This window comes from Talpa occidentalis, unplaced genomic scaffold, assembly GCF_014898055.3.
Source record: "Talpa occidentalis isolate TD23 unplaced genomic scaffold, MPIMG_talOcc4v2.1 talOcc4.17, whole genome shotgun sequence".
Lineage (NCBI taxonomy): Eukaryota > Metazoa > Chordata > Mammalia > Eulipotyphla > Talpidae > Talpa > Talpa occidentalis.
In genome coordinates this window covers 15432031-15504119 of record NW_023601754.1, presented here as the reverse complement: position 1 = coordinate 15504119, position 72089 = coordinate 15432031, and positions in this window count along the sequence as shown.

The window sequence follows — 72089 nt, the reverse complement described above, 5'->3', positions numbered from 1 at the left end:
GGGTGTTGGGAAATTTTTTTTAAAAGGTCACCGCCTTGGTTTTCTCATCCAGGAGCAGGACACTTCTGTGACTGAGTGTAAATATTTTTTTTTTTTAATTTTAAACAATTATTTTTGAGTAGAGACTATAACAGATGTCCTTGGAGACAAAGGCACTTGCTCAAATTTCAGTTTTTGACCTGTATTAACTATGTGGCCTAGAATTAGTTGCTTAACCTCTCTGAGTCCCAGTTTTTCATCTGGAAAGGGGTAATAATTATACTCAACTTTCAAGGGGGCTATAAGGCTATGTAATAAGGTTTACAAAGCTTTTAGCAGGGGCAGTGTATAATAAATATAACTGAAAATAATAATAATTCCCTGGGATGCTCTCAAGACATTGTGTAGATTAGGTAAAGGTAAAAAAGATGCTTTTGGTAGATATCAGGTCCAACAAAATCAAACAACAACAACAAAAAAAACAAGCTGCCCTGTTAAAGTCTAATTTCAGATAAACAAAAAGAAATTTTCTTAGTATAAGTACATCCCATAAGGTTTCTCTTATTATAAGTATATCTCAAATATTACATAGGCTTCACTCATACTAAAAAAAAATTTGCTGTTTTTTTTGAAATTGTAGCTTAACTGGGTGACTTGCCTTTTATCTGTCAACACGCACCAAGGCTTCCCTGACAACCCAGGATGTCAATTATGCAAATAATTTGTTCTCGAAAGGAAGTAAGTTTATCTTCTGTGTAAAATACTTAGTGGCTTATGTGGAATATGGCCTCCTTAGGTTCCTACGAGATAACCGACTGACTCACTTCCATAGGCAGTTTGGATCCCAAGTCATCTGCATGGGTTGAGAGCCAGCACCAGTCAAGAGGGAGTTTATGACACACAGAGTCTGTCCTCTCGTGAATGAACTTTTGATGTTTCCATAACTGGAGACATGTTTATCACCAGGGATATGGGACTGAGGACCAAGGCAGAAGGACACTTAGGAAATGATGAGTTATCCTGCCTGCTGCTTCTCCTTAGGCTGAGCAAGAGAGACTGTCAGATGGCAAGAGGGAAGCCTTAGGGACCAGAAAGTTTCAGAGAGATGGAGCCCTTGACCAGAGAGACAAAGAAATGAGACATGGAACCATGATGGGCAGAGGATGCCCACAAACAGAAGAGATCAACTATGGCCTAGGTACTTTAGCCTGACTCTGGAAACAAGGAATAAGCATGTCTAAGAATGTGTGTTTGAGGCAAAGTGGAAAGCAGCTTGCTTTTAAAAGCTGGCCCTAATATTCTGAAAAAGAAAATAAATGAGTAAAAGTTCATTTATCAAGGTGCACATAAATAAGGTATTTTCCTTTTTGATGATCACTGAATACAGTATTTAATAAGATGGATTGTCTTCGGGCCTCCCTGGTGGTGCAAGAGGTTAAGCACCCCACTAGGAAGCAGTCTACAGCCTCTGCAGCACGAGTTTGATCCCCAGCCAGGGAGCTACCGACATGGCGCAGCAGACCTCTCCTGACTCACCCGATGCTCCCCTCAGCAGTGCATTTCAGTCAGTCTGCCTGTTCTGTTCCCCACTCTGTCTCTGGTGAATCCTCTTACCCATCTGCATCTTTGGCCTATACCCCAGCTCTTATATGCATAAATAAGTAAATCTTAAAAAAGAAAAGATGGATTGTTTTCAATTCAGTTTTGGGAATGTAAACTGGTTCAGAATCTACAGAAAACAGGGTAGAGGTTTCTCAAAATATTAAAGATGGATTTACCACGTTACCTAGCAATTCCACTCCTAGGTATCGGCCCAAAGAATACAAAATACTAATTCAAAGGGAAACATACACTCCTCTGCTCATTGCAGCCCTATTCACAATAGTCGATCTATGGAAACAGCCTAAGTGTCCATATATAGATGAGTGGGTCAGGGAGATGTGGGATACATACACAATGGGATACAACCCAGCTATCAAAAAAGATAAGCTTCTGCCATTTGAAGCAACATGCATGGAACTAGAGGTGATTATGCTTAGTAAAAGAAGTCAGAATGAGAAAGACAAATACAAGATGGTGTCACATATATGGAATATAGAGAAATAAAACAAAGGCCCGGGTAACGCTAACAACAAATCCTAGGAAACTGTGGCTACCAGAAAGCAGGGATGGGAACAAAACAGGGAGGGACTTTGGGGATGAACTACTGGTGCTTTGGTGGTAGATGTGGTGTATTAACATCACCTGAAAGGGGAGACCCTATAGCTCTCCAACACAAACAATGATGCAAACCAATGTTAACTCAATAGAAAATAAAAATGCTATTTTATAAGCAAAAAATTTTTTATGATGAAATTCGGATGAATTCAGTTCACAAAAACTTTCATCTCTGACTGCAAAGTTTATGCCAAAGTAAGTTTCTTGAAGATACAAACTTATCTGATTCACTGCTGTATGTGCAGCATTCAAACCAAGCTTCACTCTCCATGAACATTACTTAGAGAATAAATCAATGGAGGCTTCTTCCTAGCAAGCCTGGGTCCTACATCAAGACACAGCAGCACCACCACCCGGTGGTGCAGTACCAGAATTGCAGGAATAGGGGTTGTTTTCATCTTGTTATTCTTGTTTACTTTGTTTTTTCCTGTTGTTAATGTAAGTACATACAGAAGCAGTAAATTCTGATGGTATATAAGGCATTATACAAAGCCACCAGATGCAAAGCATTGGAAGTAAGATGGTAAAGAAATATGGAACTGTTTTGTTCGGGAGGAATCATTGTCCCCAATTCCCCATCCTCTCCTGTTTTTTTAAATTATTTATTTCACAAAATCCTCCCAGATTTTTTAAGGCTATGCAACTGTAAGCTCTGAGAAAAGTCAAAGCTGGGTCCACACATTAACTTAGCTTGTTTAAGGGGGAGGGGGAGCTTGACTGACAACTGACAAACTGATGATAGAACAAAGAACCAGGCTCCACTTGGGAGCACACTCATTTTCAAGGCCATGGTTGCCTTCCTTGTTTTCATATTTTCTCAAAAGAAGACCCTTTGACTCTTTTTGCTTTGCTTTGTTTTGTTTTTCATATAGACCATGTTGTCAGCTAGGTCCGGAAGCTACAATGAATATAAAGTACTGGGCAGGACAATGTTTGATAAATGTAAACAATATGCATAGAGAAAACCTCTCAGATGAAAAATCCACATACATTTTTAGCGGCCGTCTCAGACTGAATGCAAATGGCTTTGGAAAATATAAGTGGTTGGCTTTTTAATATCAAAGAAAATCACAGCCTTTTCTCTAACACTAAAAACACCACTGCACTAAAAGGGATAAGTAACTAAATAAATGAGGTGGCTGCTTCTCTGCATGCAAAAGTCACTGCCTTTGCCCTAACCTTCGAAGCAACCTTGTACTCCTAGAATGGTAAATGGGGGATAGGTTGGGAGAACCAAGGATGAAACTATTTTTTAAGGCTTCCTTTTTTTTTTTTTTTTTAAAGTACTTTGTGTTTTAGAGGAAGAGGGAACAATTAAAAAATAAAATAAAGAGCCGGTGCAGCTCACAAATGAAGCCACGTCATGTCACGTCAATGCTTTCAAATTGCCCAGCTCTGTTGTTTTCCAAGTCAACGCACTGGCAGTCTTGCCTGAAAGAAAGGAGTCAATAGGGAGAAAATAAATAGAGCATTTCCAGAACTCTCCCGGCAGCTCGGAAAACTGTCTGCTTACTATTACACAGTTTTAACATGTCATAATCATTTTCACAGTAAAGATACCCTTCCTGCAGTTTAGACCAAGAATGCATGACTAATTTTAACCACTTGTGCAAATCTCCTAATGGAAATTTCAAACAGCTTTTATGGATTAGAGCTTCATAAGCTCTACCAGTTGAGGTGCATCTCACGTCACCCCATTGATGCTAACGAGTTCCTGGGAAGCAGGGAGCAAGGGCCACTAGAGGGAACTCATACACGGTCACTCTTGTTGGCACCTTCAGTACTCTACGTTGTATGTGTAAACATGGACCAAGTATCCTGCAAATGCCCACGATGAGATGGGAAGGTGGCTCAGATGCCACCAGGTTAACCCTCCCCAGAAAGCAGCAGATTTGAGTAAACCCCAGGGGTCCCCCTCTATGCAATCAACTAAGTTCAAATCACACATGTATGGTTCCCGTTTTACAGGCAGAAATGGAAGCTCAGACACTTTACAGCTCTGAGTAAAGGCAAAATAGCCTGTTAGGGGGAAGAAAAATGCCACGCTGCCCTTTTGCCCTGAGATGGGCTGAGTCCAACAGCATCTAGGGAAATGAAATGCTCAGCTGGGAGAAGGAAGGGCCAAGTTCACTTGGAGGCAAATAATTGGGGTGCACACAATGTACTTAATGCCGCTGAACTGTTTACTGAAAAATGGTTAAAATGGTAAATTTATGACATGTATATTGCACCACAATTTTGAAAAGCAAGTTCACAAACCCCTTTCCCAAAGATTGAGAAAAATAAGATGGCCGCAGTCAAATGTCTGAAAAGAAAATACTCTATTATATTCGCCTCTCTGCGCACAATCATGAAACTAGAATATGAAAAAAAAAAGACATATTCTTTGCCTTCAGGAGAGCAAAGTCAGTGGGATAGCTGCTAACATATTTTGGAGTTTTTGTTGCTATTTCCAAAATTCAAGCTTTTTAATTTTTCCTACTTCTTCATGGAGCGCTTCCCTCCATGGGGTGGGGGAAGAAGCAGATGTCAAGCTAGGGCACAAGCAAGGTGTTTGGGGAGACAGGCATGGGGCAGCTGTAACCCACAAAGGGGAGGATCAAGAAAAGTTGAAAGTCATGACTTCCCCTGTCTCTCCTTGTTCTTGATTTCTCTCCTGGCTAAAGCCAAGCCCTCCCCAGCCCTCATCCAACACCCATTCTCTGGGGAATCCCCATTGCCACTAGTGATGGCAGGATACTGTCATTCCAGAGACTTGCCTTTGAGGTAGATTCCCTGGAGAAAGGGAGCAAAAAGTTCTACTATGTTTACCTACAAGAGAAACCTGGGACAAGTGCTTGCTCCGAAGCCAGGATCCCAGCAGGTAGGGGTGGCATAGAAAGGAGGAGCCCTGTTATAACACCTGGAAGCCTGCCCCCCACACTTTTTCTCTGGGGGTGACATGGGGGCATTGGTAAGAGGTGGGTGGACAACCTGGAAGCATAGCCCCCATACCAGCCCTTTTCTCTGGGGTGACATGGGGATGTTGCCAAGAGGTGGGCCGACAACTGCCCTAGGTCTCCCCTGACACACATGCACCTGGCCTCGAAAGATGCTCTGAAAATATGTCCTCCTACATCTGATTCCTCCTCCATCTTTCCCTGCATTTTTAAATTACTTTTTCCTCTTACCTTTGGCTTTTCAGCATCCCTCCCTTAAAGACCTGGGATTAGGCACAGAAAGGCAGAATAACTTGCCCAGTGCCACACAGTCATATAAGGCTGAGACCAGATTCAAACCCAAGCAGCCCAGGTCTGTTCTCACTGGCACTGGACTTTCTCCTGTGGGTTCTTCTAGGTCCTTCATAAATACCCACTTCTTGCCCCTGCCTTTAGTGATTCTCTTTACCATAGTCCTTTGGGTCAATTTTCAATAAACTTCAATCCTCTGGGTGTTATGCTGTTTAGCTTTTCTCCCATTAGCTGGAAATCATTCAATAAATATTCATTAAGTACCTGTTCTGTGCCAAGCACTATGCTGGTGATGTTGCTTCTCCAGGTCTGGCTCTAGAGGACCTGGCCAGGGTCATTATGAGGTGGCCAGGCCCAGGCATACCTCGAGAAACCCAGCCTGGATGCAGAACAGGCTTCTACCAGCAAGAAAGGAGAGACCTTAAAATGCTCACTTGCCCTTCCCACCCCCAATCCTGCTCTTGGTTTCCTTGCTCCCGAGACCCAGCAGGTCCCATCCATGCACAGGCTGTGCTGACTGTAAATCTGGCATACTTCTGGAAGTGACCTTGGTCCACCTTCCAATGTGCATCAGGAAAAAGGACAGTTTCTCCAGGATGGTGCCACTGACACCTTGAGGAGGAACACTGCTCTATTGTAGGGTACTCCCCACTCCCCCACACTGCATGATGCTGGGTATCCTGTCTCCATAGCACTGACCCACCAAGGCAAAGAATGCCTGGGGTTACCTTGTGATGATGGAAATGTCAATTGTGCAGCAAGGTGTCATTTGAGAGACACCCCAATATTGCTTTGTGGTCTGGAGAGACAGAGCATATATGAACAAAGTGCAGAAATGCATCAAGTTCAAAGGAGATTTAGTGTCGGCCAGAAGGAAATTCCACAGACGTGTCTGTAGAAATGCAAACATCAATTAAGTGAAGTGTCATTTAGTGGAGCGAGCAGAGAGAACAGGGGAGCTCTTCTCCTGGAGAAGTAGAGTCACAGATAATCACATGTCTCTAGAAATGGCAGTTGTCTGAGAAGCCCTAGTGTCTGTGAGAATGAGTTCACATCTCTGCCAGGGGTCTCCTGGGTTGCAAAGAAACCTCACTATGCCAAGAAGGCAGAACTAGAAATGACACAGCCGGGTAACCCTCATATTGTTTGGTGTAACATGACTGTTTCTCCAGCGCTCAGGTGTCATTTACTCACAGAAAGATATACATACATCATGCATGTCATTCTCATAGCCACCCTGTGAGATAAGTACCATCATAGTCCATTTCTGAAGATGAGTGGAATAAGCACAGAGAGGTTAAGCTAGTTGCCTGAAGTCACACAGCCAGATATGGCAGAGACGAAATCCAAACCTAATCAGTTAGCATTTGAATTAAATATAAGAATGCCATGTGTCATGTGTTTTAGGTTAGAATTAAGATCATCAAGATGAGATCAACAATGCTACGTGTTGGCCTATCTTCACATATGTGGTATCTTTGGGAGTAGATGTTGGCCTGTTGGCGAAATCTGCCCTCCTGTTCTTTTCATGTAAAATTTTATTGGCAGGACCATCATTTATTTAGTATCTGTGGTGCTTTCATATGGACAGAGTTGTGACAGAGACCATTTGTCACAGAGACTGCAAAGCTGGACCTTTTACAAAAATTCGGTTGATCCCTTTCTAGAATTATACATATGCCTTGTAGATTTGATTTTAAATGAGTAAATGGTAATCACTAAAGAGTTGTGATTATTCAGTGAAAAAATACTGCATTTACAAGTGTTAGAACATTAAGAAAACTTCTGGTTCATCATATTTGAAATTAAATTCATTAGTTAGATACAAATTACTTACATTCTTATGAAATTTGTCAGTGAAACTACTTGAGAGGGAAATTAAAATATCAAATTTATAAATGCAGCTTACTATTTTTACCTAAATTCATCAATGAACCTAAATATTCTAGTGCACCTCAAAGGTGCTTGTGAACAGACAAATAAGAATTTTCAGTGGAATTTAAAAGCCTAAAGAAGAACCAGGAGGTCAGCTTGATAAGGTTAAAGAAGTGAATTTTAATTTAAAAAACTGAGGTGAACTCCTTGACACTCGACTGCTCACAAAGGCTGCTCTCCAAACCATGAAAAAAATCTTACTAATAACGTGGATCACCCTCTCCTTCCCTCTGCTTGTCAGTAGTTCATTGTCACCAATGCCTAGATTGGTGACCCACTCTATTGTCTGACCAGTCCAGATTGTGACTCCAGTTGATAAATGGGACTGTCCTACACCAAAGAACCCCATATAAGGAAACCTTAATGGAAGATGCCAACATGAGAGCTACCTTTTAAAAAATGTGTATATCTGTATGCAGAGTTGACCCTCTAACAACATGGTTTGAGCTGTGTGGATCCACTTCTATTATGTGAATTTTTCCCAATAAGTGTATTGGAGATTTTTTGGAGAATTGCAACAACTTGAAAAAACCTGAAGATAAACCATGTAGCCTCCAAATACTTAAAAAATATTAGATAAAGCTGTGTGTGTCATGAATGTATAAAACATATGCAGATAGTAGTCTGTTTTATCATGTACTACCATAAGATATACATAACTTTATGGCAAAAGTTAGAATTCATCTAAACTTATACAGTGGGATTTTCACTACATGGGGTTGGTATTCCCAACTCCCATGTTGCTCAGGGGTCAGCTATACATATATGTATCATATGTGTGTGTAAATAGATATGCATCACATATACATGATGGGAATGATTTACACCACCTTATTACCTTATAATTTATAATTCATAAAGCCCTTTCAAACACACTATCTCTCTTGATCTAGTAGAATAATCTAACGCATTGGTGGTTAACCTGAACTTTGCAAGAAGACCTGGAGTGACTCCTACCTTCCAAGAGCAGGGCCTGGGGATGACTACTAAGCCTCTCTGTTGTTTCATTTGATGCAGAGGTAGCAACAGCACCCCCTGTAAGTTATTGTTGGGACCAAAATCATTGGCACAAGTGCTGAGCAGTGTTAGGTGCACAGTGTTAGTTACACAACATGGCCTGAGCTGTTATCATCATGTCCAGGATCATTCCAGGAAAACCCCTTGGAGGAGGCAACTGTTAGTCATGGAGAGTTCAAAGATTCACCCAAAGGCAGCAAGCCCCCAGGGATGGCTCTGCTTATATTCCCCATGCCTGGCATTCCTTAAGGGCATTTTGGACTGCAGAGGGCTGTGGTCCCAGTAGGCAATACCCTATAGCCCACCTAGTGCACAATCTATGATGTTCACACGACCATGAAGTCACCTATGAACCCATTTATCAGAAAGTATCTGTGTCATTAAGGATGCCCAAGGGTGCTTTGCTCCCTGTCTCTGTGCTCATCTCCAAGTTGACCACACGTCAGATTCACCTGGAGGACTTCTTAAAACAGATAGGAGGCCCTGCCCCAGGATTCCTATTCAAAAAACCCAGGGTCAGGCTTGAGAACTGGTGTCTCTAACAAGTTCTCAAGTGATGTCTATGGGTCTGGCACAGGGCCCCCCATTTGCAAATCACTGGTGCCACTGCGTGCAGTGCCTCCAGGGAGTCACAACTGTCCTTCCCAGGGATGTGTGGAGTACACTCCGGGGCCATTAAAACTTTGACACATGGTCAATGCTCAGTAGATGGCTGTTATTTATTTATTTATTTTTTTGCCCTGGAAGCATCCTTGTGGGCTCCTGACTCTCTGGGCTAAGAACCTGCCTTCATCTCTTTGACCCATCTGTGCACTGCCCCTCCGAATTCAGATCAGACTGTTTCCTTTCCAGCAGTGACCTTGGCGGCCATCCACAAAGACTGCCCTTGCAGCTTGGCACTGACATCTCCCATCCAGCCCCTGAACCCTCCTTGGCAGGCCACAGCCTCACAGGTGGGACCTGCATTCTACTATCTGATGAAGTCAGCTAAACCCCCATGACCTGCCTCTATCATGAAAGACAAGCTACCCTCATCACGATCAAGGGCACACACGTGCCCTGGTCAGAGACTCAGCCGATGCAGCAAGATGGACAAAAACTCACTCACTGTCTGATTTCCTGTTTCCTGCTGGCAGGATGAGGGAGGGACACAAGAGAGGATTAGAAAAGAAATGGGAGGTGGGAGGGAGTTTGCTCCCCAGAATGAAGAAGTTATGAATGCCTGTGGGTCTCGATAGTGTACTGATAATAATAATTTTTAAGAAATGAAGGTAGTGCTGGCATGGCTTTTTCAGCATAACAGTATTCTGACAACAAATGTTCATATTTCATTTGAAATTTATGAAACCTTTGTGCCTATAATCCCATGAGCCGCAATAGGGTAAATGAAAGTAGCAGGCAGTCTAGATTAATAATATTTTGCTTCATATTGGGAGAACCTTTGAAAGAAGAAGCTTGCTTTGTCTACCCCCTGTTTTTACAGTCCTGGTATTGGAATGGACTGGGGCTTCTAAAACTGGCTGGGAAATATTCATAGGTGTGTTATTAATTTATGGGAAACTGAAGAACCCACCTCAAGGTTTAAGTAGGCCATTTAGAAACAGCAAGGAGTAGGTGTGATACATAGCAGAATATGGTGGAGAAAAGTGTGGTGGGGTGACTCCGGGCTTCAATCAAGAGCAGGAAGAGTACCTTCCGTAAGCTATAATAGTTGATATTCTAATAAAGCATTCTTATGAGAAAAAGCAATCTGTTCACATATGAATTCTGCCATATGCTTCCATCTTTTCATGGTCTAGAAGGCCATGTCAGTAATTTCCAGTACTTACACGGGCATGCAGGATGCCTTTGCTGGTTAATGTGAATAAATGGGCTGGATTTACTGTTTTTCTAATGCTCAATACACACACCGTGCAGGCTGCTACCAGGAGCAAAGTGGAATTTATGGGTTTGCACTGAATTCCAAATGGATACGGGAGCGAAGCAAAGGAAAGCGAGACTGACGTGTTGTCTGACATTTCTCCGTGCAGGCGGCTGCTCCATTGACAAAGGGAAGGGTGTTGTATGAGGAGGGGGAGGAAAAAGCTCCCTAAGAATAGGGATCTTGGGGCAGAGTGTTTGCAGAGGCATTTGGGTTGACTGCCATGCCTGGGATAGGGGTTTGTTCTACAGTTCTTCAGGGGATCCCCCTGACCCAGCACTAACCCAGGACCTTCCCATCTCTAGATTGTCTGTCAGTCCTGGTGTTTTTGTGTGTGGCTTCCAGGGAGAGTAAATTTCTCAGATCAATGAGCCCCACTGACTGGTTCTAACATCACATGCCATTGCATATCCTAAACCAGAACTCTAGACTGGCAAGAGAATATTCACATCTCAGCTAATCATTCGCAGTAACGAAGAGAAGAAGGCTGAAATCACTGCTTCTCCTGGATCAGTCTTCCTTATCCTCAGAACTGCTGACCCTGGGGGCTGGCTGATTCATTGCTATGCGGCTGTCCTGGGCATGGCGGGTGCATTCAGCAGCTTCCCGCCCTCTATCTGCCAGATGTCCTAGCAAAGTCCCCCCTCCTCTGCCTATAGTGACAACCAGACAGAGCTCTAAATACTTCCAAATGTCCCCCCTGGGGCAAGGAGAGGGCAACTGTCTGCATTGCCCAGAGGAGCTTCCACCACCTGAAAAACCACCCTATTTCATCCTCTGCACAAGTTAAATAAACACAAGTATCCATTTCAGTGTATCTGTCACCCTGGTTGATGATCATTTGAAAGGGAAAAAAGAAACTAGAAAATTGGGTCTATAAGAGGGACATGTGGTGACTGACAGAAGGCAGCAGCAATGGGACTTGGCAGTGCTAAGGGAAACAGAGGGAAAGCAAGCAGGGATATAGAGGTGTACCCTTGTGTCGAGTGGGGTGTCATTACCTCCAGAACCCTGGTGGGAACTTGGAGGGAGAGTTAACCATGCCACAAGACCAGGAAGGAATCCACAAGGGGGACCAGAACGGCTTTTGCCCTACATGTGATCTGCAGCGAGGCTGCACACGCTCACCAGCCTCTCGCTGAACCTGCAGCAGAACGGGAGTGATGAGGCTGTGGGAGCGCTCTGCACGGCAAACAAACATGAATGAGTTGCTGTCCACATGGTCGGACTCAGCCTCTTCCGTGAAGGAGACTCTCATCGCAGAGAAGGTCCCCAGGGGCATAAGTGTGTATAAAGACATTTGCTCTGTCTTTAAAAAAATTTAAAAAAATCATACAAAGGCAGCCTCCTACTAAATAAGGTCGCTGTTTGTTTTGCTGTAAGCATGGTTCATCAAAAAGTTCATCAAAAGTTAGATCTGTAAGGGCCTCCCCAGTGGTGCAGTGGTTGAGCGCTGGGTTGCGAAGCTGCCCGCAGCCTCTGCAGCGGCGGTTTGATCCCCGGCCACCGGGCGAGGGTCCCACATGGCAAGCAGACCTCTCCTGATGCCCGCTGCTCCGGTCAGCAGTGTACTTCGTCGTTGTGCCTGTTCTTTTCCCTGCTCCCCGCTCTGGCTCTGGTGAATTCTCTCACCCTCCCGTGCTTCTGACTGTACCCAGTGCTTGTATAAATAAATAAATAAATAAATAAAATCTTAAAAAAAAAAAAAAGTTAGATCTATAAGACAATGGGCTCTGATTTCCTGATGTCTTCTAATAAACTCTGGCTTTGGCACATCACCAGGGAAGATTGGTGATTGTCACACACTCAGCTTAAGCAGTATGAAATTACGACAGTCTTTCAGGTGCACAGGGATCAAAAAGAAGATATTGGGCCTCCCCTGGTGGTGCAGTGGTTGAGCGCTGGGCTGCAAGGCTGCCTGCAGCCTCTGCAGTGCCGGTTTGATCCCCGGCCCCCGGCGAGGGTCCCACATGGAGCGACAGACCTCTCTTGCCACGCCTGCTGCTCCCCTCAGCAGTGTATTTCATCAGTCTGTCTGTCCTGTTCCCCGCTCTGGTGAATTCTCTCACCCTCCAGCGCTTCTGACTGTACCTAGTGCTTGTGTAAATGAATAAATAAATCTTAAAAAAAAAAAAAAAAAAGAAACCAGACATTTCTTAAAAAAAAAAAAAAAGATATTTACAGGGATCCCCTAGTGACTTCAGAGCCCCCACCTACCATGTCCTCACCTGTAGGTTTAGCAAACATGTGGGAGAAGGATTCAGGCGTGTGGTTCATGCAGTTGGAGAGTAGCATGTAAATCCACAAATGTTGCCTCTAAGTGGTCTTTAGATGTCTGAGGACCCAAAGGCAGACATTCCTAATGACCAGCTACCAGCCAGGTGCCAGCCACTTTGCAGCAGTCACCACTTTATTTTGCTTCCTTGTTAAATCCATTTATGGATGCAAACAAACCTCTCTTAAGGTAACGCATGCTTTGGTGAGGCTTGCTATAGTTTCTGGTAAGAGTCACAGTTTCCTTACATTCTTTGAGAAAATCTTTCAAGTATTCCAGAATTCTTGAAAGGTAAAAGTTGCAGCTCCTCTGTCACAGAGCAGCAGGCTGAGAAAAGGGCCAAGGAAGCCTGTAGAGTGAGTCCAGGCTGAACCACACACAACCTCTTCCCAGCACATCTCTTTCCTCATCTCTACAATGGCAGCTTATGCTGAGTCTCTCTGTCAGGGTTCGCTCAAGAATTAAGTGAGATGGTGCTTTTTAAAGCACCCAATAGGCCAATTCTGGGTTTTCCTTTCTGTCCTCTCTGTCATGTGATAGTTATTTTGCAAGTGAAATTCTTGCCAGCCTTTCCCAAGGAAAGGGTTCACCAAGAACAGTCAGAGAGGACTGTGATTAGAAGTGGCCTGATTCTATCCAGCAGGATGAAAATCTGACATTAGGAGCAAAGCTAGAATTTCAGGCCCTGGCGTACACCTCTCTCCTGTTGTATAAACAGCAGGTGCAAACATTATGCCACAAAGACTTATATCAAAGCACTCTTACTTTCAAAAGGAAGTCATCACACATGACAAGAAGTCAGAACTGATTAGTGAAGATGTAATCAAGTGTGCCTGCTCAGTCAGGACCTCAAGGGGCTGGGGTCCAGGGAGGTGTTAGGCACATGGGCTGGGGGCTCCTTTAACAAATGGAGACTGCCTGTAGATGCCTGAGCATAATGGCTTCAGTCACCCACAATCACCCCAATATTGATGTGGACTTAAGAGGTAATATCAAGCCTTCCAGGCTGGGCTACCGGGAGCTGCAGAAGAGTATGCATATGCAATGCAGTGTACTGTGTGTTGTAGGCAGAAGCACTGGCAGTGCTTAAATAAATAATTCAGGGGCTTTGTGGTAGTTTATATCTACCTGCACTCCGGTTGTGGCTTGGAATTGCCTCTATGGCATTTGGGAGAAGAACAAGAACTGAGGCAGGGGTAGCCTTTCAGTTAGGGACTCTGAATACATTGACTTAGGTGCTCTCTTCCCACCAAATGCTTTCATACCTTCACTCAACAAACACTTCTTATTGACCACTATGTATGTGACAGAACTGGTCCAAGACAACTTGGTTGTCTGATCCTCAAAGGTGGCAGTGCACTTAGTGGGTGTAACAATACAAGCATTATGCTGCCATTGCTTAAAAACATTAAGGTATTTTGTTTGGGACAAACAAAATTTCCATAAAGATCAAGAGCATAGCAACAGAGGAGAGAGAGCTCACACTCAAGAAGACTGCTGGGGATTTATAACCAAGGGGCCAGGGAGGGGACATGGAGAAAAGGGGACATCAAGAGTAGAGGGATTCTTGTTAAATCCACTTAACAGGACCCTTGCTGAAGGCAGGCTAGGTGATCAGATATATCAGGAGAGGAGGGATTCTCTCTAAACTGACCTAGCAGGATTCTTACAAAGACTGTGCTATGCATGCCAGGCACAATAGGGTCAAGATCAAGCAAATGGTGGAGAGAGGCTGACTATAGTCTGGTCAAGGACAGTCTTTGTCCATAGCAGAGAAAGGATGGCAGAAGTTGTCACCCGATACCATGGGACTCATCAAAGGTTTCTTAAAGAGATATGATGCTCAGGGTGTCTTTGGAAGCATGAACAAGAATTAGTAAAGTCAAACAGACAGCATCCGGGTGCAAAGCACAGGTTGATGACCTGCCAGTGGTTAGTGTAGCTGAAGAAGGTTTCTTTTTTTTTTTTTTTAAGACTTCTTTTTTTTTTTTAAGACTTCTTTTTTTTAAGATCATTTTATTTATTTATACAAGCACTGGGTACAGTCAGAAACGCGGGAGGGTGAGAGAATTCACCAGAGCCAGAGGGGAGAGCAGAGCAGGCAGAGTGATGAAATACACTGCTGAGGGGAGCAGCGGGCGCCAGGAGAGGTCTGCACGCCATGTGGGACCCTCACCCAATGGCCAGGGATCGAACTGGGGCTGCAGAGGCTGCAGGCAGCTTCGCAACCCAGCGTTCAACCGCTGCGCCACCGGGGAGGCCCTGGAAGAAGGTTTCTTAAGAGGAGTGTTACTGAGATGTTAGAGCTGGATGATTCTTTGTGTGGGGTCTGTCCTGTGTCTTGCAGGAGGCTGAGCAGCATCCTTGGTCTCTAAACACTAGACTGCTATGGCACTTTTCCCTGCCCCATCCACCAAATTCTGGTAGACACCAATGCCAATGGACATTGCCTAGCCTTTTCTTGGGGTGTGGGGGGGGGACCTGCACCTGCCCTCAAGCAGTGGGCCAGAAGGAAATGTTGCATTTAGCAAGAGCAGGGCAGGGAAGGCAGCTGGCCATGCAGGGCTTTGAAAGTGACAACTTTAAAGCTGATACAAAGAAGGCAGAAAGCACTGTTCTCTAAATGTGATTTAATATGCAGCAGAGAAAGGATGAACAGAAAGAAAAGAAATGAATGAGGGCATAGTGGCCTGAAAAAGTCAAAGCTTTCAGTATCTCGATTTTTATTTATTTTTTTCCAAAATTTTGATTTAAAAAAATTCAAGAGAAACAGCAACTGTCACACTGTCATACCATGAGAGATCTTTGTGAATTTAGGTTTTCAGATATGTTTTTCTATTTCTGATTAACCACAAAGGATGAAGCTAATGCCAGAAGAAACATGTTTTTAGGAGTCAAGTAAAAATCACAGTTTTCTTAATATTTGCGTATCTGATCACTTTTGTCTGTACTGAGTACTCACTTTTTTTTTTTTTAATTTCCCCATTCTACATTTGAAATGTATTCTTCTTGTACAAAACTTGAAAGCATACAGGGAAATAAAATGTCCTGGTTTGTGTGCTGGAATTGTGGTTCTGTGACATACTACAGAGATTTCAAAAATGTAAATAACCCCGATTTCAGCAGCGATCAGCAGGAAGGTAGGTAGAAGCTCAGTTGTGCCAGAATAGATCTCACTTGTGTCTTCTTTTTTACTTCCGCTAGCACAATTAACCAAAGAAAAGGGAGTTGGCTACTTAACATGCCTTTCTAGCTAATTTTTAATCTGTTCTAATGTCTGAATTTAAAAATGCCTACTTGAGAGCTTCAGGGATTACTAAATAATAAACCCTGAAGGTTCCAAAATCCGGTTAATAGTCAGACCAAGAGTATATGAAATATAGTGTTAATTTAGAATAACATAATGCCTAAAATGAAGCAAGTTAGGTCTAATTGAGCTATGAACTGCTTGCCTTGTATTGTGTAATGGAGGCTAGACTAACGGAGGGTTGCTGAGCTATAGATAACCATTACTCTTAGCAAATATGTTTATTGGGGTCTCTCTCTCTTCATTACCCAACCTCATAAAGTATATGCCTGCATATTCCGATAACACATAAAACGGCAAGGCAGAGTCACAATTAGGACACCCTGAGAAGCTGCATCATAAAACGGTATCTGTCTCTGAATGATTGTTCACTTAACCATGATAAATATTTATCAGCGTGCAACAGAACACATTCTTAAGCGACTGTAGCCCACAGTGAAAGTGAAGAAGCACTTGCACATTTCCGGTGCTTCCCTTCTGTCAGGTACCCCCCTTTAACCTGAAAAAAATGCAATTCGATACTCCAGGAGGACTTTGATATTAAATGATAATCAGGCCACTGTAACCTCAAGAACACATCAGGCTCATCTGGCCAGTATCTACTCACAGTGACTAGGGTTGATTGGTACAGGGCAAGTGAAGACAAGAGCTGGAGGGACGGATGGACATGAAATGGTGCTAGTTTGGGTGGTTATTTCACACACAACTTTTTTTTTTTTTTAACTTTTTTTAAAAGATTTATTTATTTATTTATACAAGAACCGGGGTACAGGCCAGATGTGCGGGAGGGTGAGAGGATTCACCAGAGACAGAGAGGGAAACAGAACAGGCAGACTGATGAAATACACTGCTGAGGGAAGCAGCGGGCGAGACAGGAGAGGTCTGCCACACCATGTGGGACCCTCATCAGCCTGCTGGGATGGAACCGGTGCTGCAGAGGCTGCGGACTGCTTCACAACGTGGCACTCAACCACTGAGCCACCAGGGGGAGGCCCTCCACACACAACTTTTTATGTCAACAGACCTTTCCTCGGAACAATATGTTTGAAATGATAAAATAAAGATGAAGAAAATGCATTCTTAAATGGCCCCTCCTCTCTCCCTGGTCATGATGCATCCATGGGGAAGGCCTAAGCAGAACTGAGATAAGTAACCCCATGTTAAGCCTACTTGCTTGGCTCAGGCCTTAGTAGCTGGGTTTGGACTCTGTCTATGAGTATGTGGCATCCTGCTTGGTCAAGGGAAAAAGGACTTTGCCTTCCTGGGTGAATCTCAGAAATAAGGTCAGCCTCCCGGCCTAAGATAACAGTTTCTGTAGGGTGACTTCTGCCTCTGTTACACTGAGAGATAGGAGGCAGCATGCCCTAGGAATGGAGTCATTGGTAAATATAAATGCCTTCTGTCAGGCCATTTCTAAAGGCAGCATAATTCCTATGTGACAGCCTCTTCTCAAATGTGGGCCTGGGTCGGGATCAGATCCCCCAAGGCTTGTGAATCACACCGATGACAGATTCCCTCCCCAGCTTTTCTGCTGCCAGATGTTTGGGATGGTCTTTCTGATCAATTCCAGGTGATGCTGATACTGCTGGTCTGGGAACTGGGCTTTGAGAACTGGACCCAAGGAAGGATCCAGAAGGTAAAACTTCAAAAAAACATCTCCTAGCTGATAGTATGAATGGTTTTCCCAGTCTATACATCCCAGATCTATTTTTTACTTTCTGTACCTTTCCTTTTTTGTCTCATTGCCTCAAATTTCTCTTGATTCTTTCCTTCCATTCTTTTATTTGCCTTTTATTATCTTTATTTACTATTCTATCTCTAATTCCCAATTTCTATTTCACCTGTTCTCCCTGGTCCTCCTTTTGTGTCCTGGCCTCTCCCTACCCCACTTATGTTCTTTCTTCCCCTCTCTCAATCCCACCCTGAAGTCCTTCCCTCAGAATAATTAACCTCCCACCAGGCTTTCAACAGTGACCAAGACTATAGATATACCCTTCCCTACGCCCACCTGCCATGGTAGAAAGGGAGGCCGAGATCTCATTCCTTGGCAAGTAGAACAAGGGGCCATTTTAGGAGGGAAGCTAGGAATTTTGTGCTCAGCATTCAACAGCAGAAGCGTCTCAGCTTTTACATTTAGTATCACATAAGCAAAAAACATTGCTATGTGAAATATTATAACCTATATAGAATTGTGACCGTGTGCACACAGTCGGTAGATGGAGTAGCTTTCCAGCATTAATTCTCATTTTGGGGGCTATTCTTGCATTTTAGGATAAATAGTCCCCAGGTCTCACTGTAACTTGCACTTAACTCTCACACTGGATGAAGATTTATAACAAAAGTGACTATTATGAGCACATTCCTAGGTGAAGAGCTACCTTAACCAGACTTAGCTCTTTATAGCTTTCTTGTGTCAGACTCTGAATATTAGACACACACACACACACACACACACACACACAATTCTCACATTCAGAGTTATTAGACTGCAGAATAGCTTCCCGAGGGAGGTCCGGGAGCCTCATCACTTGAGTCATTTGAAAAGAGACCAGACCAAATACTTGACTGCACCATTAGGGAACAATCCTACCCTGGCTGAGGACGGCCAAGATGACCTCATAGATCTCTCCCATCCCTCCTAGGGTCATAAAATCAGAATGGAAACTCTGATTCGTCATCTTGCTGCAGCGAGCAGTGAAGACTCCAGCAGGCCGAAAAGCAATAGCTCAGGGGGTGGACCAGGTTGCCAAGGAGTCAAAGAGAAAAAAGTCTCCTGCTAGGACTATAAACTCCTAAAAGGCAGACAGAAGCATATGAAAATTTTTTAGAGTTTATCTGAGCAAAAATGGATTCAAAATGGGCAGTATCTAATCTAACAGACAGTAAGGAGCTCTGAGGAGCTGTATAAAATGACAGACTTTCATGGCAGAAGGGAGTAGGAAGGAGGGAGTTACACTAGGTAAAGAAAAATAAAAAAAGGTTAATTATTGTAGGTTACCTTCTCTTAGGAGATGTCAGGTGTCTGTCAGTCTCAGTAGTGCTGACCAGGTGATTCCTAATGGACTGGTTTAAAAGTTGATTTCTGAGAGAGCGAAGATTATACTTAAATCTTGGTTTGGTTATACGGGGCTTAGCATGAGTGACTCCATCGTGGGCTTCTTGTCTTGATTAGAATAGGCCATGCCACGGCCCAGAGTAAAAATCAAAGTAGGCACACTTCCTAACAAGGCACATGATACATGTTTCACAGAATCTGGTGTAAGACAGCAATGGTTGATGTTCCCAGGTTCTAGAACCTACTAATGAACTTTTCCACGATCCGATGTAAGAGTAGTGAATTACCATTTATTTCTTTCCTGACTCCCTCTTTTTTGAAGCTGTGAGAGCCTCACTAGAACACATAAGGAGTCCAAGGGAAGTTCATTTAGGGGATGAATGTGACACTACTGTATTTCAGTATAATGTGGCCCATGATAATTACAGTTCAATTGAGATGAACCTGGAGAAGGATAACTTTCTCCCTTACCCTCCATGGACAGGACCCTTCTCACTCTTGAGCAGGGAGGGGAAAGAATTCTGAAGTCTCCACGTGGGTTCTCTACCCCTTGGGAGGGTGCAGCTGTGGGAAGCAGCCTGAGCCAGCAGGCATGTCTGCATCACACTGAAACCTCGTTATAATTCCGAGGCAACTGCAGATGGGTGGGGTAGAAAAGAATTCTGGACTTGATCTGACTCAACAGTTCCAATTCAGTGGCCCTACACTTTCAAAGCTCAGGACACTGGCTAGGAGCAGTCATGCCTGCTCCCCCACACCCCCCCTGCCCATGCCCTTCTCAGGAAAACTTCTCAGAGGTTTGTGGGCCCCCTACCTGGGTGGGCATGTTTTGTATCAACTGACACAGCTCCTGCCCCAAGCAGAGTACAGCTGATCAGACCACCTGAGCCAAGGGCAGTCGATCTAAAAGTTTGGTTTGCAATTTACCAATCGAACAGATGACTCATATCAATAGATTCTCATACAGGGAATTGAAAAATAGGCTTTAAGCCTGTTGCAGCAGGGACAGTTGATGAAGAGGGGCCACAGGTAGAGCTGAGCTGCACTATCATGAGCAAATTGAAGAGCGGAGGAGCCAAACTGGCAAGGGAAGAGAACAGATAAATCTAGCAGCGGCACCAGAAGCCAGGAAGAGAAAGAGAATGCAGTGGTGTTCAGGAGAGAATCACAAGGAGGCAGGACCCTGCAGGTTCTCGTTCACTAACAGCTCTTACAATAAGCCTTCTGTAAACCTTTCTCTTTTTTTTCTTAAAGATTTATTAATTTATGCATACAAGAACTAGGGTACAGGCCAGAGGTACAGAGGGTGAAAGGTTTCACCAGAGATAGAGTAGGGAACAGAACAAGCAGATAGACTGAAATAAACTGCTGAGGGGAGCAGCGGGCAAGGCATGAGAGGTCTGTTATGCCATGTGGTTAGCTCCCTGGCGGGGGATTGAACTCATGCTGCAGTGGCTGTGGATAGCTTCATAGGTTGCATCTTAACCCCTTGTGCCACCAGGGAGACCCTGTAAATCTTTCTGACCAAAGAAGTTTAATGAACATTCAGGAAACCTGGATGATAATTTATGATGAGCACTTCAAACTCACATCAATGCCACTTGGTATTTTAATATCAAAATACCAATGGGGGCCTCCCTGGTGGTGCAAGGGGTTAAGCACCACACTATGAAGCAATTCAAAGCCACTGCAGCACAAATTCGATCCCCAGCCAGTCAGGGAGCACCCCACATGACGCAGCAGCCCGCTGCTCCCCTCAGCAGTGTATTTCATTAGTCTGCTTGTTCTGTTTCCCACTCTGTCTCTGGTGAATCCTCTCACCCTCCGCATATCTGGTCTGTACCCCAGCTCTTGTATGCATAGATAAATAAATCTTTAAAAAAAATACCAATGGAAGACTGTGGCTTATCAAAGACATGAGATTCAAGTACAAGAAACATTCAGTGTTTCTCCTTCCCTGCCATTCTTGAAACTGGAAATAGAATTTGGAAATATTTCAGGGAGAGAACAAAGACATCTAGACTGGAATTCTAGGTTTTGAGTGATGTGCCCTTCCTATCCCACCAAAGCTTATTCATCAGAGCAGACTACAGCTAGATTATATATTAAAATGTCTAATTCTAAAACAGATGTACCTCCTTTGTAGCAAAACTTCCACCCTTGTGGAAAACGGTCTCCCTCTTGCAAGTGAGGTTTAATCACAAAAGCACGTATTTCCCCAACACCCACTGTGTAGTATGTAAAGGAAGTGAGTGCACGCTTAGCAGTGGATGGAGCAGAGACTGTAGAAAGAACAGTGGAATGGTGCCCCGAGAAAGAGAAGTTCTCAAATGAGGAATAACATTGACTGCACACATGGAGCTGCCTCCATCCTCACGGGCCTGGAGAGATTTGAGTCCAAAGGTTCTTCAAGAGTTTCAGTTCAAGATAGTTATTTCATAGTAAAAGAGTGACTTAATTTTCAATGATCAAATGATCCCAGCAGATGCTGATTTGCGAGTGTAAAAACAATGATCAGTAAAAATAAAGCAAGAGTACCAGCAGATTCTATTTGCCACATCTCTGCAAAGTCACATTGGCTCTGAATTTCACACATATTCTCATCTGCCATCCTCACAATTATATGGGCTCAAAGGGCACTTCTTCCAAAGAAGAAACTTCTTCAAAAAGAGGCTTAAAGAAAGGGCCACTCCCAGTGTGTACTGGACTGGAAGCACTGGAATGGCCTGAGCATTTGCTGGAAGTGTGGAATCCTGGATCCCAACCCAAGCCTTGAGAATGGGAAGCTATGGAGGTGGCACCCAGGGACTGTTTTAACAAGCCCTCCAGGGAATTCTCACATCACGGAGAGTTGAAGCAAAGAAGCACTGACTTAGAGAGAAACTTCCCAAGGCCACATAACTACTGAACGGCAGAGTCCACACTAATCTTCTGTGCTGAGTATTGGAAACTGTCCTATCCACTTCAGGTAATTAACGAGGAGCCGGCTCTGGCTAATCAGGTTAACACCTGTAATGCGGGATTCCCCAGAGATGGCGATCAAACCCAGTCTGTCCCCAGAGCCCCCATCTTAATGGGCAGAGCCCTGCATTACTAAACTCTGCTTCTGTGCCTTTTTTGTATATGTATGGAGGAGTTCTCAGCGGGACCAGCTCCCATTTATTAAAGTCAGGTCTACAAGTGCTCTGGCTACTTTTCTTGCCTTACAGATGAGTCAGAATAACCTTAAGAACCAACACCTTTGACTGTGGGCCAGAGCTCAGTGCTCTAGCCCACTGTTGTCCAACAGAACTCTCTGCAAGATGGCAACAGTCCCTTCCCATGCTGTTCATTATGGTATAGGTGGTATAGCCTATATGGTATAGCCATAGGTGGCGATTCAACACTGGCAATGTAAGACTCAAGGACTGGAATTTTAAATTTTATTTACATTTTAATGAATTTAAATTTAAACAGCTCCACTTCACTATGGCGACCTAAGGCCTCCCTTGTAGAGGCCTCTTTTTTTAAAACCTTGTGCTAAGCCTATGAAGATAAAAGCCGATATAATGTCCATTATGCAGGTGAGAAGATCAAGGCTTATACAGGCAAAACAGTGTGCCCCAGGTCACAAAGTTAGTGGTAAATGGAGATCTTACCCAGGTCTACTCTGAACTCCAGATTTAGGAACACACTCAGCTGCCATTGGGTTATGAGGCCTAGAGGACCTGCAGTCCAGGCTCTGCCTAAGCTTGGGCAGGGGTCCTGACCACCTGGCCCCTAAAAAACCTTCGTCTCATTCTCCAGGCAACAACCCATGCTGGCGATCTCTTGGCAGACATCAATGAGAGGATGTTTGGACATTATTCTCCTGTTATTAAATGTGCATTTTCCACTTAAAAATAAGGAGCTCTGTCACAAGTGATTTATATAGAAATGATACTACTCCTGGCAGAGAAACCAGAATAGGAGGTTTTTACTATCTTTTTCGAGATGAAAAAAAAAAAAAAAAGTATGTGCTAATATAGTATTTGCTCATTCTTCAGTGTGTGTGCTTTGAATGCCGGCCTCACTTTTCCACCCCTCATACCCCTGTCACAGTGAGAAATGAATTCTAGGGTCTCAGATAACTCGAGTAACCTCTCTCTTTCTACACAGCAGGCCCCACGAGATTCCCAAATGTTCCCCCATGTACTCGATATAGGTGCATCCACCCAAGGGCATTCTTGAGATTCTAGAGTCAAGTTCCACACTTGCCTCCATCCCTGCTCTCCCCTCTCTCCACAATGGGAGGCAGAGTGATTGGCTCCACCCACCTTGCCAGCCAGCACCATGAGGAGGTGGGGGAGGTGCTATCCCCTGGACTCTGAGAGGATTCTCTGGGCCTTATTTTTTTCCAGAGTAAAAGCAAAAGCTCTCCATGGGGCTGCTCTGAGCACTTGATCCTGGTCTGGTCCCTAAGAAGCTCTGGAAAAAGGCGAGTTTTCTATCACTGCTCCCTCTTGCTACATTCTGACCCTCTTTTTACTTAGCTCAGATCTAATCTTATTCAAAAGTCTTCTCTGCCCTCCAAGTCTCTTTGTGTTTTCCTAACTTATACATGCACATCTATGCCTCTACTAGTTCAAGGATGCACAGGGCTGCGCAAGATACAGTTATCACATTCTTGGCAGGGACTGTTGGCATAGACTTGGCCTCCTCAGCATCTGTCTCTACCCTGCTCATCTTCCCTTCTGTGTTACCACCAGCCCATGGCCCCACATGTTATAGGTGCTCAAATAAATACGTGTTGAATCGAATTTATGTAGAGATGGCGGCCAGACTGTAATAAGCAGCAGCATGGAGACAAAGTTTTATTTCATGGGAAGGGTGGGCACCAGGAAGTCCTAACCTTGTTATTCTCTTTTCCATGGAGAAGGAAGAACTTAATCTGCATGCCTGTTGTCAATTGCGTGCCCCCCCCCCCCCAATAGCCTCCTTAACTGACCTTCCTTTCTCTCCCCCCCACCAATTCCCAAGTCCTCCAACTAATACTTTAGAGTCTGAAACCATATGGGCCAGGTCTTTCCCATATCCACAGGAGTTATACATGTTATTATTAAACTTCTTTTTGGCTTTTCCTCTTATCAATGTGCTTGATAATTTGCCATTCTAGAAGAATCCAGAGGTGTGATTTCTTTTCTATTCAACACTCATTGACTTAATATTTATTAAGCATCAAATGTACCTACAAAATGCCAAGCACAGATACTAGTGCTTAGGACAAATGGGGACCAAAACAGACAAAAACCATGACTTTATGGTATTAGCCTTCTAGTGAGGGAGGGGAAAAGACAGTTACTTAATGAACAGATAAAATAGAGAAGAACCCTTCAGGTGGCAATGTAGGCAACATGGAGAGAAAAGCAGAGCAAGAAAGATTCACGGGGGCCTCCCCTGGTGGTGCAGGTGGTTGAACACTGCTGTGAAGCAGTCCACAGCCTCTGCAGCGCTGGTTCGATCCAGACTGGCCTGCAAGGGTCCCACATGGCACGCAGACCTCTCCTGCCGCGCCTGCTGCTCCCCCTCAGCAGTGTATTTCGTCAGTCTGCCTGTTCTGTTCCACCCTCTATCTCTGGTGAATCCTCTCACCCTCCCGCACATCTGGTCTTTACCCGGGTTCTTGTATAAAATAAACAAATAAATCTTTAAAAAAAAAAAAAAAAGAAAGAAAGATTCAGGGAGGGCAAAGTTCAGAAAGATATTTGTAGTTTTACAAAGAGTGGTCAGGAAAGAAGGAGCTTGATCATATATTGAGCAAAGTTTGAGCAAAGATTTGAAGGAGTTGCGAAGGCTACCTTTTAGATATAAAATTAATCTGGAAAACAGGAAACTGTAAATATAAGAAAATAGCATGAAAGAAATAAAATGTTTATTCCACTGACTACCCCAAATTTCCATGTTTTCATCTACTTTAATAAGTTACTGGTTATTAGAAGCTTATTCTATCCCAGAGAATACCCAAACACTTTATATAATTGAGCTCATTGCCAAGAGAAAAGATACAGATAAAAATGGGCAAAAAAAAAAAAAAAAAAAAAAATGCCTGCAGGCCCCAAGAAGCCATCATAAAGGGTTAAGACCAGACAAAACTCAATAGGGAGTGGCGGGGGGACAGGGGTTGTCAGAGAGTACCTCTCCACCTAGACTGAACAAGTGCTACCCAGCAACAGGCAGTGGCTCAGGTTCAGGACTGTTTGAGAGGTTGGACGTCAGGATTTTTATGTGGATGCTCCCCATTTTAAAATGTTGGCAAGTAATGAAAAGTTTCAAAAACATAATGAGGGACAAAAAAAATTAATGTTTTCAATACATATTTGTTCTGAACAGAGATTTTCAGGCTCTGACACAGATAATAGTGATTAGACAGTGGAACCCAAAACATTTGCAAGGATCTCATCAAATAGCCTACTTGACCCCTACCCTGAGGCTAACTATAATTCATATTTGAAAAGAGTCTGACTGCCTGGGACCTCTTGTGTGCCTCCTGCCCAGGGGACAAGGACCTTGGGGATCTGATGATACTGTGTCCTTGTGTGTGATGGACTATACTATCTGCTGGGAGTCAAATGCAAAAACAGCTGATCATTCATTTAAAAAACATTTTTTATTTTGCATTTTTTTTAAACTCACATGCTCTACCAATAAAGATGCAATGGGCAAAATCATCCAGAGGAATCACCACCTTTATTCAAAACTGTTTTTCTTCCCCTTTCACTTGATATTTCTAAATTATCTTATCAATAATGTATTAAAGTAATGCTCAAAAATGGAACAATACTGCACCTTTAAGAAAATATTATTTTTCCTGAGGTCCTATCAAGGTAAATTTCATCAGTATTCAAAGAATGAGCAAAGCACTTCAACAATTTATTTCAATAAAAGAAGACTTAGCTGAAAGGAGTATAAATGATGAGAACTTGCTTTAAACTGATTTATTCCCTGCAGCAATAAAAGGAATGTTTCTTCACTCAGCTGTTTAATATGCAAATATGCAGAACATCCAGCCCCTGACAGCACATCATTAATAAAACCTTGCACTGAGCAGAGCGCCTGATATTTCATTCTGATGAAAATACATGATGATGATTTTAGACTGTAGACTTTTAGAGTTGGAACAATGTGCTTTCCTGGTGATGAAACCCAACTAGTCACTGGAGGTGAAGGGATGCTTTTCAGATATGGAACCAGATTTCTGCAACAAGAAGTAAGAAGATAGTAAACACTGAAGCTTGGTAATGCAACCTTCATAGTTCATGCAACCAAGGTCCAAATGACAACATATGAAGGTGGGAGGGGGTGCAGCCCAGTGATGGGAAGGGAAAAAGGCTGAGGCTGATTTCTTTGGGGGACAGTGGGATGTTAATGTTCTGTTTTGTTTTGGGCTGTGTAGGAGACATTCTACTTGATGTCATGTTTGGTGCTAGTTTTATATGCCCATGGAATAAGGCAGCAAGCTATATGAAGAAGACAGGGGCTCAGGTATTTGCTCCCCTGGCACTTTCTCTGTCCTTGTTTTGACCATGGGGTAGTCACTTCTGAATTACTCTCAGACTCTTAAAATAAACAAATGAAGCTGGACTGTCTTCTTAATGAAGTCACATGTTTTCTCTTTTCACTAATATCTTGGACTGGCATTAAATACTATATGGAGGGATCCTAAAAGCTTTCATTCCCTGCCCCTTAGTACAACTTCTATATTTTCCAAATTCCCTATAGTGAGTATGCCATCTGTATGATCCAGAAAATCATGTTTTAGAAAATGAAACTGGCTGTTGAAAAGAAGTCATATATGTAGGTTAATGTGAGGGACTTTAGATCATAAGCACAGAGAGGGTTCCTGGCTCTTAGCACTCATAAAAAACTTTCCATGAACCCCTTATGCTTGTTCTCAAAATACATATTTGTTTGGTGGTTAAGTGAGTTACTAGTTGTAAGTGCTTAGAACAGTACCTGGGAAATGGCAAGCCCCACTAAAGCACTTGTTAAATAAATAACCAATGAGTCAGATTAAATATTCAAAGTGTTTCAGTCCACAGAGATGAGTTTTCTGTAAATATTATTTATTTAAGTAGATAAAGGATATAGAAATGCTGGGCTCCCCCTCCCCCTTCAATATTAACTGTACTATTGCTTGTCAAAAATACCACTCTAGCTCACAGAACTTTTGAATTAAAATCCCAGCTCCCACCCTTGATTCTGTGTGACCCCAGAAGCCCAGATTTCCTCATCTGTGAAATGTGCAGAGTGATTGTGAGGACTCCAGGTGAACGTCTAAGCAGACATTTGGGACAGTGCGGGCTGACAGCAGAGGCTCAAGCTTACAATTTATTGAGCACCTAGTATCCACTGAAGGCTTTATATGTTGTCTCTGTGATAACATTTCAAGGGCAGTGTTGTCAGGCATCACTGAGGGGGTGCCTAGGGTTAGGTGACTTGAACCAGGTTACATAGTTGGTCATGAACTTGGGTCGGTTTGTCATCATATCCTACACTATCACACTGGCTTTATCCCGCATCTGCTCTTACTTCCAGGCAGGGGGAAAGTCAGATATACTGATTATACTATCTAGAAAGAGATTATGTTTCCACCCATTTACCTCCATTTTCACTTATAATTTCATATTCATATTCCTCCTTTATTTTAGTAAAGTATTTAAAAACAAGGTGGCTTATGAGGCAGGAAATCAAAAGATGAAGACAGGTGGCAAAGAATATGAAACCTTTCGCTTAGGACTAAGAGATACTGTTAAGTTCTCTGTGATCACGTTGTTCATTTAAAAACTCACTTATTAGAAAGGACACCCTGGGCCTCTGCTGGTGGTGCAGTGGTGGAGCGCAGCGCTGTGAGGCTGTCCACAGCCTCTGCAGCACTGGTTCTATCCCGGCCGGCCGGCGAGGGTCCCACATGGCGCAGCAGACCTCTCCTGCCTCGCCCACTGCTCCCCTCAGCAGCGTATTTTGTCAATCTGCCTGTTCTGTTCCCCGCTCTGTCTCTGGCGAATCCTCTCACCCTCCCACACATCTGGCCTGTGCCCCAGTTCTTCTATAAATAAATAAATAAATCTTAATCTTTAAAAAAAAAGAAAGAAAGGACATCTCTGTAATATATGATGCCTTTTCAATTTTAGACAACTTGAGAATAAGACGTCAGTCATTCCAATGTGCAGTGGTTCCATTTTGGGAAAAGACGAACCAGTTGAAAGCAGATAGATGGGAAAAGCTTCCTCTTCTCTTGTTCCCACCCGGTGCTTCTCCTTCTCTTTGTCATTTTACTTTCTCTACCTCCTGTTGGACTGTATTTCCAAATAGTTCAATTATAAATCAATCGTTTAGCAAAATTCAATGAAGTTTGCAAAATTTCCCTTTGAATCAGCTCCCACCGAGAATCCAAAAAGTCTTGGGGGCAAAATTTCAAGCGGTCTCTTGCAGGTTTTAGTAAACTTCTCCAAGCTAGTACTTTCCATGTTTCTGATTTTATGTGCTCAGTAATACGCCCTCATAACTCAAATGGGATGAACCAATTAAACATTTCCCTGTAGTCTCTAAAATAGCTGCTCTTGGCATGTTTTTTGCATGGCACAAACCTCTGCGGGAGGATACGATAGAAATCTTGCACTATTTAAATATAGAATTGGGACATCAAAGAAAGGGTTGTATTGAAATAACATGGATAATTAAGGAAGTGGAGAACAGTAATAACTGATTTACATAAAATGCTAATGAGTCTCTTGACTTGTTTGGCAATTTGCACTTTAGACTTGGTAACTGTGGCTCCAAATTTATGATCTAATTTTTATTTTAATATTTTCTTTCAGCAAGCTGTAACCAACACTAATGGGTGCCTGCCAACATTTAACTTCTTCCCCTTTCAACCACCAGAAGCTTCCTTTCCCCATCAAGCACCAAGGCTTGGGGATGGAACTGGTCCAGGAGCTTCCTGGACACCCTGATGTAGACGGGTTTCTTTCTTCATTATGGTTCTGGTGTTGTTAGGGATGATCAGTGGTTTCCAACATATTCATAGTGGGCTGAGCTGGCTGGGTTGGGGAATTTGGAAAATAAGTGGAGTGTAATTGAGGCCACGTGATTCCTCTGTGCCTTCTTATCCTTGTTATTCAGAGTGGGAGTCTGGGCCCGGTCCCCTTTTGCTCCAGGTGAGGGCTCATTCCCCACCATCCTCTCATGCCTTTCACTTCTGCGAAGAAATTACATGCTCTGAAAATTCCGATTTCATTGTAGTCTTCCGCTCATCTCGCCTCACAGGGCCACAGCCTCCCGTGAATGAGAATGAGGGCTTACGCGATCCTTGGGACGTGCTGCACTGACCTTCAGGGTAGCCTGCTTCCCTCCGAACCCTCTAAGCATGATCCATTGCTTTCTCAGGCCATTCCCCCCTTCACCCCATTGATGGGTTTCAAAGCTACTTAAATTTCCAAGTCCCGATGCACTGAGGCGGTGGCCAGGGCTCTGCCTTGCTCTCTTATGGATTGCACAAGGTCACTGCTGAGGAAGGGAAGGAGGCAGGGAGCGCATTTATCAGGATGTATTGCTTTACTTTTTCTATCCATCACCAAGGCGATGATTCTATTTTAGTGAAAATCCATTGAACTCCGATCAAGTCCGATGGCTGTTATCATTGGAAACTCAAGAGCTGTCAGCCCATAATCTGTACAAATGCCTGACCCCCACAGTGGGGGGCTCTGGGCCAGTAAGGGGCTTTGGGGGATCTCTTTGGTCCTTTTTGTTTTTAAAATTTCATTTGCTAGTTTTAACTATCTTTTCTTTTGCTATTCTCACAGCTAGTGATAAAATCCAGCTATGCAAGGTAGAAAGAACTGATTACAGGCAATTTAGGTACAGTTTGGAGACGAGTGGTTCCTCCAGCTTGCTACGCTGCTTACCAGGCTCCTAATAAGCTGGCTCCCCATCAGAATGCCTGTGCACACCTGAATAATCACAGAAAACTGAACCCAAGGCGGGCACACACATTCCAGTTTCAGTGGAAATCAGCACACGTAACTGCACTGTTCTAGGGGCTCTTCATTATATAAATCTTCTGATTACCAGGTTTGGCTAGAAAATTCAATGTTGATAGGCACCTCCTCCTTCCTGGTTGTGTTTTCATGATAAATGCTCCTCCTTGGCATTTACATGCATTTGGGAAGGTTTGAGTCTGTAGTAATCACCTTGAACATGGGGGGAAGAAACTCCAAAACTCCCTGAAAACCTCCTTTTGGCATGTTTTCTGGCTATGGACTTAATTAAAAGTGACAGTTGAATAAAATGACTTAAATATAGTTGTGCCCTGCCAGTATTAAGTATTTTCTAAAGGGGGAGTTGAGAAATAGAATGACAGAAAGGTTTTTAATCAGATCCTGTAGCTCAAAGTGATAGGTAACGCTTAACTATCCAAAAGTGAATTATTTTTCTTGGAGATCTTCAAGGATCAGATTTCTTCCACTGCTGTCCTTGAAACTCAATTCCTGGCAGAGCAGGCTGAGAAGAAGTGACATTGAGCACCGAAAAGTTTAGTGCCAAAGTGGGGTCATTACACCACTATTTAAAATGGAAAGCGGGGGCCTCCCTGGTGGTGCAAGGGGTTAAGACACAAACTGTGAAGCTATCCACAGCCATTGCAGCACGAGTTCGATCCCCAGCCAGGGAGCTAACCACATGGTGCAGCAAACCTCTCCTGTCTCGCCCGCTGCTCCCCTCAGCAGTGTATTTCAGTCAGTCTGCCTGTTCTGTTCCCCACTCTGTCTCTGGTGAATGCTCTCACCCCCCACACTTCTGGCCTGTGCCCCAGTTCTTGTATGCATAAATAAATCTTTTAAAAAAGTAAAATGGAAAGCTGTCTTCTCCTTGTTTCTTCTGTTTTTATCCCATGCCTCTACTCCTTTTTATTAGTGTGGGTAATTGAATATTGACTATGCATTCTTAAATAAATTTCCATTCTAAATAATGACAACAGTAATAAGGGTAGTCATTTACTGGTTGCTTACTGTGAAACAGGCTTCATGCAAACTGCTTTACATAGCTTTTTTTCATGTAAGTCCTAAAACCACCTCAAAACCACCTCTATATGAGCCAGGGCAGTATCCATTTGCAGATGAGGAAACCATGGAGCTGAGAGAACCAAAAATGAACCCCCTCACCACGCTATTCAGAAATGGCAGCTGTGTGAGGATACTAGTGATGTCTCTCTTCTAGTAATAACAGAAATGATCCTGGCAGAATCCTGGAGGCCAGATGTCTGAGATCAAGATGAAAATGTTTCTCCTGACACAGGAGAAACTGTCTCATGCTTCTATCCCAGCTTCTGCTGGTTCCTGGTGATCTTTGGTGTTTGTGCCTTGACTTGTAGACATATCCCTTCTATCTCTATCTCCATCTGCACATCTCCTTCTCCTTGCTTCAGGTCAGTTCTGCCTCTTACAAGGATGATCAGTAGATATAGGGCCCACCCTGATTCAGCATGCTCTCAACTGGATCCTGACCTAGTGAGAGCTGCATAGACCCAATTTACAAATAAAGTTTCGTGATTCAGATAGACAGGAATGGGGGTGGGAAGTGGGGCTTGCACTATTCAGTAGAATACAGCACCCTTCTAGACTGCGAATCTGGATCTGTTGGACTTGGAAGCTTTGGCCCATAATCAACATACTATAACCCACACTGAGAAGTAACAGGAATGTCAGTCAGAGCCTTCGACTGCTCAAAGATCAGAGATCAGATCTGACAGTCCTCATAAGGCAAGGCACCAGCACAGGATATGGTATCATGGCAGTCATCAGGGATTTTCTACATATTTCCAGGACAAACTAGTATTGCTGGGGGTTCAGGAAGGTGACCTGAGGGAGGGAGGAACACAAGAGGGATATGCACAGAAAGACATCCAAGGAAATTAACCTGGGAGAAGCAGGGAAGCTGGTGGCAGCAAATTATAAGCTTTCCTTTCCGACCTTCCTCAACTCCAGCTAGCCAGGCTGTGGTTAACCTGTACCTGTAACAGGGTGGTCCCCAGGAAAGGGGGAGGTTCCAGTTTCCCTGCCCCACCCAAGGAAGGGTGGAGCTGAGCAGGGAGAGAAGAAGCTGCAGAAGAGACTGAGGAAGGAAGCAGGATGGAGCCAGGAGACCTGGAGGAAGCGCATGGAGCCTAGAGACATGTGAAGAAACTGCGCTTGTCATTTGGTTGTGGACTGGGTGACACAGATGTGGGTGAGACCCGTGGGGAGGTGACAATGGCAGCTTTTATCTGGATGTTGATTTTGCTCTTTTCCTTCTGGGCTTGTCTGATTGTTTCTGACCCTTTGCTGTGGGTCCCCACTGGAAGGTGCTTTAGACTCATGGCAGGCTTTGGGGCCTTGTTCTGGGCCGATCCCATTTGGATGGAGTTTTACCCACGAGGGGATGGGTAACTTTGGGTGCTTCATTTAGAAATTAGACTCTTTGCCTTACCTGTATTGTTTCCTAGTTTTATTAAAGTTCCTTCCCATTAAAGTCTCATGTGTTTTGTGTTGATGCGGCGGATGGCAGAACCCATTTAGAATAGGCAGGTTTGCGGGGTTTGGGCTGCCCCTCTCCCTGTCCTATAACATACCCACTGGTGGAAGAGAACTGGGGAATTTGGGGTGACCCAGAGCTCAAGTACATTCCACTGATGCAGAGAAGCCCTGACATGCAAAGATGGAGTTATGGAGTCAACCAGGTGCAGGGTGTTAAATTCTGGGCCACTATCATTCTTCCTTCCTTCCTCTGGAGGGAAAAGAAAAACAAGCCAGAGAACAGCCTGCAACTATTAGTAGGGGAAGATGGAGGGGAAATGCAACCATTTTCAGAGAATTTGTTCTAGTAATAAAATTCTGCTGATGAAAAGGGGTGCACTCAAAATAAGAAATGAAATGGGAAGGGAGGGCCTCCCCGGTGGCGCAGCGGTTCAGCGCTGGGCTGTGAAGCTGCCCGCAGCCTCTGCAGCGCCGGTTCGATTGCCTGCCACTGGCAAGGGTCCCACATGGCACGCAGACCTCTCCTGCCATGCCCACTGCTCCCCTCAGCAGTGTATTTCGTCAGTCTGCCTGTTCTGTTCCCCGCTCTGGCTCTGGTGAATTCTCTCACCCTCCACACTTCTGACTACCCAGTGCTTGTATAAATAAATAAACCTTAAACAAAAAAAAAAAAGAAAGAAAGAAAGAAAGAAAGAAATGGGAAGGGAAAGTTAAGTTTTCCTTCTCAAATTTTTTTTTAAAGATTTATTTATGCATACAAGAGCTGGGGTATAGGCCAGAGGTGGGGAAGTGGGGTGAGAGGATTCACCAGAGACAGAGCGGGGAACAGAATAGGCAGATTGACCGAAGTACACTGCTGAGGGGAGCAGCAGGCACGTCAGGAGAGGTGTGCTGCGCCACATGGGTTGCTCCCTGGTGGGCCAGGGATCAAAATCATGCTGCGGAGACTGTGGATTGCTTCATAGTGTGGTGCTTAACACCTTGTGCCACCAGGGAGGCCACTCCTTCGCAAATCTTAATAAAGACTATTTTGCATATTTTTCTAAGCCACTGAGATAATCAAAATGGGGAACATCTAAATTATATAAATGCCTAGATGCAAATTTCAAGGGGAAACATATTGAGGAAACAAAATCCACTTTCTAGTAAATAACGCCTAGTTTATAGCTCAAATCAGCAAAACTTTAACACTTTGGATTGGGAACAAATGACATATTTGTGCTGGGTATTTTAGAAGGACTCCCATGATTTCTTTTTACCCTGCTGCTAGGTTAGAGTTTCTGACCTGTGCAGTTTGACATCTAGATCTGGATCTTAGTGATGGGTGTTGTCCTGTGCATTGTAGGGTGTTGAGCAGCATCCCTGGCCTGATCCAAGAGGTGACAGTAGCATCTGTACCCCAAGTTGTGACAACTATAAATATCTCAGACACTACGAAATGTCCCCTGAGGGACAACGTTGTCTCTGGATTACATTCTTCTTGTTAAAGAAGCTGAAACACTAGAAACTGCCCCTCCAGGACTCCCTTGCAGCTACATCCTGGACAGAATCTGTCTCACCTAATGGCTAGGTGCTGACAGCTGAGACATGGGCAGGAGAAGTAAGAAAGGGCCATATCCCTGCTTCTTCGGGACTTTTCCTGCTGGCAGGTAAGGGCATGTGCAAAGGAAGTTCTGTGCTTATGTGCTGGTGCTTGTCCTCCAGCTGCCTGGGGGTGGCAGTGGCTTACACATATGGCTTAGCTTCAGCTGAATTCCCTATAGGATCACTTCTGGGTTATTCAGAGAGCCACTCTTGGAGATCAACCTTGAAACCATTCCTTCAATTCTTCTGACAACTTTGTGAGCACAACAGTTCCTTTATTAAATCTCAGGCTGTATAAAATCGGTTTCCATTTCCTGCACCAGGCCCTGACAGAGATAACCCATCAGGGAATTTATCAAGTAACTATCATGTGTCTCAGCAGGGTGAAGACACCTACATCTGTCTGCTGCACCTGAAGTTCTCTTTGCTAAGAATGCACTTTCTTCCTTACTTTCCCTGCTCACCTTTCCACATAGTCCACCTACAAACATCCATTCAGATTCTGAGACTCATCTTATACCTGGTCTTCTCAGTGGTAAAATTTCTTAGACCTTCACCTGTACTCAGCAAAGATAACCATTCCTTTCTCTCTGCAAACTTTCTTGCTACTTTTGTCATTGCATCTGTCACAAAGAATGTCCCAATCATTTGTTCAGATGCCTTGCCCTAACTGAACTGCAGGATCCTAATTCATTCTGCAGTTCTCAGTACCTAGTCCAGAGTAAGAACGTGATGAATGGTGCTTGAATGATAATGGATAGAAGTTTAAAGACCTTCTTATTTGCCTAGTGACAGTTTATGGTTCTTGACCACGAAGTACTTATTAAACACCAGGGAGTCAGGACTACTACAGAAAATAATACATGCCTTTGAAGGTATGTGGCTTTGATGTGAATTATGTTTTAAGAAGAGCTTTGGCTGAGGGCAGAACAGTGTCCAATATGCTACACAGGGTCCAAGGGACATCCTAGGAACCAATGAGGAATGAAAAGGTAGAGGGGGCAGCCATATAGCAATGTCTTACAGCATAAACTAATGAGGCTGCAAAAGAGAACAATATAGAGAGAAACAAAATGGTGGGGGGCGGTTGGTCAGTGAGGGTCATTAGAACAATGGAACATAGTACAGGGTGTTCTGATTAGTATCCTATTGTTTTCATCACTATAACTTTAATTTTCTATAACAAAAAAAAAGAGAGCCCGGAAAAGTGTATTTATATGGAAATAACCCATTAAATACTAATAGCAACTGCCCAGGTTTAAAAATTGTTTTAAAAGAGACAGATAGGTCTGCTTCTGGAAAGATGGCCTGCTATTAGGAGGAGAAATCTACAACTCAAATGCAAAGATTTGTAGACAAATCCACCGATGGATTATCAGAGAAGCTTCTAGCAAGGATATACGCCTAGTGACAGTTTATGGTTCTTGACCATGAAGTACTTATTAAACACCCAGGGAGTCAGGACTACTACAGAAAATAATACATGTGTTTTTCTCTCCCACTAAACAGAATGAGAAAATTTATGAAGACACATAGGTCTTCATAAGAGTGGAATAAACGAAACTCTTTTCATGATAGATGATGTTTGTATTAAGCATTGTTGTAGGTTTATGAAAGCGATGGTCCTTGTGAACCTATTTTTAATTAAATAGGAGAGCAAGCCCTTTTGTTCTGTTTTCTGTGGCTGAGGGTATGCAGTGGTGGTGCTGGATTTGTGCTGTGGGGGAGGGGCCCGCTGCAGGAGGAGCTGGAGTACCTGCCCCATCAACCACCATGAGTGATGCAGAATAAATTACCAACCTGCTGTGACGCCTGAGAATTATTTACCGAAAAGACACTGTGCTGGGTAACATAAACCTCCTTAACTATGACACCACACGATGACATCAGCAATTTCATTATGTCCACTTCAGAGTTGAGGTACCTGAGGCACAGAGAGATCAACCTGTAGCCACAGAGTCTTTAAGCTTGGGCAGGATTAAGTTCTAGTTGTATCTGACTCTATAAACACATACTTCCCTATCGTGGACTCCATCAAAAGACAGTCCCTGATAGCCCCACAATGGAGGCACCATCATTACACACTACACAGGACACACTACACAGGAGCCCCGTAGCACACCCCACTAGAGCTGCCCCAGCCAGGACTCCCAGCTTTGTGAGATAACACGTTGCTTCCTTGATTCCTCCAGCAAGGATATCCTGGGACTGGTAGCTAATAGAATGGTGACTCATTTTCAGATGGCAAAGACCATACCCTATCACTGCTCCATCAGTGTACAATTACTAATAGCAAAGAAGAGTGTTGATCTTTTCCTTAGAGGCAGGGGCTATGCTAAGATGCTGCTTTTGTCTCCATTTTGGGAAAAGGAAACTGAGGCAGAGAAAGGTGATGTAGTATGATCCAGGCTGCACAGTTAACAAATGAGGGGGAGGGGGCAGCATTGGAATATTATCAGTTGGACAACCAAGACCCATGGCTTCTCTCCATTTTGCCAGGTAACCAGCACCAGCTGTATGCCAGGCACTGCCCTCAGTGGTTTGCTACAAACTCTCATTGACTGTTCCAAGGAGACTGGACTATATTTTCTTTGGGAGACGCCTGCTGCAGAACCAAAGATGGGGAGGATTGTTGGGGAGGGGGAAAAGAGGGAAATCAGTAAAGACAAAAATAAACAAAGAAACAAATACAAGCTTCTATATTCAAGATCCCCAAGATAATTAAATAAGGGACTTTTAAATCAGTCAGCAGTGGGATCATAGGGTAAAGAGATAAGGTAAAGACAACCCAACCTCCCTAAGACCCTTTAAAGTCCCTTTCTTATGGAAATGTCACCACCTGGAAGTCAATTCTGTCTTGGGAGAAGCTGTCCTCTGGCTTAAGTCTGAATTTACTATGGAGTCTCTCTAGGCAGCCTTTGTAGGAGACTGCAAGCCCTGAGAATTAAATGCAAACTTTTATCTCTCCTTTCTAAATCTCCTCCTTTCAATCACTAATCTCTCCAGGAAAGAACACAACCAAACAGTCCCATTAGGTAAGAGACAGATAGAACTGATGTAAATCCCCCTTGAATTAATGGGCCTGCTGGCCCTTCCCAAGATGACCTTGCCAATCAGCAGATCTTGTTTTGTCTGCATTTTCCAATGGCAGAGGCCCCACTCACACAGCAGAGGGATCTGCTTGTGTGCTTAAATGGGCACCCCCATCAAATGGCTCTAGAGGCTAATTGAAATTGACTGACATAATACAGATCTTAAAAATGAATTTTCTTTTTGGCAAAGGCAAATGACAATATTCCAAGCTTTCCAAATAATATGTTATGAAGTGACCCAGTATTCTGGTGTCTTGATGGTCAAACCAAACTCCTGGATGCATGATGACGGTACAGGCAGTCAGGAAGGGTAGGACATGATGCTATAACAAGCAATCCCTTCCAGCATTTCAGTATCTTAAGGCCATAATTTATTTCTCCAAGTCCGTGTTGTTCCTTCCTCCAGAACCCAGTGTGAAAAGGCAAGGAGCATCTGAATGTTGCCAGTCAATACAGTGTGGCATGGCACACACTAGGCTCTTCAAGCTTCTATTTCAAGAAGACACACATCACTTCCACCCAGATTCCATGGGCAGAACAAAATATGTGGCCGGAAAGTGTCAATGTACCACAGACTGGGACCCAGATGTAGAGACATCTGCTAACTGTACACAGCCCTGGTGACTCCATGATGGGTAGGGAGGTGCAGAGGATAAGTGAAAACTCACCACTAGGTTGCCATGGTGTTGTAGAGCAGCCCCGATACAAAACGGGGTACCTGACTGTGGGTCCTCACCCGCGCGCTTAAAAGGACTTATCAATGCTCTACTGCAGGCACACACGAAAGGTTAATAAAAGGTTTATTTACAAGGGAAGGGGAAATGAGGAAATGTCCAGCTCAGGGAGAAAAGTGGGAGACAAAGTTTTAAATGAGTCCTACCCGATCCGCCGATCAGGAATCCCAAAATGGCACTCTGAGAGCTGGCCGCCAGCCAGGAGCCGTGAAGCCAGGAGGCGAGCGATAGCGAGCCACCCCAAGGCCTACGTGTTTGGTTTTTATACCCAACCTGGCTGCTTAACTCCACCCTCAGGTCCCAGCCACCTTCCCTTTGGTGGTGATGGGATTTGTCTTTCCCAATGTCTTGATGGCTTTAGTCTGGACTGGGAGTGGAGTCCACAAAGCCTGTATGGGATTAGCTCAGGACATCATTTCTCCCTAACAATTGGATCTGTATATCAGGTGGGGCAGAGTCAGAATAGCCTAGGATTCTGGAATCCCACACTGCTCACTTGCAAACATGTTGCCCTAACCAGGGTTCGCCCCGCCAGTAACATGAACCACCTCAGAAAATTCCACAAGGCCCTGGAGTCTGCTATCTTTGGTCCCCATCACGTTTACCTAATAGATGGCCCTACCAATTCCCATTGGCAGTCCTTTGTAGTGTAATGAACAGGATGCGGGCTGATGAATGCAGCCACTGCACAGAAAACGTCAGTTCTTCATTAAGCAAACCTTCCCAAGTTCATTGTATTGAACCAGGGTTTAGGCTATTAGGCTGACACATGACAGGGCCAATTCTAGTCACATTGTAAGTACCTACTCATGTTTGGCAAATTCTGTTTTGTGTGTACACACACACATTTAGAAAGGGACTCTGGTTGCCTGCAACTGTGTTCCCTTGCAATCTGTTTTCCAATTTTTAACTGTTAATAATTAAGAAAACTCCCACTTTAATAACAGCTTCCACCAGCCTAATTCACAGAAAACATAATGGATGGCCACACAAAGTTTCTATTCTGCTGGTGCCCCACACACTGGCTCACTCCAGATGCACCAATATCGATAAACGTGTTCATTTGTGAAAGGGGAAAAATAATATTTGAGTTTTGATACTGCTGGCTCTTTTTTCTGCTCATATTTTCAAAGGAAGACATTTACAAGCTGGGTATCCCTTCTAGTAAAAAGAGAGACAGTATGAAAGGCATCCTTCAAGGCGACAGACTGAAAGAGTCAGCCTACTAGAGGCAGACACTCACAGAATCCATGGTGCTGAATGCTTTCTCTCAACCTGCCGCTTCTCCTTGGTGGTCAATGGACAACATTCATGCATGAAGCTTGCAGAAGACATCTACCTATGGGATGGGCAGGCCACATTGGACATAAGAAGGTGGACGCAAAGAGTGAGGGTTTATAGTCCAGTGGGAGAGAAAGAAGCCAACAGACAATTAAGTGAAATGAGCTCAATAGGGTCAGGGTCCCTGTACCCAACCTCTTTCTCTATTTCCAAGTCTCTGTGACTCTTTGACCCATTACTGTTATTTTTTAAATTTTTGTTTATTAATTAATTCATTTATTTTTAACTGAGGTAATGTTGGAGTACCCCCATCAGGTATTACCACCATCACCCATATTCCACCACCATAGACCATTGTGCTTCCTTCCCTTTTTGCTCTACCTCTTCCCCCCAAACTCTGCTTCTGCCTTCTTTTCTGCTGGCTCTCTGGTGGAAAACAGCTGCCATGTTGTGACTTGCACTTTGGTGGGGCCCACAAGGAAACCACCAACAAATAATAGCAACAAGGAACCGGTAAGGAACTGAGAAGGCCAACCGCAACCAACAGACATGTCATGCCAAGAACCACTGGTGTGAGCTTGGGACAGACCCTCCCCTCTGCAGCCCCTTGGTTATAGCCTGAGAGAGAAGCTGAATCATACTGAATTCTACATCCACAGAAATGGGGAGACAAAGAAAGAATACACATTGCTATATTCAATCCTGTTTCCTTGGGATTGGTACCAAGGGCAGGATGCTCCACACATAGTAGGCATTGCATAAAGTTTTCTAGAACTAAGTGAAAATTTCTAATTCTCTTTTCTCTATTATAAATCTAGCAAATGCCCTTAACAAGAAAAAAGAGCATATGAAAAAGAAAAAGAATGGAATTCTCAGGAAGTTCTGTTATTTTCCTTCTGGTCCGGTCCCTTGTATGCAAATTAAATTTCAACCAAGAATCAGAGTGAATGTTAGTGACCTTGCTTGACCTGGACAGTGAAATTCATTATTCTAGGCGTGGGCAAGAGGTGGTTCTAGGATTTGGCCTGGGCGGTATGGAGCTTGCTTATTTACTGGACAATGCATCCTCAGAGTGGCAGCCACCCTTCTGTGCTCCCCCAATCCTAACACATCTCAAACCCCAAGGTCATGGTCTCCAGCCCTATTAAAGGAAGATTTTGGTCCAGAAACACTTACACTGCCCCTTCCTGCAGCTTTTCCTCAAACAACCCATGCACAGTACCCCCGCCTCCTTCCCACCCCCCTGCAACACGCCTCTTTCAAGAGAGATTTATTACAGGGCTGTCAACACAATCCTACCTTTACGGAAAAAGATAAAAATAAGAAACACCTTACAAGAAGATGCTGTGGCGAAAGCTAAATCATAAATGTTTGATAAGGAATGGTCAAATCCAGACAAATAACTGTTCAATCCCACTTTGTATTAAGCAGATAAAGTCATACAGAAAATCAATGTGATGTATTGAAAGGAGAAAAAAAAAAATAGCCAGGCTTGGGAATCGGGCAACACCGTGTTATGAAGTGGTCGCTTCATAAGAACCTGATAATATGATAGCAACATAAATTTTAAAAATGGGGTGCTGACTGCTGACTTGCTGCACCTGTCAATGGCATTCGGTCCCCTCTTCTGCTGCTGCGGCTGGAGATAATTTCTGAGGCGACACAGGCATTCTCCTGTAAGGATGGTGGAGAGGAAGCTGGTGTGACCGCTTTAGAGGACAATCTGGCAATTTCTAGAGGATGAATTATTTCAAAGATGCACATAGCTTTGTTCCTGCACTTCTGCGACTGGAAAATCACCCTTTTGATATCCTGGCTCAAGTTGACAAAATACATATGCGGGAGAGTTCATTACCGAGTTGTGTGCGTAAGCACATGATTGTCTGTCAATAGAGGAATGAATAAATAAATTACGGGCATCCCTATGATGGAATATTATGCAGTCGTGGTGCATTAGGAGGTCGAGCTACATGTGCTGGTAGCAAATAATCGCCAAGATGTTATTACATCAAAAGAGCAAAGTAATGAACAAAATTTATTCGATGGACTCGCTTGCATGCATTTTTAACAAGGCTATGCATATCTGTATTTGATGGTAAATGCATGGATGTTTCTGGAGAAATCCACAATAAACTTTTAGTGGTATTTTCTTTGGGTAAGAGGGTGGGTAATAAAGGACGGATGGAAAACTTTTGCTTTCAATTTTATGGAAAGATTTGAAACTTTTGTCAGGAGCCTCTATGCCTTTTAGTGTTTATTTCTCCTAAATAGGGTGGCAAGCAGCAATAACAGCAACCCAAATCAAAACAGAGTGACAGGGCCTCCCCAGTGGCACAGTGGTTGAGTGTTGGGTTGTGAAGCTGCCCGCAGCCTCTGCAGCGCCGGCTCGATCCCTGGCTGCTTCCCGGCCACCGGAGGATGGTCCCACATGGTGCGCAGACCTCTCCTGCAGCCCGCTGCTCCCCTCAGCAGTGTACTTCAGTCCTTCTGCCTGCTCTGCTCCCCGCTCTGGCTCTGGTGAATTCTCTCACCCTCCCGCGCTTCTGACTGTACCCAGTGCTTGTATAAATAAATAAATAAATCTTTTTAAATAATCTAATTAAAAAAAAAAAAAAACAGAGTGACAATAAAAACTTTTTCCAGTACCAGGAATTCCTGCTTTGGTTTGTGAATTAGCTGATTGAACTTTGGAAGCTAATCGCTCAAACTCATTCCCAGGACCTCTCTTGTTGGGAAATGAAAAGCAGAGCCCCCACACTTTCTCCCATGTTGGGTGACCCTTCCGCTCCCTGAAAAAAATCCAGTGGCATCAATTTCCTTCTGCTCTCCCCCAAGCCCACACCAAAACCTCCTCAAACAAACTGAGAAGGATGCTGTCATAGATATGGGCCCTTGGGTGCCCAGAAAGACATGTGAGGTCGGCGCTCGGTGGCCAGGCTGTGCCTACCACTTTGTAGGGTGATAATCTCCCCCGTTGATAACATTATTTTACATAACCTATAATTTAAAAAAAAAGCAGAGATCAGTAAACAGATGGAGAAAGTCCTGCTGAAGTAGAGAGAATAAAAGCACAATAAAGAAAGCAGGTGCTGTCACAGAGAAGATAAACAACCCGGGTGTCATCATGGTGAATGATGTGTTTGCTTTGAGGTGAAATAATAGGAAATGGAGATCAATTAAGAATGTACCGATGAGCCTAAAATGACTTGACTTTATTACATGCACTAACGGCGTGTTAAATTCCTGGTAGGGAAGGCCCTTGGGATAAGCAGCGGCTGAAGAGAGAGAGATGGAAGCTTGGGGGGTTTGCTTTTCTGAAATGAACGTCTAAGGGAGGCCACACTCCATGTTCAAATAAGCAGAGTGACTTGTGAGAATGAAAACCCTTTTCTTGATTCATCTTTGCCATGGTGCTCTCTATCTTCATATAGGCAAAGCAATGAACGCTGTGATTTTTCAAACACTTTCACCACGTGTAGAAAAGAGAGGAAGGCCCTTTAGCAAATTAAACAGGAACCCCCTGGCCCAGGCTTCTAAGTTAGAGATTAATCTGTGCTTTGTAAACCCAGCACACTCGAGAATGATTTGGCAATTGATTATAATCATCTCTTGACAAATATTTTTCTTGTGTTGCACTTCAGATCAGAGGATCTCAAACTTTAGGGTGCATCAGAATCCACTGGAGGCCTTATTATGAGGGCTGGGTCCCACCGCCAGAGTTTCTATGCAGGGGCCTTGAGCCTGAGAAGGTGCATGCCTTGCTCGTCCCCAGGGAAGGCTGAGGCTGCTGGCAGAAGCCCACACTCGGAGAACCACCCCACTTGAAGGGGTCAGCCTGGACAGTGGAACCAATTCTGTCACTTGGTTATCTGTGATTTGGGTGTTCATATACCTTCCCCATGCCTCAGTTTTCTTACCCATAAAATGGAGATAAGAGTAATGCCTGCCAGGCCTCCCTGGTGGTGCAAGGGATTAAACAAAGTACTGTGAAGGTATCTGTAGCCACTGCAGCACGATTTTCAATCCGTAGCCAGGGAGGTGACCCACATGGCACAGCAGACCTCTCCTGTCTCCCCCACTGCTCCCCTCAAGCAGTGTATTTCAGTCAGTCTGCCTGTTCTGCTCCCCGCTCTATCTCTGGTGAATCCTCTCACCCTCTGCACCTCTGGCCTGTACCCCAGTTCTTATATGCAAAAATAAATAAATCTTAAAAAAAAAAAAAACAACAGGGCCTCCCCGGTGGCGCAGCGGTTGAGCGCTGGGTTGCGAAGCTGCCCGCAGCCTCTGCAGCGCCGGTTCGATTCCCGGCTGCTCCCCGGCCATCAGAGGAGGGTCCCACATGGCGCGCAGACCTCTCCTGCCGCCCGCTGCTCCCCTCAGCAGTGTACTTCGCTCCTTCTGCCTGCTCTGCTCTGCTCCCCGCTCTGGCCCTGGTGAATTCTCTCACCCTCCCGTGCTTCTGACTGTACCCAGTGCTTGTATAAACAAAAACAAACGAACAAAACAAATAAATAAATAAATAAAACATGCCTCTATTTAAAAAAAAAAAAAAAAAAAAAAAACAACAGCAACAAAAAAAGAGTAATGCCTGTCTGTAGTGAGACAGTAGTGTTTCCACAAAAGTCATGTCCACCTGGAACCTCACGAGGTAAACACATTTGTGGAAAGGGGTCTTCACAGAGAGGTTTAGTTAAAATGAGGCCATACCAAATTGGGGCAGCTCAAAATCCAATGTCTGGTGTTCTAATAAGAAGAGCAAAGGGCACGGACTCAATGTGAATATGCCGTGTGAAGACAGAAACAGAGAAAGGAATCCTGACAACACCAGGGGCACCGGTGCTGGCTGGCAGCCACCAGGAGCTGGGAAAGGTACTTGAGGCAGATTTTCCTCAGACCCCAAGACCTGCCAACACCTTCGTTCCAGACTTCTGGCTTCCAAAATTGCCTGAAGACACGTTTCTGTTATTTGAAGCCACCCCATTTGTGGCACTGTGGCACCACAGCCCCAGGAAACGAACACACTGCCCTGTGGCTTCTTGTGAGGATGAAGCTAGTGATGACACAGTGAATGTCTGGAGCAGGCCTGGCTCACAAGCCCACCCTTAAGCAGTCTTTCGTATTATTACTTTGCCTTTATTTACATGATTTTATTGTCATTATTTTGAGAAATACTTTATTTTGAGAAATTATTTGTTTTGAGAAATACTTTGCCTTAGACAAAAACACCAAAGCTGCAGAGGTTATAAACCAGGGTTCTGTACTGGGAAGACAGGAGGATTTTGCCCCTTCCTTTACTCCTTCCCGCCCTTCCCCACCTCTGGCTCAAGAGAATATTTGGCAATGTTTGCAAATTTAGGTTTTTCACTGGCTTTTATTAGCTGGAGACCAGGGATTCTGTTAATATCCCACAGTGCACACAGGAAAGCCCCCATAACAAAGAGTTAGCCAACCCGAGATGGAGTAGGGTGAGGCTGGGAAACTCTGGTGTGAAATGAAAAATCACCATCACCTGACCAGTGAGTCCTCCTTCCTGCAGTGAGAATAACAGCCGTTTATCAAGTATCACAGGCTTTTTCCTTCTGAGGACAATTACTACTGATCCCTCCCCCCCAAATGAATTAATGTTAATAAAAAATAACAACAAATCAAGAGCAAGTGTGGCCTCACAGGGGGAGCTCCAACTGTTGTTGGCCACACCTCCAAAGCTGGAAAAAGCAAGTTGCTTCCATCACACTGGGGACCAACCACACACTGGGAAGATCTCCAAGGGCCTGAAATTTGTCATCAGGGGCCCACCTGCCAAGTGCAGAGGGCCAGTGCAGCAATGCGGAGGCCCTAGTCTCCAACCTTGGCCAAGGTCATGCCTTAACTTAGAAGCACGTCTGGCCCCGATCTGTTCACGCCACCATCTTCCTGCTTTAGCAACACCGGTTTGCATCCCAAGGACACAGAGTCGCCTACACTCTGTCACAGACAAGCTCACTCATAGTCGTTCTTAACAGGCTATAGGGCCCTGTGGTGCACACAGGATCCTTTAGGGGCTGAGGCAGAACAATGGGAAGAAGCCCTTTTGTCTCTCTCATGTCCTTGCCATCAGTGGGCCTTGGGCAGCTGGCAGGGTTGGGACCAAGAGGAACCACTGCACTGGGCCAGGCTAGACAGGATGGTGGTGGTGGTGGTGGTAGTGGGAGGCGTGGGGTGAGGCAGAAGGAGGGGGCCACAGTGCCCCCTGGTATCTGAACCTTACGATTGGATAGATGGTGGTGAAAGCACCAAGAGGGGGTGGCACTATTTCAAGAACAAAATGAGTGCATGAACCGAGAGGGTAAACCTGCTTAATAAACATGCTCGAACACCCCGAGTGTCCAGAGTCTGGGTGACAGGGGAGATGAATCTACACACACACACACACATTATGAGAAACAGCAGAGTAAACTTCTTTTCCTGACATAAAAATGATTCCATCCCATATGGTGATGAAACTAAGAGAACAAACCACACGCTCCTCCCACCAAGCTTTTGTCACTGAACTGATACTCGACTCCGTCTTCGGGTATTTTCCTGGCAAACCAAGGCACTTCCCCAGGACTGTGCATTTTGGAGTTTCAGAAGCACAAAGATAACCACATTCCAATAAAGAGCCGGGACCCTCAGAAGGAATGCACAGCCCACAAGTTCATGAAACCAAGCCCCATCACCTAAATATAGTCTAACTTCTAACTAAGGCTTCAGAACACAGATTTGTTTACTTTCATTTGGTGATAATTGTTCACAGTAGAACATATCAGAAAATTCTATAATAGGAACCACAGCCAGGAAATAGTAAATAATTAATCACCCTCTCTCTCCCAGCCTCTTGCATCTCTGTTGATATAAATGACCGTATAATTCCAAACCCAATTATCACTACTTAGCCGTTCCATTTTGTAGTTAAAATCCCACAAAATTAAAGTGCATCAATTGTTAATGGTAATAGACTAGACAAGGGATTAAAGATTATTTTAATGTTTATTTCCTGTCAAGAGATCTTTTGGCAGGAAACACCGCAGACAAAAGGCTGCACACTCAGATGAGATTCATATATTTAAATCTTCTAACTTCTAAAAACATTATGGATATAATTACTTGTTTAATTTACTTGTTCCCTCAAGATACAGGCTGAAGAGATCAGGCCAACTTTATTATATCAACTTCTCAGAAAGGAAAGGCATCGCGTGGTAGCATTTTATAAGCAGTTTTATCCTCAGTAATCAAATTGAATTCCATGCCCACGTCTGCCACCCTGAGAGTCAGGGAGGGAGAAGCAGAAGGTGGCGGAGTTTGAAGGCAGTTGGATCTGAAAACCTGGTGAAGGCTGAAAACCATAGCAAATCAGCAAACTCCTCTTGAATCTCAGTTTCCTTGTTTGTATAGTAAGATGATAGGAGCACTGTGCAGCCTGGATGTGAAGACTGCAGAAGACTTGAGGGAGCTGTGGAGTTATGTGAAAGAACCACCAAGGCAAAATGCCAATGTAGGCACTGTGATGTGATGCTGCTTATTTTTAAATGGTCATCAGGATGATACACAGATGATGAATTAACCTTTCTAGGTTATCATCCAGATGAATGCATATATACTCTCTCACACATGCACATGCACACGCATGCACGCATGCACGCATGCTCACACCCACACACGCACACACACACACAGAGGGGTGTTTGAAGGGAGGGAGAGAAGTTACAAACCTCAAAAGTCCTCGGAAAGCAATTTAAGAAACATTGGTTGGTTTCCAAAAATTGAACAAAAGTAAAAGTAAGTTTTATCACAATGTCCAATCGATTTACTTAGGATATGGGTTAGGAAATGTTAAGAAATTCATAGGCAATAATAATAATTAAAAATATATGTATTGAGAGCAAATAAAAATAATAATTACTCACTTCAAAATACTACTTAGATCATGGAAAAATCAGAAACTGAAGAAGTACTTGGGGCCTTGATCCCAAAATGCTCAGCTGATTTCCTGATACCTTCATTAGAATATAACACCACAAGGGCAGAGGGACCAGTCTGTCCGTCTCCACACAACTAACAAGTACCACTAGAGCCTGGCACAGAGTAGGTATTTGATCAATATCACTGGTGTGGACAATCGATGATGGTAACTGTATGACTAGTTGACAATTTTTTACAAAGGATTTATAGCTCCTAATTCAAGTGCCAGTATATTAACTTTATTTACTAAGAGAGATTCTGAAAACGAGAGAGGTAGAAACACTACACACAAGTCACACTCAGGAGATGGATCAAAGGCCATCAGAATGCACACTTTCTGGCTCTCTGTCCTGGCTCATCCTATCTCACTGCTCTGGAAAGTTGCTAGCAGACATAACCAACACATCCAGCCTGAGTCGATATCCAAAGGAGCAGCACATTTATCTATTCCTTGTGATCACTGTTGGACTTAAGAAATCTTTCCCAGAAGAACCCTCTATTTTCATTAGTCAGGATTTCTATTTCTATTTCATTGGTCAGGATATAGGTCACATGTCTATTTCTAAACCAGTAACTAGCAAATGCATAGGTTTGCTTGGTGGGCTTAGCTTGATCAGTGGAGATGAAAGGATATTGGAGAATTATCTGTCACAACAGGTATACTTACTTTACAAAATTTGCAAGGCATAAGTAAATGATAAAATGAGTTAGCATCATTGCTTTTAAAAAGGTAGTGCCCAAATTGTAAACAATCTAGCTATCCAACAAGGGTGAAATAAGATATAATTCTGTGATGTGGTACAATTCTATGAAATCATTATTTTTTCCAAACAACGTTTAGTAGCATGAGATATTCCTATTTTGAAAAATGAATAGATGTGCACATAGGCTATGAGCGCAACTTGTTTTTTTTTTTTCCTTAAAGATTTGTTTATTTATTTTGTACAAGCACTGGGTACAGTCAGAAGTGCAGGAGGGTGAGAGAATTCACCAGAGCCAGAGCGGGGAAAAGAACAGACAAAACAACGAAATACACTGCTGAGGGGAGCAGCGGATGGGAGAGGTCTGCGCACCATGTGGGACCCTCGCCCTGCGGCCGGGGATCGAACCGGAGCTGCAGAGGCTGCGGGCAGCTTCACAGCCCAGGGCTCAACCGCTGCACCACCAGGGGAGGCCCTAGTGCACCTTGTTTTTTAAAAGACCGTATCTCAGAAGAAAAAAAAAAAAGAACATAAAACAAAATACTAAGATTACCTCAAATAGAATTAATAGAACATTTTAATGATCTTCTGCCTCGATTGCTATTTTTCACCTTCTTCTAATATGTATATTATTTAAGACCCTAATCAGAAAATAAGGATTTTTTTTTTTAAATAATTTGTGATGTACAAATTCCAGGTTCTTGATGGAAGAGGAAAAGTGAGATCAGATCCTGTGCTGGGTTCAATCTATTAATTCATTTATATCAGTAGTTAAGAAAAGCTAAGAATTCTCGGTTGAAAAAAATATATGCATATATAAAAGAAATGCCTGTTCATCTAACCAACTCTATTTTATCACAGAGAAATCAGAATCTGAGAAAAAAGAAAGTTGGCATCTTTCCCCCAGCACCCAATTCTTGAGCACGATCAGTCTACAGGGTGGGGAGTCCTGGTTGGGAGTGCATGATGGTAGCAGCTGTCTGCCCCAAACAGGTTGAGAAATGGCTTTGCCTGAAGCACCAGGGAGGACAGCAAGCTGCTGAGGTCTCTGTGTGATTTATCACAGCTTTCTTTACAGTCCTTTGTAGTGTCCACAATGGCATTTGGCATTCATGAGACGCAGCTTCCAAACACGTTTTAAATAACCTGGAGTCTTGCTCTCAAGCTGCCTCTGGACAGCTTGTCATCATAGTACCATAGGCAACTGTGACCATCTCTGCACCAGGCCCTCTGAAGGTCACTGAACTGTCACTGTATATAATGCCACCAGGTAAGAGCAAATAAAACTCCCCATTTAAGAGAGGAAAAAATCAAGTCTCAGAGTAAAATTCATTAGGAATCCAACCCATCAGTTAGGTAGGACCCAGGTACACATGCTGCTGTTGAAGTCCAAGGCATTTGTTCTGTGATACTCAAAGACGGTCTCCTTTGGGATTCAGGGACACTGCAGGCAGACATTTCAGGCATGCACTGGTGCTGAGCACCTGCACGCTGAAAGTGGGGGAGGCAGAAGACATGGCCAGGAAGATGGTGAGAGGGGTCTCAGAAGGAACAGAAGGAACTGCTAAGCAGGTACCAGGTAAAGGCAAAAGCTTAGCACTAGACCATGGGTGAGCAGCAAGGTTAGACTCTGGCATCATTCCAGTCTACCTTTGATACCATTTTAACAATCTGCTCACATTTCCAGGGACCTGCATGGCTTCCCACCTCCAGGGGACTTGTTCTCCTGCCAGAGTAAGACACTGAATAGCTGCTTGTATTCAAGCTGACATGCACAGATATTTAAGAGTCTAATTCAATCTTTATATCTTTTCTGTAGAGACAAAGGAACCACGGCCTTCCAGCACCTCAGGGCTCTTGCTATCGTTTGCCTTTCCTGTTGGAGCACGCAGTGATGTACACACATAGACCGGGGCAGTGTAAGTGGAGATGGCATACAATGGTGATTCTTTGGTGTCTACCATATCAGAAATCTGTGTGGGCTCCTGACACCATTGGAGGGATGCCAGGTACCTGAGTCTTGGGTGGGAATCCAACTTCCCAATGAACACAATAGCTGAACAGATGGCCAATGGCTTCAGCAGTCAAGTGACTATCAATTGGACACAAGAAAAGCCAAATTCCTGTCATCTCAGGCACATGAGTCTCTCCATTAAGGAAGCCCACATTGTTATAGGATATAAACCCAACAGCTATGCCTCTTTTCCCCACTCCCTTTTCATTGGGAGGTGTGCCCTGTAGGTCATAGTATAAACTAAAATTTTCTGTTTGCATCAGGTGGCTAGCTCACAAAAATCCACCCTATAGCTTTTATAGGCCAGATGAGATTTGTGGGGTGGGGGAGATGTGGCATGGAAACCCATTCCATAACCTTTCACTAGGCATAAAATTTACTGTGAATAGAATTCCTAGAAGTCCATGTTGGCTTCTGATTTAAAACTATTAAATCTGGTTTCCTGAGAACACCTCCATTATAATAAATACATCATTGTGACAACATATGCTAATTGCACAATCTTAAAGACTACAGTGAACAGCCTATACATGAAAAATGCATTTAAAAGTGGCTGTCTCTGGTTTATAGTTTTTGTTGATTTTGATTTTTATTTTATTATAGTCTTTTTCCTGGTCCCTTATTTAGGTTTTCTAAATCCAGGCTATGAGTGAGACCATCCCGTATTTTTCTTTTTCTTTCTGGCTTATTTCACTGAGCATGATCCCTTCCAGCTCCATCCATGTTGCTGCAGATTGCATGGGTTTATCTTTTTTTGGGGGGAGGGAGTAGGATCAAAACAAGGGGGGTGAGAATTGTATGGGGACTATAAAACCAGGATGAAAAGGGATACATTGTGCAAAAATGAAAAATGATGTAAAAATATATAAAATAAAAATGCTAAAAATAAAAAAAATAAAAATAATTTGGAGGAAAAAAATAAAAGTGGCTGTCCCGGATTCAGACCACCGAGACTCTAGATTTGGGCTGAGTACTGGGTGAATATGAAACATCTCACCAACAGGCTGTCATTGTGGTGGACAGCAGTGGGCAGTAGGGGCATCAGGGCCTTTACAAAGGTCCTGAAACTGGATCTGTGTTCATTTGGAACTCGGTGGTGTTTCCAGCTTATGGGACTGAAGAGGGGAACTTATCTGTATATTTACAGATGTGTGTATATACTCTCCTGAAAGACAGAAAGAGTGCTATGCAGACATGTATGCCTTTCCATCTTCAAAGTATGTCTTGAATAAAGCAGAGACACACCAGTCACTGTATGTAACCATCTATTAAAAAGACAAATGCAATTTAGCCAAATTCTTTTTCTTTTCTTAATCTGGATTCATTCTTCCCCTTTTTCATCTTCTCTTCTCTTTCCTAGGACATTTAAATCACCCTCTAGCTGTAGGAGAAATATATAGGTAAATTGCAACGGAGCCTGCCTTCCAGGGAATCATAGCTTAGCTTGGTAGATCCAAATGGTGGCCACAGCAGCCATTCAACCAGACAAGAGTTTGGATCCTTCCCTGCAGTGGCTTATCACTTTGGAAAGTCAGGATCATTTAATTCCGACTGTTAGAAGCCAGACCTGTGGAAGGGGGTTGAGAGTCTATTTGTGAGGCTGCACTAAGGGTTAAATAAGATAATGAGTGAACACACCTTATCCATCAAAGCACATAAAACTTTTGGCCTCCATTAGAATACAGAACAGTGTTACTGTTATTACATTATGATGATGATGATGATGATGATGATGATGATGGTGATGATGTAACAACAGTAACACTGTTCTGTATTCTAATGGAGGCCAAAAGTGGGCAGAGTAGGGCCTCCCCTGGCGGCGCAGCGGTTGAGCACTGGGCTGCAAAGCTGCCACAGCCTCTGCAGCGCCGGTTCCATCCCCAGCCACTGGCAAGGGTCCCACATGGCACGCAGGGTCCCTCTCCTGCCGCGCCCGCTGCTCCCCTCAGCAGTGTACTTCGGTCCTTCTGCCTGTTCTGTTCCCTGCTCTGGGTCTGGTGAATCCTCTCACCCTCCACACTTCTGACTGTACCCAGTGCTTGTATAACAAAATAAATCTTTTTTTAAAAAAAAAGTGGGCAGAGTCATAAAAAAAAGGACAAATAGGAGAGGAGGAGAAAGCTGAAAGGTGAAAGAAATCAAAGGCATTGGTGTGTATTGATGTGTGGGGGAGATCTGTGTGAAAGAAGGGCGCCAGTACAAGGTAAGTATGGCAATAATCAAAGATCACGCAAATGAGAAAAAAAACAGAGGTTGCTTGTTCAGAGCTTGCTGTAAGTAAGGAGTCCACCTTCCTTGTTGATGTTTCACAGAGACTCAAAGGCTTATGGGGGACAGGGAAAGCTTTATAGAAGAAAAGGGGAAGGGCTTCAGTGTGCTCTGCTGGGAAGTTCCTGGCCTGGGGAAGCTGGAGGCGGGCTCCCTGGAGCGGGGCATCCTATGTGACAGGCATGGGAGTATCTCATTTTTTTCAGTTGGTCCTGAGTTGGAGGTGGGGACCACAATTAGGGAAACTGGGGTTGACTGACCACACCCTCATATTCTTACCTGACTGCTGCAGAGGCTGAGGTTTGGCTTTCTGGGGGCGCTGAGGCAGAGGTTGTTACTCAGAGTTCTACCGTCATATACGGTCTTACCGCTGGCTCTTTGCATCTTCAGTTTCTTCTTAGCCAGAATGTTCAGTGACCATTCACCCCAGAGCCATCCATGAAAATGCTTATGATGAAAATTCTTCCCCAAGAGGAGAGTGCAGGGGACCTGGCTGACTACAGAGAGAGTGTGGCCACCCACCAGAGTCTCCTTATCACTCACCATTGGGGCACCACGTAATCAGAAGGCCCCATGGTTTAGAAACTGATTCCCTGTCACTGCAGGCCTTTGTATTGGAATACATGTGAATTAGGGAGGAAAAAGGTGCTTTGACGCCCTAAAGAAACAGCCGTTTTTCATATGGCTCCTGGGAGGTGGTAATTTATTCAGTCATCTTTCAACATAATTCCTGTCTGGCTGATTTTCTCTCTGGCTTCATCTTCTCCATGATGCCACACACCTGTTCTGGGTGAATAAGAATAAGTATGGTACATAGATAGACGGGTTCAAGAAGCCAAATGAATAATGGAAAAGACTAAGCTAAAGCAAATGAAAAAGAAAAGCTTGCTATTCTTACAAAGTTTCTGCCAAAGTAATTACTAATTTTGCTTTTTTCAAAAAATAGCAAAAAAATCCTCTAGCTCTGGAGTTGGGGGGAAGGGTAGCAGACCCCCATGGGGAAGAACACTGGGTTGGATGTCCGCAGTCTGGGCCAATGCACTTTTGGTGCCTCTTTTAGAAGCTTCTGTCATGGGTCCAGGGTTTAAAATGGCTGTGCCACTTACTAGCCAGGAGATTCTAATCACCCTTGGGTTGTTCTGAGGAATAAGTGAGGTGACGCTCTAGGGTTTTGAGGTGAAACCTCACGCTTAGTACACCCTCCAGAAACTGCAGTTATTATTTTATAAATTGGGGAGGGATAGGCCCAGCATCTACAATGGTAGCAGTAAAGGTTTGATCAAGTGGGGGTCAGGCCTAGCGTAATGTCTGGTGTCCATACACACCCAAAGGTGCTCGCAAACAATTTCACAGTATCTTGAAAAGGGACTGTTATCATTTCATCATGGGCTAATTTGTGTGATGATGTAAACGTGCAAAGAGACAGATGACACCAGAGTAACCAACCAATCTCTAAGGTGAGAGAAGTAAGCAAGAAGTTAAAAGGGCGGCCTTCCTGATGGCGCCGAGTGAAGCACAGCACTGTGAAGCTATCTGCAGACTCTGCTGCATGAGTTCAATTCCCAGCCAGGGAAGTGCCCCACATGGCACAGCAGACCTCTCCTGTCTCACTCGCTGCTCCTCTCATCAGTGTATTTCATTCAGTCTGCCTGTTCTGCTCCCCACTCTGTCTCTGGTGAATCCACTGACACCCCGCATCTCTGGCCTGTGCCCCAGCTCTTGTATGCATAAATAAATCTTAAAAAAAAAAAGAGCAATCATTCCACATTCTGTGTCTGCCTAGCCAGTGTTTATTCATCCTTCCAGTAAGGTACCTGATTATCTTTGGGAAATGGCCCTTTCTGCAGTCCACATCCATGTGTTTTGGAACCTTATCTTAACAAGTGACATCCATGCATGCAAATATTCCCACATGTAGATTTGAGGATGCTCCCCAACTAAACCAAAGATGGTCAACTGATCAACTCCAGATTTTGACACTGGAATTCAATCTCCTAAAGGAGTAGTTAGTTTCTAGGTCACGGAAGGAAGATTCTAGGTCAAATAGAGAAAAGCTGAACCAAAAGTGTGAGGAAACAGGTTTTTGATGAGATGTTCTAAATACCTGGGTCCAGCCAAGTCAGAGTCTGCTCCAGAGGAGTAGAGTCAGAGAGAATTCAAGGAGCAACACTGCTGGCTTTGAAGACAGAAGATGGCCATGGGCAGAAGAATGCAAAGAGCCCCTAGAAACTGGAATGCATTCTCTAGAGCCTCCAGTAGGAACTGAGTCCATGACACCTTGATGTCAGCCCAGTGAGATCCATTTTAAACTTTCAACATCTGGGACAGCAAGAGAATACATTCACGTTGTTTAAGCTGCTGAGATTGCGGTCTTTGTTACCTCAGCCACAGGCAGCCAGTGCACATGGTGAGGACTGGTGTCTTGGAGAAGCATTCATGGTAAGAGCCAAAGGGTGAGGAGGAGAGATGGCAGTTCTGGGAATGGGCACAAGATCATGTTAGTAGAGGAAACAGCCTATGGGAAAACCTAGGAGAATAAATAGCCGGGCAAGTTCTGAGAACAGCGGGAAGATTATTGTGACTGGAAAGGACATTGCTTAGCACCGGAGTTTAGAGAACAATTTAAGACACTTTAAATATTCAATGCAACCTAACTTTTGAGGAAACAAAGCCCTCTTTAATGATTTCTTTGATTTTAAATTTACTGAGAACTAGGACAAAAACTCTTCCATATATTAATAATAACTAACATAAAGAATTCCACAAAGTGCAACTTTCTCAGTAATTCCTATTTTTGTGCCTATTTATATTCCTAACATGCATTCCAGATTTTCTGGATGTGTCTTATTCTTATAAATTCTGTCCCACAGTACTTAGCAGTATATTCATAAGCCTGACCCATAATAGGCACTAAATACATATTTGTTGGAGAAACATGCCTGGGGCTTCTGGTTTGAAAATACACTTCCTCCCTAATGCTATTGTTCCCCAATGACCTGTTCTCCCAAGTCACCCTAGAATAATTAGGATGTTTTGGTTGCACAGAAGAGGAAAGTGACATACTTGGGGTGAGCATTTGTCCACTTGAATGACCTGTCTGATCAAAAATTGGGGGGAGTAGGGGAAATTTGGGAAAGGGAGGAATACTGATTTTTTTTTCCATAAACTATTATCAAGATACCAAGTGAACAGGGGGGTTTTAATTATGGCAACTGCCTCATGCTGGGAAGAAAATACTTTTGGTGGAGAAGGGGCTGTCCCCCACACCACTTCAGCTGCTGAGCAAGCAAAGAGCAGTATGAATAAACTCTATGGGCACAAGAAGTCTAGGCTTCCTTTTAAATCAGTTCCTAGAAGGCGAGGAACCAGTATATCATAGTGAGACAATCATTTATAATGGGACCATTATTAGGAGCCAAGATATAAAAATTGTACATGAAACAGCCTTATAAGCAGATTCAGTGCGTGGCTGATTAACCTCCCTACCCGCTGGGGGCCCGGTGGCTCAGGGGAGTAGTAATGAGATGTGGAAGTCATTCACCTCGAGGTCACAGGTTTAAAGCTGGACATGTTAGAAGGGGCCTAATTGCTACTCCTGGGTGACTCCACAGAGCACAAATGGGCACACGGTTACCTTGTGGGCTTGGATTCAGAGACCAGGTTCGAGAACCGGCGCTGGCCCTGCACTGGCTGCCGGATGCATGTGCACCTCACAGACCCTCCTGCAGCCTCAGTGTCACCAGCCATAAAGTCTTGTCAAGGCTGATTTTTACTTTTACGTAAACATGAGTATGGTAAGTATTTGGTGTTAGCTACTGCTGTTTTTTTCTAAAAAACATTTTTCACATGAGTTCTTAGGCATTAAAAAGGCAAGAAGGGGGCCTCCCCGGTGGCGCAGCGGTTGAGCGCTGGGTTGCAAAGGTGCCTACAGCCTCTGCAGCGCCAGTTCGATCCCCGGCTGCTCCCCGGCCCCCGGAGGAGGGTCCCACATGGTGCGCAGACCCCTCCTGCCGCCCGCTGCTCCCCTCAGCAGTGTACTTCAGTCTGCCTGCTCTGCTCCCCATTCTGGCTCTGGTGAATTCTCTCACCCTTCTGCACTTCTGACTGTACCCAATGCATGTATAAATAAATAAAAATAAATCTTAAAAAAAAACTAATAAAAAAAAGGCAAGAAGGGGACATGAGTATTGTATGTTATGGTACCTTTGGATCTTCTTGGGCTTGGACAGTATGTAGAGCTTTTCTGTCACTTTAGGTGAATGAAGAAGAGGCTGTTTTCATGGGTTATTGAGTTTGAGCTACCAGGGGCAGGGAGAGCAGCACTAACATTTATTGAGACCTTATTATATGCCAGGCAGAGTTTCAAGTGTTTGTCCTCCATTACTAACTTAATCCTTACAGGACACCCATGGAATGGGTCCTAGTAATAGTAATGGCAGCACAGTAGCAGTACTAGTACTAATAAATACCAGGACTAGTACTAGCAACCATAGGTACTGAGACAACAGTAATAGTAGGCACTAGTAATAGTACTGGTGCTGGTAGTAGTCACAGTGGGTACTAGCCCTAGTGATGGTGGGTACTAGTAACATAATAGCAGGTGCTAGTAATAGTGTCACTATGGTAAGCAATAACCCCATGGTTTTACATCTCATAGGATGAGGCACAAAACTCAACTCTGCAGGAATCCAGACTTTGATTAACTATTAAACTATGTCCGACCCTAAAGGGCTGGGCTGAGGGAGGAAAGAGATGTTCATCTCACCTCTGTGATGAATGTGCTACACGCCAGGATTCCTGCTGTGGAACCAGTCTCAGCGGGGGCCAAAGAAACTGTGGTCACAGTGGGAAGTGGCCATGGCCATGGCCTGCAGCAATGTGAGCTGGCAGGAGCCTGTGGCAAGAACACAGACTGAGCTTGCCCAGAGGCTCACCCATCAGGTGGCTCAGGGGGCTGGGGAAATCACAAAGCAGATGAGGTGAGGGTTGTTGCATTGGATCTGGAGCACACAGAGGGTGCTGGGCCAAGCTGCTGGGTTCCGCCAAGGCTGCAAGGAAAGCTGTGGTGCCAGAGCGGGAGCAGGGGGAGAGGGCACTGGGGCACAAGAGACAGGCAAAGTGAAGGGACAGAAAGATGAAGTTGGAGACAGAAGCCCTGTGTTCAAATTCCACCTCTGACCTCTTCTTTCTCCTCACCTCTCTACCTTCTCCCTACCATCTACCCCACACCCATCTCCTTACCCTTGAAATAAGGGTGAAAGCCTGCCTGACAACACAGGGTGCTGCAGGGTAGATATTTGTGAATACCCCTTTCCTGGGGATTCTGATTTGGGCATGTGCAAAAGAGTCATTGACTTTACTTTTTTTTTTTTTTTTAACTAAATGGAGAGAAATTGTAAATTATTGGGGGGGGGTGGGTCTCCTACAGGTATGTCACACCCGATTTAATAGAGCATTTAAGTGTCGACTCGCCAATAAATTGGTTGTTGTTTTTCACCTCCCCCCTCCCCCCTCTGCACTTTCCAAGGATCTAAGGTTCTTGATGAAAAGGGAGGAATAATCCTTTCTTTGGTGTCTGTGATCAAGATCTATTTGGTAACCCACTCCTCTAATGCTGCCTGTGCAGAGAAATAATTTCGGCTCCCCGTTAATTTGAGTATTGAACTGAAATTCTGCAGCTGCTTTCTGCCAAGCCTGAAAGCAGAAATTAATTTCAATGACCCAGGCGAGTGGCGGGGAGCTCTGTCAGGTAATTAGTCTTCGTCTTTTGCTACTCAGGGTCTATCACTGTGCTAATCCATACATAAACCCAGGCATTCCCGAGTCACGGGCAATCTGCAGGGCCGTTTAACTACCTCCTGCATGGGTTCACCGAGGGCCGGGCATCTGCAGGGAAACGGATGAAGGCTGCCTTTCATGTCTCCCTTCCTTCTACCTATTTAGGGCCGGGAGAATTAATGCAGCTGATTTACATGTTCTTTTCCCCGTTTGATCGAGTCTGCGGTTGATTAAGTAGAGCTTGAGGTGGGAGAGGGGCTGGGGGAGGGCTCCCACTCCACAGCTTTCTGACTTGCCAGTTTATTAATGAAGGAGGCACCAATATTGATAGCCCTGACACTACAAGCGCAGCAATTAAAGGGTATGTCCTTCCAGGCTTCTAATTAAAAAGGAGCCTTTTTCTGCCCGGGATGGGTTCTATTGTCATACTGGCATTGGATTCTGGCTGGAGCTTGGGACTCCCCTGTTTGGTCTTAGGAAAATCTCCTGGGGGAACTGTAGCCCGGAAAAAAATTATGAGCGTGAAAAGCTTTATGCCTTCAAGTTCAAGGGAAAGAACAGTTTTTGGAGAATGCACCGTTTAAACATGCAGCCTGCATCCCTCTCCCAAGCTCTCCCCTGGGCTTCAGGTTGTGTGTGATTTGAACTCTGCAGAAGAGGGCAGAGAGGGTTGGCAAATGCAGTGGCACAGTGGGCACAACCATCATTTTCCCAGCACCTACTTTCGCAGCACCTAGACTTCGCAGCTGTCAGCACAGTTCACCCTTATTGCAGCTACGGGGGTTGGGAGTCAGTGGTCCCATTTTACAGATGAGAAAATATGCTCCACTCAAAGTCAGTAGCTGGTGGTTCTTTCTGATCTAAAGTCCGTGTTCAAATCAGGGGCGAGGCAGGTAAAAGAAGTGGTAGAAGAAAAGAACTGGGAACGGGGTGTCTGCAGGAGCCTTAACCACTCCACCACACCCTGTCTCCTGGTCAATTCTGCAGGCTAGAAATGCAAGAGAAATTAGAACTCTGGACCTTGAAGTGTGCACCTCCTTCCACGGTGCTGATTCACTTGTCAGTGTAGTTCACTGAGATGCTCTTAACCTTCACCCCCTAGAAGCACCAAAATCTTTTTATCCTCTCAATACCTTGTATTTTTATTAACCCCCTCTTCTAAATAAGACCCCAATTTGTTTGTGGTTTCACCATGTCTCTCCTGTCTGGGCACTCACAGGCTCTGAAACTGCCTTGGCAACATGCTGAATTTAAAATGCAAAGGACTGTGACCCTGAAACAACTTCCTCCAGGTTGGGGAGGAAGTTGAGCTCATGTCCTGGCTCTGCCTTTCCAGAACCTCTCCCCACACCCAGGTTAGGGACAGACAAGTCAATCCCGGGAATGCAGAGTGTGGGAGACCTCGCCCCAAGCCCACCTCACCTGCCCCGTGATCTTGAGCCAACCCTGGATTCACTCCCAGGTCAGTAATGAGCCAACTGTGTGGCCTGGAACACCTTTTTTTTTTTTTTTCTGCTTTTACGTGCTTCAGTGTTCCCATCTGTCAAATGGGAGGACAATCCTCCCATATCCTGAGAGCCTGCATATCTTGAGAGCCAGCGCAGCTAGACCACACAGGCTCGGTGCAGAGTTCCCTTCCCTGGTCTTATTCCAACGCCCAGAACAGAAAAACAACTCAGCATTGGACAGCAGACCAATCCTTCAGCCTCATTTTTTTCTACCACTCAAGTGAACTTCTATCCCTGTCTCTTAGGAGGGCTAGGAAATTATAAAAAAGAAAGCAGGCCTGATACTTAGTAGGTCAACAAGAAAACAAGCTGCCACTGCCAACTTCCCAGAGGTGATTCTCTTGCTCTGGACTAACATGACTATGATTTTTTCTGCAAAGTTCTTTTTATAAGCTTTGGAGTAAAGCTTGGAAAAGGTGTGTGTGTGGGTGGGGGGAGTTGGAGGTGTGGAGGAGAGCCCTGAATCATCACAAGAGCTACAACTGTGAAATCTCCTAATCATTTCTCATTTCACTGTGAATTCCTAGAAATGTCAACATCCCCTCCCAAGCAAGAGAGTGAGAGAGGTATGACACACAGAAAAGCTCCGATGCTCTAACTAATGTATTTTATTGGAATCAGGAGTGCTCTATCTCTCTCTGACCCCCCGTGTGTCCCCTCCAGCCTGCTGCTGGGGGCACAGAGGAGAAGTCAGCAGCATTGTCTGGTGTCAAGTAGCACTGCCATCCACATTCTATGAGAGTCAATTGCAATTAACAAGGCCATTCAGAAAGGCAGGTATGGGCCAGACAAAAGGAGCACAGACAGATGTTATCAGAGTCCAAGGCCAGCAGGCTGGGCCTTTCCTGTGCTGTCTGCACAGAGGGGGAAAAAAAATGGTGTGGGTGGATAAGCTGGATAGGAGAAGGCAGGATGGGTCAAGTGGAGGGGGAAGGACAGAGTGAAAAGAGCTAGGTAATTTAGTGGCGAGACTTGAAAAAACATACAGATTCCTGAGCCCACCCCTTGGGTTTAGATCCTGGTTCTGCTCCTGGATAGTTAGGACTTGGGCAAGGCAGACATCCACTGCAAGATTTCCTGGCTGCTCTGTAAGATGGGAAGAGTAACAGGACCTTCCTACTGCCACATGAAATGCTGTCTGCAAAGTGCTGGCGATGGTGCCTGGCACAGGGCATTCACAGCAAGAGAAGAGCTTGGTTTGGGGGTGGACAGGGATGGGAGAAAGCAAATCCTGCACCGGGACAGATGACAAGGTAGAAGCAACTTTCTGTCCACCTGGTGGGACTGGCATGGGGAAGAAAGTGTTCCAGCTGGAAGGGTGGAAGTCCACACCTGAGGTCTAGGGGGTGAAGGTTTAGAGAGGTCCCCTAAGTGCCTAGACTAGTAGGCTCTCAGCTGGGAGAACATTAGAGGTCCCCTGCCCACCCATTGCTCCATTTGACAACCCCCTCGCCAAGCTGCTTACATGTCATTGCAAACAGAGAGCTCAAGCACCTGCTATGTGCTTTGCTCTGTGCCCCTTACCAAGGGGCACCCGAAAACAAACCTCTGACCCCTCTTTGTTTCTTTGTTCTGAGAATAATGTCTGGGACCAAGGACATGTGACGTGGTGCAAAGTTCCAGTCAGACCTGCTTTCAAATGCCAGGTGGGTCACCAACAGGTGATAAGCCCACGAGTGGCCCCCATGCCAGTCCCAGCAGCAATGTGGGGGCAGGAGTACCTATTATTAACACCTATTACTGGTCCAGGGTTATTGTGAAGATAAGTGGGCCATGAAGAAAGTGTGCTGTTTATTTTTTTATACCAGGCTGCTTGGTGTGCACATGCCAGGTAGGTGCTGGACAGCTTGAACCGTCGGCCTCTCTGACACAAGCACATGGCCCGCCTGGAACGGGGCAGACGAGGGGAGCAAGTCCAAACCACACCACACCAGCCAGATAGGGAATTTTCCCAATGTACAGACCCGCAGACAGGCCTTATGAATTCTTTAAATGATCGAGCTCACGCTGGCACCAGGAAGAAGTTATCTGAAGGAGCAGCCAAATTAACTGGAGGTTGAATACTTCTTGATCCTCCTCCAGAAACAAGCGCACAAGTCCCAGGAAGGTGGGGAGGCTCCTCTCTATTTTTACTTTCCTAGCTAAGCTGCCTATTTTTGTTCACACGGCTCAGTAATTGAGCACTTACCTTTCAGGCCCTCTTAGAATTCCAGAAACTTGAGGGTAAAAAATCCATTCATTTAAATTTTTTAAAGTTCCCATAGAGCAAGAGAAAAGGGGGTCATTACTAGTAAGCAAAAGGACTGAGAATAGTAGGAGAGGATGACAGTCACTCGATTTTCTATCAGGAACAAAAATAATAATACACAGCAAAACCTCATTAAGCCAGTATCGGTTTATTCAAAAGAGCTTATCATTTGCAGCGACTATTCCCCAATCAACTGGATGCCTCTATTGTAATCTTCTTTAATGCTGAAAGTCTGATAATTAAATATATTAATATATCAGGGAGGCCAGACTTGGCCTGGGTTATTTTGCAGTGATGCTTCTAAAGCATCCAGCAGCGCAATCAGCGCATAGTAGGTTTTCAATTACCCTGCATTTTGCATGATCAAGGCTTTAATCTGCTCTATAGCATGTCCAGTCCTTATCAATAATAACATGGTTTCCATTTTAATATACTACCTTTTATTAAACTAGAGCCATGAACTCTTAATAGCAAGGGCCTGTCCGAGGCACTTTAATCACTACTGGAGTGCAGATGTCTCTCCTAGGAAAACACGGGCAGTGCTCGGCGGTGAGGATGGGGACCGTCCATCCACCTTCGTGTTGGCAGAATGAGTTACAGGATCGTATTATCAATGCAATTAGGCCAGCCTCCCTCTGCTCTCCACTTCAGACCTCTTGGCGCTGGACAATAAGAGGCACTTTCCTCTGTGACCTGGTTTCCAAAGCATTTCCTCGCGAAAGTGGCCACTCCTGATGCCTGAACAGAAATGCCAACTTCTGAGTTTTCTGCGTGCCTACCACTCACAGATTTTACTAACATGGACACCCAGGTCAAGGGCAAGCCCGTAGTGCTTTTCATGACAGCAAGAGTGTCAACAGGGAAGATGATGTTAGTGGCGTGGCTGAGGAGGGTGTGGGTGCTATTTACAGTGATCGTGTTAGTCACCCGGTGAGAACTGTGTGAACATCCTTAGCATTTACTGCCCCAACAGCTCCGAGGAAGACTTAATCCTCCTGCTTTGTAGCTGAAGACTGAGGCATGGAGACCAGTGAGTGACTTGCCAAAAACTCACAGAATGTAAGTGGTTTCCCCAGGAGACAAAAATCAGATAGGTGACTTCAATTCTGCAAGTTACACACTAACCTGGGCCTCAGTTTGCTCAGAGCTGTGAGGAAATACCAGAGCTGGGGTTACCTCAACCACAGACACTGCTGTCTCTGTGTTCCAGACACGGAGAAGTCCAGAGCCAAGGTGTCGGGTGAGACCTTGCCACGGTCAGTAGATGTCTGTCTTTAGACTGACCCTCATGTGACTTTCCTCACAAAGGCAGTGATCCCAACACAAGGAACTTGTGACCTCATCAAACCTTATCACCTCCCAAAAGCCCCCCAAATACTATGCCATGGGAGTTAGGGCTTTCAACTTTCAGGGGGACACCAACATTCAATCCATGACAACCCTTTCAAGTAGTGCCTCCCCTCTAGCCCAGCAGATGCATCAGAATCCTCACCCTTCCTCACAGAGGAACTGTCTCAGAGATGCCCTAGCCAGGTTCTAAGGCAGGAGGCCAGGAGCCAAGTCCACCTGCAAGTTTTCCTTGGGCCTCCCAGGTGATGGATGAAGGGACAGTCAGGCACCCTCCAGTGGACTGGAGGCTCAGATGAAAATGCTTCCTCCTCTGGCCTGGCAGCCCAGGGCCAGCCCCCAGCAGAGTCCTAACTGCAGAGATTGGGGGGAAAGAGCATGGTTTTGGCATCAGACACATCTAGATTTCCAATCCAATGACATCAGGCAAAGTTTCCTATCTATGTGGTGGGGAAATACGTCCTGCAGGGAGGCTGTCTACCTCACTTGGAGAGAAATGGCACCAAGTCTGGTGAACTGCAGAAGTTTTCATAAATATTAGTTTCTTTACAGGTTTCTTCCTGCTCAGAACCCTTTCTCCACCTCCTTGTTCATAAATGCAATACTAACCCAAATATCTCTGTCTTATTCTCTTTATCTCTCATGCATGTATGATATCTCTCACACACACACTGACTCCAGCCTAGCACTGCACCCTGCACACCACTGGCCTCCAGCCATGTGATGTTTATGGGGGGGCCATTCCCATGAGATCTTGAATACTTCCACTAACTGTGTCGACCAAAGAGCATTTCTGGTGCCTGAGCGAGTGGGGACGTGACAGAGATATTATAAGGATGGCTTCCACATCAGTCAAATATATAAAAAGCAGAAGCACATCATTTCCAAACGAGGGTATTTCAACATCCATTTGTAACAAGATACTTGTTAAACACTAAACCAGCTGCCAGCTCTTAGCTGACAACCATTTATGGTGTTCCTAATCCCCTGGCATTTGTATTTTAAAACAGAGGTCTCCAAGATGTAAGAGGATGAATCCCTAGTGGAAGAAATGTTCTTCCAAGTGTAAAAAGGTCTGTGGTGGAAGAACATGGCTGCATCCTCAAGCCAGGCCTTCCCCGGGCTCAGGGGCACCAGTGGGTACAGTGGGCAAGGTGAGACAGCAGTGCAATGTCCCTGGCTAGCTGCTCATCGGTCTGGGATTTGCCTCTTTGGGACCCATAGGAGGCCAGACACATGGCCCCTTGGTCAACAGAGCTGGAATCATTCTTAGTAATGAGAACCACCGCCTCCCCCCACACACAGTCTCTCTCTGTTTCTGTCTTTGTCTCTCACTCTCTTTCCCTGCTCCCCTAACTGACCACTGATAAGGTGAAATGAGTCCCAACCCTCCTATGAGTTCCTAAGGGGACCCATCCAGGGTGCACTGCACACCCCACAACCTACCAATTCTCTCTATGGACCTTAGATGGCTTGAACCATGCTGCCCACCCAGCAATGCACTTCCCAGCAAAGCATACAAGCAGGCAGGAGGGGGCAGGAGTTGCTTGCTTGGAGTGTTTATGAAAAGCAAGGACCTTGAGTGGCCCCGCTCCAGCCAGAGGCCCACCCACCTGTGCATCAGGAACCTGCATGAAGCAAGGTTGGAAGCTGGTGTCGCTGCCTGTGTTCTAGAGGACAGAGGAGGACCTGACCAGAGTTCTGAACTCATGGTTCTGTCTGAATGGAGGGCAAGAGGCACAGTGGCTTGCGTGGTATGGAGTTAGAAATGGTGAAGATGGTGAGGGGATAACACGGAAGCCTTGGGAATGAGAGAGTCTGAGTTCAAACCCTTCTTAGTCTTCAACCAGCTGAGAGGCCCTATGGGAGGACCTGATCTCAGGAGACTTCAATTTTGTTACTGCAAAATGAGGATGAAGGGTCCAAAATGAGGATTAGGTCCCAACATGGCCACATGAGGAGTAGGGCTCAGCAGGTGAGGCTGCTTTGCCAAAATACCCCAGACTGGGGGACTAAAAATCTTAAAATTGTGGAGGTGGGACTGTCCAGGACCAAGGAGCGAACATACTCAGGGTCTAGGGAGAGCACTCTTCCTGACCCCATAGCCAGTGAGGGTGGGTTGGGGGCACCTTCCTTCTGTGTTCTCACCTGGTGGGAGGGGCCAGGGAACACTCAGGAGTCTGTTCTCTAAGAGTATTGACCCCATAGTGGGAGAGGGAGAGTCTCTCAGTGGGATTGTACTGGGATTGTAGCAACACCACCATCATTTCCCCTCCCTTTTTTCATTTACTGCCAACTTCTCTGACCCCTCCCCTCCATAAAGCAGCATCCATAGCACTAGAATGAGAATCCCAAAGGGAGGACTCATTATGGGTGGTGGTTGTCAAACAGCCCAAGAATGACCCCTGTACTCAGAGCATGTTCCCCTGGTCTATGCCTAGCCCTATGCCAAATAGTAGGGAATCTATCACCTGTCCCTCACTTCCCTCCAAGTATCTGAGTATGTAGATGCAGGTATCAACCCCATGGCACAGAGAAGGAAACAAAGATTAGGAAGATGAAAGAGCTCCATTTTTAGTAGAGTGAGGAACTCCAGACAGCTTTCCATAGTGGTTGGACCAGTTTGCACTCCCACCAGCAGTGCAGGAGAGTTCCTTTTTCACCACATCCTCCCAACAATTGCTGTTGATTGTTTTTTTGATATGTGCCATTCTCACTGGTGTAAGGTGGTATCTCAATGTGGTTTTGATTTGAATTCCCTGATTATAAGGGATGTTGAACATTTTTTCATGTGCCAGTTGGCCATTAGCATTTCCTCTTTGGAAAAATGTCTTAAGTTCTTCTGCCCATTTCTTGACAGGATTGTTTACTTTTGTTTTGTTGAGTCCTGTGAGTTCTTTGCATATTTTTGTGATCAGTCCCTTATCAGTTGCATAGAGTGCAAAAAATTTTTCCCAATCAGTGGGGTGTCTCTTTGTTTTGGTTAATGTCTCTTTTGCTGTACAGAAGCTTTTCAGTTTGATGTAATCCCAGGTGTTTATCTTTGCCTTGACTTTCTTTGCTTTGGGTGATGAGTCTTTACAGATGTTACTGAGATGTATGTCTTATAGTGTTTTATCCATATTTTCTTCTATATATTTAAAAAAAAAAGATAAACTCATGCCATTTGCAGTAATGTAGATGGAGCTAGAAGGAATTATGCTCAGTGAAATAAGTCAGAAGGAAAAAGAAAAATATCAGATGGTTTCACTTATAGGAGGAAAATAGGGGAACCAAATAAGACATCAGTGTAAAAAAAATAATAACAGTACAAAACACAACAAAACAAAAACAGACAATTATAAATCAGAGACATCCTGCAGGGGAGGAGGCAGGAGAGGGATCAGAGGGAGGGAGAGAGGAGCACAGGGGACTGAGGTGATGGTGCACAGGTGTGTTGGTGAAGGTAATTCTAAGGGGACTACACCTCGGGGGTGGGGGAGCAAATATTGTTTAAAAATGAACAATGATGTAAAAAGTAAAGGAAAAATAATTTTAAAAAAGATGAAATAACTTTGCAAGTTATTAAATGTGATGATCCATGGAATCCTCAGAGATGAGAAAGGCAAGGCTCATTACATCGAGAAGATGAGGAAAACTACCCCCAACAGAGTCAAAGGCTGTGCAAAGGCCCTGTGACAGGATGGAGAAGGTTGGCAGGTTACAGGTTGCTGTGAGAGTGGGTTGCAGAGGCCTGGCAGACTCCAGTGATGATGTTGATGTTTATCCCAAGCAATCTGGAGAGCCAGTGAAAGGACTAAGTAGGGGACAGTGAACAGGGTGGTGGCACATTCAGATTTCTGTTTTAGAGAAATGACTCTAGCTTCCCCCTGAAGAAGGGATTTCAAGGGAGGCAAGAGGGAAAGCCAGATGCTAGTTGGAGAGATCACTGACAAGGCTGTTATAAATGACACAAACTCACAGGTCCAGGATTCATTCCACACTGTTACAAATGTGCTGCAGGGACACAAAGGAAGGCCAACCCCATCAGTGTTCTCTGTACCCATCCCTTGTGGAGGAAAAAAAGACCCCACGTGAAAAAGTCTTCCTGTTTTTAAAGAGTCTTTTAAATGGCATCAGAACCCCAAAGGAAAAAGTCCAACATGGCAAAGCAAGCTGCGGTGCCCTTTGAAAAGTTTTAATTTTATTTTAACTTTGCTAAATCTACTTACATTCACATTCTGAAATATGTATGCACGATAAAACACTGCAGTTATGGTCTATTGGGTTAAAAATCCACTTTTTGGAACGGGTTCAATGGAATACTTACACAAAAGACCTCAGAATGGAAAGTAATTCTGCAGATAAAATAGAATGGAAACATCCCCTAAAGATGCCCCTTGCAAGATAAATGCACAATGAGGAGGGGTCTGGAACCATCACTAATGGGAGGTTCACAACAGCAGGCCTCTAAGCCCTCATGGAACCAGCTGGATGTAAAGCGGCTGGCTAGTCCTCAGCACACCAACACTCATGCTTTTCCAAGAGTCTCTCCTCTTCCTTTCACAATTCAGTTGAAACCAAGAAATTAACCCCCAGTTTAAAACAGTGAAATTCCATTGTAGCATGCTACTCACAATGCAGGGCAACTGTGGTGTTTATTTTGCAAAGTTCCAGACAAAGAGAGCTAAAAAAAAATTGCTGGAATAAATCCACCAACAAGCATTTCTGGGCTTATTCTATATAATTATCCTTGTATGGGGAGGCATACAAAAGAGGAAGAAAATATGGTTCTCAGCCTTAAGAAGTTGGCAGCCCTGTCAGGAGGGTGTTTCCCAGCTTCAAGTGTGTATTGGAAGCACCTGGAGAGAGTGATAGAAACACAGACCCCCAAGACCCACACTCCCACCCAACTCTGGGTCCAAGCATCTTAGAATGTCCATCCAGAGTGTGGAATCTGTCTTTTACAAACAGAAACAGGCTTCTGATGGGGGCTGGGATTCAGAAGCAATGAACTAAAAAGAAAGGGAAGCTTCAGGAAACATTAGCACCACAAAATCTGACAAGAGGAGGAGGCTTTAGTACCTATCTGACCACCCCTTCTCCCCAAAGTCACATTCTGTAACTGGATGCCAGGAAAGATGGTGGAGCAGCCAGATTTGGCTTTGGCATCACCAACATGGGGCACAGACCCTCTGCGTGGAAGTGCTTTCCACTACAGGACCACCTTTGACTGTCCTTGAAAGGGCCTTCAGAAAGCTGGTCACCAGGCCCATGTTCACTCCTGTCATTCTCATAAGGATGTATTCCAGTATGTCAGCGCTCTTATCAGGGATACTCAAGACAGAAGTCAAAATTCCAGACAGTTAAACCAATGTCAACTCCACAGGAGGTCCCCTCCCTCCTTGCTCTGAAGGTTAGGGTGCACCACCCTTGTCTGAGCCCAATCTATCTAAACCCAGTTAGACTCTGCTTTGCCCCCTTACTGGTCCAGTAATACTGTCAGAAATGAATAAACACTAAGAGAGATGCCACGCGTGTTCCTGCAGAGTGTCCCACTTCACTGTGTATTCAATGGTGTGTTCCAGAATTTCCATGGGAATTGGCATCAAGGTGATCTCCCTTGTCCCTCTCAACTACTGTTCTCTCCCCAACCCACACTCACATTCATTCTTCTTTCTTTTCATGAATCCAGTGTCCTCTCTTGCTATGGTTCCTCTCCTTTCTCTGTGAGTTTACAGAGATTTCCAACAGAATTGCTGAGGCCTTGCTGGCAACTCCTCTTTGGAACCTGAGCCATTTAACTCAAAGACATGCAGTGTCGTAAAGCGCCAGCACATGAAGGAGCCCCAGAGACCAGCCAAGGCAAACCCCTCATTAGGGAGGCAAAGAGACTCAGCACAGAGAGGACATGGGGGGACTGGGGACTGCACCTGGATTCAGACTCAGGTCTCCTCGGCTGAGCATTGACAGCCTGCCTTGTTTGAGCCTTGCAAGACTGGCTGTGAGGCCAGGCAGCTTCTAAAGTCCATTCCCTGGAGCATGCGTGGTGGCAAACACACTGAGACATAGAGCTGTCTGTAAGGTCCCTAATCACGAAAATGGGTAACCAAAGGACCCACTAGGCTGATGGATTAAGTGTGATTTCCATAGAAGTAAAATGCTGCCTTTGCGACACCAGGAATCTGGAGGCCTGCTGCCTACATGTGTGGGATGTGAGGAGGTCATGCAGGGGCAAAAGAGGAAATGGAAACAAAATAAAAATAAAAACACACACTACCAGGATGGCAGTATGTCAAGAACACATAGAGCCAACTGAAGGAGCTCCTGACAGCCAAATCTGGAACAATCTGGGCAACACCATCGATATAGTCATTCTGGCATGAACCAAAGTCTAAAGAAATACCCAAGAGTCCACACTGATATCAATAAATGATGGAATAAGTAACTAGAAGGGGATGATAAGTCTCCCAAAGAGGAGAATTCCAGGTAGTTCATGTTATACTCTACTGGTGCGTATGGAGATGAGGAGGGAGAATATAAGCCCTACTCCAGCACCCGCCCTCCAGAAAGAACAGCATGGGGTGGACAGGGAAAGGGTAACTGGATGGTGGATACTGCTGACAGGACAGTCCAAGCCAAGTGGACTGATCACCCACAGTGATCGGTCATGTCATGATAAGCCAGGACAGCACGTGCCCTCGATGTGATGTCATAAGAAGGGTGTGTCACCTCTGGGGTCCTTCTCCACAATACTCAGATCCCCAGTCTAATCAGGAAAGCAAACCAGAAAAATTCCAGTACAAAATCCCTGACCAGCACTCCTAGAGACCCCCAGGGCGATGAAAAGCGAGGGGATTCCGAGACACCACCACTGCCCAGAGGGGCCAGGACACCTGTCCAGCGTGATGGCCTGGATTGCATGGGCCCCTGCAGTGGGAAGAGTCATAAGGTAACACCTGAGAAACTCTGCATAAAGTATGGAATTTTAATTCATAATCATTTCCCAACACTGGTTCTTTAACTGCAGTAAGTGCACAAAGTAATGTCAAGGGTGAACACAGGAAACTAGGAATGAGGTATATGGGAACTCTGCATTTTGTCTCTGATGAGGAACTTAAAATCTACATAAAAAAATGAAACAGAAACATGTTAAATGAAATGATAGTATATAGGACAGCATTGGCATCCTAGAAGTAGGTTGGGGGTAGTTAGATGAGGAATTTCAGGGGCTGGTGACCCTTGAAAAGACATGCAAGGCGTGGGCACACAGGCACAGAGCGTTGTCTCTCTTGGGGAGGGGCTCAACTGGAAGACAGCCCTCAGGGAAGGGCACAGAGCATGGGGTCAGGATGGGGATCCTGGTCACCCCAATTATGGGTGGACCTGGGGCTGACTCATGAAGCCTAGCTATCTTGTGGCTCCATCAGCATCATCTCTGCTGCTGTTCAGCAGAGCTTAGTGGTTCAGGAGTGGGAGCCAAGACTTTAGACCACTTAGGAACTAAGACACTATGAGCAAATTTGTAAGTGGCAGAGACAGACTTTGGTTCCAGTGATAGAGATGGAAATCTGGGCCGGCCAGGCCAGGAGCCAGGCTCTCCTTGGGGCTGTGATGTTCTCCTCTTTTGGGTTCAATGAAAAGGACTTTGTGTACCCGCCCTAGAGGTAAGCACTGCCTTTCATAACCATGCCGGCATACAAAAGTCAAATTCATGGGATCCTGCTCTGTTAGGCAAACAAACTCGAGCCAGAAATTGTATGGGGAATAATACTTTCTCGTTTGCCATTGTGCCTTTCTGCAATAAATAATTTCCAGTCAGGGTGCTAGAGAATTTCAAACGAGAGGCATATTATGTTCATGAAAGACAACTTTAAGAAAAATCTTTCTGCAATAAAAGTGAGGGTTTTCGCCCCTTCTTGCCATCCCAGCTTGCCATAGAAATGAATGATTTCCTGAATTTCTGCCAAGTTAGATGGTTCAGCATGCTATTAGATTAGTCTGTTTATACAGAAACAGCCAAAAATAGGAAACACACAGAAGCTATTAAAGATATTGTCCTGTGAGGGAAAGATTTGAATGGTTTTCTTACTGCAAGTGGGAAATAAGATATGAGTCAGTATTAATGTGATAAAGAAGTTAATGCGTTCTAAAGCAAACCGGTGGTTTCTTCATCTTGTTTCAGAGGTGACAATAAAAGGAACATACAGATGATTATTCAGGGATGGGTGAGCACGGAAGGTAGTGAACATTTTGTACAGCCTGATCAGGCCAGTTAGAAATACATCCTTTTAGAAAATAATGCTGGGGTGCCCAGAGTTTTCCAAAGGAAAGATGGCTGGCAGGGTGGGGGGTGACTAGATTTAATAAATATATAAATAAAACAAGGTTTCAGAAATTCAAAAGTGAAATTCCAATTTCACTTCTGCCCTTGGGTTGCTCTGTACACGAATGGAAATCATATGACCTCTGAGGTCAATGGGATTCAAGACGGAGGGCGCAGATTGAGCTCTACCTGCCAGATGCTGTGGATTCTCACTTTCCTCATCTATAAAGTGTATGGTGTGACCTATAACTAGAAGTCGCCTCATTCCTCCTCAGCAAGTCACAAGAGGGCAGGTGGAAGAAAAAGGGCCCTATTCTGGCTCTGTGAGCAGATCCTGACAACACTTTAGAACAAATACTCCTTGTGACTGGAAGCAGAAGTAGGTCTTAGTGCCCATTGGAAGGAAGTCCAGCATTATATATTCTTGTCCTCTTAGCTCCTGGTGGAAAATCAGGAAGAAATAGAGCTTTCTTACAAAACACTTATTTCTTATGAGACCAATAGCTTCCCGTGCAGTAGAAAATCAAAGGAAGGTGAAGCCTCAACTATTCACAATATAATCATTTCCCATTGCTATGGAACAAATCACCACACATCTAGCGGCTGAAAGAAAAACACATGTATGATCTTCTAAGCCAGGCATATGGGTCTGGCATAGCTAGGGTCACAACATCAGGGTCCCACCAGGCTGAAATCTAGGTACGGGTAGGGCTGTGGTCTCATCAGAAGCTTGGATGGGGAAGTCCAATCACCTAGATTTCTCCACCCCCATTCCACGATCGAGGGC